General features: G+C 33.3%; 3 protein-coding genes and 1 pseudogene across 4 annotated transcripts; 2 read left to right on the forward strand and 2 right to left on the reverse strand.

The window, feature by feature from the left end:
- Positions 1-1,879: 1,879 nt before the first annotated feature.
- On the reverse strand, positions 1,880-15,122 carry LOC132044438 (uncharacterized). Its single transcript, XM_059434912.1, has 10 exons — positions 14,835-15,122; positions 12,560-12,732; positions 11,069-11,189; positions 10,946-10,998; positions 10,747-10,876; positions 7,697-7,842; positions 5,996-6,181; positions 5,356-5,588; positions 3,354-3,496; positions 1,880-2,305 (listed from the first exon to the last, which is right to left on the reverse strand). Exons 1-10 carry the CDS (start codon positions 14,964-14,966, stop codon positions 2,204-2,206), a joined length of 1,419 nt encoding a protein of 472 aa, XP_059290895.1. The 5' UTR covers positions 14,967-15,122; the 3' UTR covers positions 1,880-2,203.
- Positions 15,123-24,002: 8,880 nt separating this feature from the next.
- On the forward strand, positions 24,003-29,733 carry LOC132044432 (threonine dehydratase 1 biosynthetic, chloroplastic-like; annotated as a pseudogene).
- Positions 29,734-31,927: 2,194 nt separating this feature from the next.
- LOC132044431 (nonsense-mediated mRNA decay protein 2-like) lies at positions 31,928-38,396 on the forward strand. Its single transcript, XM_059434909.1, has 3 exons — positions 31,928-33,058; positions 35,928-36,150; positions 37,621-38,396. Exons 1-3 carry the CDS (start codon positions 32,432-32,434, stop codon positions 38,013-38,015), a joined length of 1,245 nt encoding a protein of 414 aa, XP_059290892.1. The 5' UTR covers positions 31,928-32,431; the 3' UTR covers positions 38,016-38,396.
- A 7,274-nt stretch (positions 38,397-45,670) lies between these two features.
- On the reverse strand, positions 45,671-47,968 carry LOC132044428 (uncharacterized). 2 transcript variants are annotated; one of them, XM_059434905.1, is made up of 4 exons: positions 47,576-47,968; positions 46,697-46,807; positions 46,104-46,193; positions 45,671-46,003 (listed from the first exon to the last, which is right to left on the reverse strand). In XM_059434905.1, exons 1-4 carry the CDS (start codon positions 47,819-47,821, stop codon positions 45,929-45,931), a joined length of 522 nt encoding a protein of 173 aa, XP_059290888.1. In that variant the 5' UTR covers positions 47,822-47,968; the 3' UTR covers positions 45,671-45,928. The 2 variants fall into 2 exon arrangements, with proteins under 2 accessions (XP_059290888.1, XP_059290889.1); XM_059434906.1 differs by having other exon boundaries at positions 46,113-46,193; positions 47,576-47,960.
- Positions 47,969-72,089: the final 24,121 nt, after the last annotated feature.

A 72,089-nucleotide genomic window follows, 5' to 3' on the forward strand; every position in this document is an offset into this window, starting at 1 on the left:
TGGTACCAAAATTGCTTGGCAGTACATCCTGTAAAGGCGCAGGTCATCAGTTCCGGTTTGATTTGGGGTTTTGGTGACGTTGTTGCTCAAGCCGTCTCTCACTACACTGCCAACAAACACCGTCATCATCTTCCCACTGTACGATTTGCTTCTTTTATATATATATATACATATATATTTATATGTGCTTGTTTTCTTGTCAATTAATTGGTTTCTGGATGTTTATGTGTTGAAATCCACTAGGGTTTGTGTTGATTCATTTTTATGATGTGGCAATCTGATGTGGAAATATTTATGACGTGGCAATCCAACGTGGCAATATTTTTTTGCTGTGATGTGGACTTCCATCCATTAAAGGGCAAATATAACAAGTATCCAAACGGAAAGGGCAAATTTGATTCCAAACTTTGACGGAGGGCAAATTTAAACTATAAATCATACTTAGAGGGTAAATTTGACCCTTTGCCCTACTAAAAATCAGTGGTTTTCGTACAATTGTGCCATATATCGAAATTGAAAATTTTCTCTTACATATTTATGTTTAGAGTTTAATTGAATATGTAACTATCAAAAAGCACTATAAACTGGGATTGTTTAACATAAATCACTAGGAATATAACAGTGAATCTTTAATGACTAACTCTGTTATTCCAAAAGCTCAGAATTTGATCCACCAAAATTATGTAAAACACACGCACAAAGAATTAGTTCTTACTCCCACCGTCCATGTTTGACTTGACACATCCTTAAGAAGCAATAAATAAAATAATAGTTTTACTACATCAGCCTAATTATTACAAGTCATCTAATGTTGGGAAGTGAATAGGAACAATTAAATCGTTAATAATAAGGATAAAATAGGTATATTAGTAACTGATCTCTTGGTTTTCCAAATTAGACAAGTAAAAGTGGACATGTAGTTTTAATAGGGTGAAAATGATTTGTACCCCTGAACTTTACCTTAAAAATCACACTCCCCCCTCAACTTTGAACAATAGTCATTCTCCCCCCTTTATGTCAATTGACTTTTTTAAATGTCTATTTTACCCTTATATTATAAACTTTTGTCTATTTGTACTACTTTAAAATCGTGAACTTTGTTTTACATTTTTTATGTAACAGAACTACCTATCGAAATAATATTATTTTGAACAAAAAAAAGAAATGTGAGAAATAGTGATTAAGTATATAAGTTAATGACGTTGTAGAATGAAATAAATGAGCAAAATAGTAAAAATAAGTTTATTAATAGCAAGCACAACAGTAATATCTATTTACACAATTGTAAATATATAAAAAAAAAAAAAAAAAAAAAAGTGAGAAATTTATAAGCTTATTTCAGTGCAAGTAATAGGAAAAAAAATTATAAGAATAGCGATAATTTTATAACAAATTTCAAAAATATTATCTATTTGTATTGTAAATTAATTTTTAATTAAAATTAAGAAAATATTTTATTAATGATAATTAAAACTCGTTTATCTACATAGCCAACAACGAATAAGAGGGTTGTAGAATTTAGTTATAGTTTATGTATGCAGACATTTACATACATACAAGAAATTATAAAATGATTATTCTACGTGTAATGTTGATGATATAAAAGAACTACAGTATAATAAATTGTAAAATTATTTAAACTATAGATAAAATACCTAGCTAAAAATATATTATATAGTATAAATATATAATGTATTACATATATGAAGGATTAATGATGTCAAGGGCATAATAGACATTGCATATAAAAAGGGCCGGGGCGGATGATTATTGTTCAAAGTTGAGGGGGTAGTTTGATTTTTAAGGTAAAGTTGAGGGGTGTAAATGATTTTCACCCAATTTTAATTAAGTAGACAAGTAAAAGTGGACGGAGGGAGTATAAGCTTTTACCAACGAGAACACTGAAGGCATAATACGAAATTATACAGTAAGTGACAAGCTAAAATTACTAGTTATTAAACATGTCCGTAAGATGAAGCAAAAGAAAAAAAAAGACACAGACGAAACAAAATGTGTGCGCATTAGTCTCGTCCTGAACGACTATAAATTCTAGATGCTCACGAAAACCTATGTTGCTCGGTTCTCCTAAAATGCCGCCACAACTATGTCGGATTCTCCAAAATGCACTACTTTTGGAAATTAGACACACGCCCGGCGAAATTTTTAAGAGTTTGAGCAATATAAAAGAATACCTATGGTCAAGCTAAAATTTGAAGAAAATATCCTTGAGTGGGTCCTTAAATATATTCAGCTCATAAGGCTGACTGTAATCCCTCTGAGGCTCACAATAGTTCTTGACCTCCATCTGCAAAATAGAAAATCATCCTCAGCATGTTCATAATAGTTAAAAGAGTCCAAAGAGACTTTAACTATAGTTAAAGCTAAAAAAAGAAGTGACCCTTTTCTCACAGTTTAATTTGTTACTTCAGTATGCCAATTGCTAATCCAAATTCTTAAACTAAAAGAGAGAGAATATTGCCTGCTGACTCATGCAATGACAGATTATTGTAACGAAAATACAGTCGTATCTAGCCTCTAAATCATGGGGGAAACTAGATTTCATGGGGTTATGTTTTGATAGGCCGAGCATTCGACTCAGAAAAGACTGCTTTACGACACTTCGAATTTTTAGCCGCGCACGCCTTCAACAACAACATAGCCCGTGTATTTCCACAGCGGTGGGAATGCGGAGAGAACATTGTTAACGGACCTCGCATGCCCTTGAACATTTTATACTTAAATCTTTTAAGTATTTGATTAGACTTTACATGTATAATGTATTCTCTAACTAAGAACTTGATGAATTTAAAGAGTTATTTTATGGTAAACTATCTTTCAGCTCTCCTCTGCTCCTTAAAACACAGGTCCTATCCACTTCACCATTTGAATTGTTAGAAATAGACTGGTGGTGAAGTTTGCAAGTATCCACTTTTAACAATTTTTTCACATATAAAGACATGAAAATTATGCATACAGGAGAATGTGCATTCATTACATCAGGAAATTTTGACTAGTTAAAGGCATATGATTCAGTTGCATATCCTGGACTTAGATCCTCAACCGATTTATGCAACACATACGAGTCAAGAATTTTTTATACTATCGGTGTAGTTAACTGATTATAACATGTTACTTATTTTTTCGAGGTAAGCGATTCATACTGATCATAGACAATTAACTCTAAAATGACATGATATGGCAAAATTTTACATTGACAGGGTATATAAGTTAAAAACTAATGGTTAACAGCACTGATTCCTCTTCCATTATACCCTATATATATGCTCTTTGTGAGTAACCAGTTCTCAAATATATCCATATATTACTATGAGTAAGCAACAATCAGAACGTACCTTTCGGATCGCTTTTATGGCGGTCAAAAGATTTTCACTCATCACTTCCGTAACCAATGTATCTTTCGCTAAAGCAACTAAAGAGTCAGAAATAGAATCTGGTACACTTCGTAGATTCTCGCCAGAGACATCAGAATCCCCCTCTGTTTCACGAAAACATCATTTGAGTTTCAAATAACAGTTCAGGAATATCTCAACTATGGACATGGAAATTGAGTCATCAACTTCTTTATTGACTCACTTCAAAAAGAGATAAGCATTAGCTAGGAAAAAACACCGAGAAGGCCATGTGCTTTCATACAAAGATTGGAAGCTATAAAAGCAGTAGAAGGAATCGCAGAACACTTAATGAAATCATGAAATCTTTAGAATGAAACACAAATAATAGCTGAATATTCAACAATAATAAGATTAATTGATGATAGTAAAATGAAACATTCAGCAACTTTTTACTGGCAAGACACCTAATATAATCCAATAAGCTAGGCCAAATTCCACCTAAGGTCAAAAACTATGGTCACTTGTCCTACATCAATCTCCTACCAAAAATGAACTTGACTTCAGCTAAACTTTGGATACACTGGTGCATTAGAAAGATGATGCTCTGTCACACTAGCACTGCCATCTTTTTTACGGATACGCAAGAGCGCATACATACATGGAACTTTTTTCAAAATGCAACAACCGTTGCTCCGTCAGAGTTTCATTCTTCTTCAAACTCATCACGGATGAATTAGATATAGTGAACAAACCCTTTGATCTGAATATCTATCTCATGAGGCAACTCATCTAACATATATTCTCAAGGGAAACATGTTGAACTTGTGATGGAGGGAGAACACTAGAAATTTCAGAATGTTTCAGTACCCATATAGTCATAAAAGAGGAAGCTCAATTTTGAATTAAAAATCTAGAAGCATTATTATCACTCAACTAGTACATCCAACAACAGCATGAGGATCATGAGGGTCACCCTCAAACTACTTTCTTGAATACCAATTACTATCCACTGCAACAAGAGTTTGTATAACCCATTCAACACATCGGGATTGTCAATAATGGAACGTCAGATAGGAGGCAAAGCATCAAGAAAGCATGACTAATGTTAAGCTTCCTGCTTTTGTCAACTTCAGCAGTATTGCATATGATTTCCTAAATTTTGTGAGTTAATTATGTTAAAATCTCTTGTGAATTATTTATAAAGCACTTCATTGCTTTAAATGATGGTTTGGAATAACACTACTCTTAATATAGACAAAGCTGCTAATAAAAGTAAGACTGCCAAATTAAGACTCATCTTGATCAAAAGTTATTATCACTATCCTACATTTGACATCCTTGATGAAACACTCCAAATGCCTTAGTTGGCTAACAGAGTCCTTGTCATTAGTTTATTCTGTTTCATTCCCTTTTACCTTTTCTCTGTAGGTAAGTGAATTGCTCCAATACTTTGAAAGTAGTTTAATAGGAAAAAACATGTGCAACAGAAACTTATCAAAGAGAGATAATATCTTGAAACTATAATTAGGTACCATATTGATATGAGGCTTACTTCATATTGTGTCCTATCAAAACAATTTAAAAAAAAAAAAAAAAAAAAAAAAGGTATCATCTTGATTCGCATGGTTTCCGCTCACAATTCTTGTCTGCGGTCATTATAAGAAGATATGTGCAGTACTCATAAAATTAGTGTCCCACATAGACAGCTAAATAATATTCAAAAGATTAGAAATAGAGATAGGGAAACCTAAAATGGAAAATGTGGGAGAACTACATTGAACGTGTAGCACACTTCAAAAATTGTTTGAATTGACATAATGTAATAGACTATGTATCTTAATTTTGGTCATGCTGATTTAACCCTCTTGAGGTGAACCATCACAACAGATATAATAGGTGTACCACTACCAGGCTGAACGATATAGCACAAAGGGAAAAATTAAAAGGCTAATACATAATAGAAGATACAGTAAAGGAAATACTAAATGATTGTCTAACTTACCCACTGGTTCTGGAAGGCTTGAATCTTTTCGCAACCCATCGATCCCAGCCATAATGATTGTAGCAAGACCTATGTATGGGTTTGTACATGCATCAAACGCTTTAATTTCAAAATGGCTTACACGATCATCTGCAATTCCAGGAGGGCTAGCAGTTCTCAATGGTGCCTCTGTATTTTCTTTCCCCCAGCAGACGTATGCTGCATTTCGCGTCTTAGGTACCATATGTTCATAACTGCACGTAATTAATAGTTAGAAAATCATACATATGTTAGAAACTTCTAACAGATTTTCAATTAATCCTCAGGTCAGTTAGAAAGCTTTGAGACAGAATCTGGTGTTTCATTGCTAGAATGACAGTAGAGGTCTGAGGAAAACAAGAGATTTCAAGGTCTACCAAAAAGAAAGGCAACTGATAGGTAGGCCATACTGCATCAAAAATAGGAAATGTGGAAGTGATACTTTCTCTTATTACGGGGTACTGTTCCGCCAAAAGAAACTTATTTACAGTAATAACATAGTGCCAAAAATTGATGATTTTCCTTGACTTTTAGATTTATAAGTTTTGCATTTATTCAGCACTTAATTTTTTAAATTAATGGAAAAGAAGCAGGATAATAAGAATTATAGAAAATCACTAACCTAAGAATATGTGTTAGAGTAAAAGCTAATATGGAAGGAAGATGATTTAACACCCCAGCCATGAATGATTCCCCAATCTTGGACATCCCATATTTTGATTCACCAGATGCCATAAAAACATTTTCTCCATTTCTAGATAAACTGATGTGGACATGTGATCCAGAGCCATCTTCATCTTCTGCAAACCTAGACAAAAAAGGCCAAAATGTCAGTCACTTGCTATAACTTCATGCAGTAAAAATTTTGGGAATGGGGCCTTGACATAAATCTCTAAAAGAAAATACATGAATGCAAGAAGTTAATTCAAAAGTAAGGAAAATTTATCCAGGAGAAGTAAATTCAGCAAGTAATACTGAAAGAAACTTATTTCTTCTCAACTGTTTTGAAAAACAAATAACAGCATGCATTTAACATTATGAACCTTTTCCAAAATAGTAAACTACATAGTATGGCATGTATGTCATCTCGCCTTCTCCAGTGGATAAATATTTCCATCTTTTATTTAGTAATAGAAGGTGGATGCTCCTTTTCCATTTCTCAAAATCAGGGGAGCTAGCCCTTCGGGCATGGGTTCGGCCGAACCCAGTAGCTTTGGTCGAATCATGTATTTGTATTAAATTTTTTGTCAACTATGTATAAATTATTAATTTAGAACCCAGTAACTTTAAAGAATTAGAACTCCGAACCCACAAGCTTCAAATTCTGGCTCCGCCTCAAAATAGATATAGCTTTTCCTAATAACAAGTATCTCTCAATCCGGTCAAAAGGGTTGTGAAGGATAGAAGAATGATGGAGTTGTTCGTAGATTTTATTGGGATCGAGCTACGTGTTTATAGTCATTAAGCAAGAAAACTGCAATAAAAAATTGACCACTCAGCAGCGGATAATTTTTCAACTGCAGAAAACCATGCAAAAATAGAAACTGTTCCCACGGTTGACTACTTCAGTATGAGTTACAAGAGATTATAATAAGGAAAGCAAGTATTTAAAAGCCAACAAGGTGCTGACTTCATCCTCGTCTTTGATTTATCGCGAAGTGAGAATGGGTGTAATCTAAACTTCACTACTTATTTGAAAATCCATTGTTCTTTAGCGATCCCCAAACTATGTTACTCCTAGAACCAGCAAACATCCATCAATTGGATACAGTAAAAGTTTTTCAATTGTGCATCACTCTTAATGAACAATATTGCACTAGCTCACTACACTTGGTCAGTCAATAAAGTAAGGAAGCATCAGTAATCACCCTATCATTTGCACACATGCACGACTCAAAGTAAGAAACGGTGCAAATGTATAAAGTAAGTTAGTAATGCTTCTAAGTAGAAAGTTCATACATAACGTCTCCACCTAATGAATAAAAATTATAGAGCATAACAGGATGTGTTACAGTGATATCACTTTTGAAGAAGAAAAGGCATGATTGGATCAACAATTAAACAAAAGACTTAACTTACACTCTCATAGGTGCAAAGCACTTCTACAATATTAGTGTAATTTAATTGGTTTTATCAGATAGAAATTTTACGATATTTTAAGTGATCAATCAATACTTATTAATGCGAATTAATTACAATTACTTTTTAAGTGATCTGATTGTGTAAAACTCGTTATATTTTTTAAAATTTAATCATCAGTATAGAACTTGCATTTAAAAAGGAAAATGCACCTAAAAGTGCTGTAGGCAAATCTGCTACCTACTTTGGAACAAAAGTTGCCATCAGCCCGTGTTGCCTTGCAACTGATCTGATGACTTCACGAGCATAAATTAAGCTGACAATTGATGTTCCAGCCTCCGTGTATCCCAGGACAACTTCAAACTGACCTCTCCCAGTTTCCGCATGTAGCTGCATATTTGAAGGAGAAAAAAAGGGAAGCAATCTTTACTGGACTGAAAATTTGTGGGTTATTTTCTGTCTTATACTAGGTAAAAGATTCAACCTATGCAGTTTTTCTTTTTTTTTTTTTTTTGGTAAATAACCTATGCAGTTTATACAGTCCAATCTCATTATATTGTTGTATGTGTGGAACTATGTAAAAATTGTGTTACATGAAACATGCTATTCTTTTTCCTTTTATTCCCTTTTATTTGGGTCTAGATGCAGTTGATAATGTTCATGAAGCAATTATCCTCGTAAACCATGAAAACATTCAGAAAATGATTTTTTTGGATATAGCTTCTTCAGCTTTGAATGAAAAGAAAAAAAGAAGAATATCCCAACACTTCACTTTTCTACTTCTTCTATTGGCAAGGTAGTCTGACTAAAAATAATTCTTCAGTATATAGAGAATGAGGGGATGTAAATTTTTGACTTCTGAAAGCTTAACGCAGTTCTTAACTGGTTGAGAAGAAAAATTGTCATCATACCACTAGCAGCCAAGATGATTTAAGCATCAACAAAGCTTTAGAGTCTGCATTAACACTAGTAAATAAACTATTTTTGTGAAATAATATAATCATAAGTGAGTAGCATTTTTGTGCTGAGTGACGGAGGTGGATTACATATGACTGTGATAATTATTTCATATATGAAACAAACTGTTAAATAATTCAATTAGTTGAGGGGAAAAATGAAAAAAGGAAAAATGAAAAAAAATCAGTATTAGTTAATTTTTTTTGGTAATTTTTTTTTTTAATTACCAAGTTAGATTAGTCCTTATTTTTAATAGTGCTTCATCACAAATATCTTGAAAATTAAGAAAAATTTAGTAAAGCCCCCGTACTTACTTCAATTCTTGAGATTAAGCTTATGTTGAGAAAGAATAGTTGTTGGAACACAGCTAAAAGTAGGTTGCGTTGTTGCATGAAACCTCTCTGTCGAGCTCCACTCTTAAATAATTGCTGTATATGTACTCAATGGTAGCCTAGTCTTTGTGATGATGTGTCTTTTAGCTATATTTTTCTTATCGTACCTATAAATCTAACATGAATATCATACTTTGGTACATAGTATCATATGCTCAGGTCTCTTCTTCTATCTTGCTATTTTCTTCTATTCGGACACGTCTTCCTTTTCTTCACCTTACTCAGCCACCTCCTTTCCAATTTTGATTGACAAGTCTTCTCTTTTGGTCTCTCCAAACAATGCTATTTCATTTTGCAACATTAAAGTCTTGTCTCTATATCTTACATTATACTAATTAGTACATGTTATTGAGGAAACTCTTCTTACTAGTGCTCAAGAAATCGGTGTTTATGGCTTACTGACACAAGCTTTGCCCTGCATGCCATCCTTTATCAGAGAAGATGGTACTTGTATGTTATGGCGGAAACTTTTCTTGCTAGTGTTCAACGTCTGCCCTATGTTGGTGCTTCAAGGAATACCTTCTGAACATGTATATTTACATGTTTGGAAGATAGATCAATAAAATTCAAAACAACAATAATAACTGCTACTATGCATCAGTCCCAAACAAGTTGAGGTAAATCAATTACTTCAAAAAAAAAAAAAAAAAAAAAAAGATGGTACTTATATTAAGAAATATGGTGATTATATTCTGCCTTTATTTCATCATCGGATTCAGATTAATTCAGTTGTATTGCTTGGATTCAACCAACCATTTCTTAGCAAATCATTCAAACTATTAGTCACTCCAATCACTCTTTTACTAGAAACTTGGATCAAAATTGAATTCCTCTTTTATGACCTACGAAGCTCGCAGATTCTCCAACTCAAGGTCCATCTTCATGACTTTAAGAAATGTGATCTTTCAATCACTAATTATTTACATCATCTACAGCCTATTGTGAATTCCCTAATCTAAGTTGTAATCACATTTCTGAAACTGATGTTCTTCACATGTTATCTTGGTTCTTCTGTGTTATTGCCTCCATTTTCACTAGAAACCCTCTTCTGTCCTTAATGGAAATACTTCCTCTTCTCTTTTTGCAAGAGTTCTAACTAACTGGTTTCGTTGTCTACTTTACTCGTGAATGTTTCATTTCTAGGTTCAAAAACATTTTTCTCTGGTCTTCAGTCTTCTTCAACTCATTCAAATACCACGGCTCGTAATGTGCTGCTTCTCTATTGATCATCTGGAATGCTACAACAACACAAATTGGCAGGTTATGTCCCTCAACTGATATCCTACCTCAGCATACTTTTTCTCTTGGTACAGTCTTGTTTCTTATGAAATCAAGAAGCAGATAGTTTTCGGCAGATCCAGTTCTATAGTTTTCGGCAGATCCAGTTCTAAAACTATCTCTTTCTATTGCATATACTGCTACTGGAAGGTGGATTCCCTTGTTCACACACCACTTTTATCTATTTCCACTAAGTATTTACTATGGCAATATTAGTATCATTTATCTATCTCATGATCTTGCACAACAAGCTCATACCCAGCATATATATCTTGAAAAAATAACTTCTGGAAGTTTATAAGTTTGAGATGTTCCTACGAGCGACAAACTTTGATATGTTAACAATGATTCTTCTCTCTCAGAGGTTGTTAAAGTTGTATAAAAAGTTCTGTGTTCTTCCATATCAGGCTTTGCCTGGGGCAATTAATATTCTATATGTACTCAGGGACAGCCTAGTAATTTTGTAGGTAGTATTTCAGTATAAATATCTTACCATATATGTAATTCTATCATTAAGAAATATATTGTTACATTAAATAAGTGGTAAAGGATTTTCATGGAGAAAAAGAGAAATGCATACTAAAATCTCCTAGTATCTGCAATACTGCGTGCATAGACGACGTGCTACCAAATTTGCAAGCAAACATTCAAGGAAATGGGAACTTACCTGTTCAACTGTAATATTCATCGTTTGAAGAAAAGTGTCGATATCTTCTAATATAGAGGACGCAGCATCAAATGCTGATGTAGAGCAGTAAGAGGTCTTGTCAATTGGTAACCACTCTTCTTTGCCGTTCCTTTATATTGTATTTATACAAATTTAGTGTAAAACTTTAAAGATGAGAAACTCAACACAAGATGCATACCTTATTACGCTCTTCAAAAGGTAAAATTCAATTTCAAAGCCTACATTCACGACCTGAAACATGTAGATATGCATCAGATCAATAAGACTATTTAACACTTTGCACAAAAGATATTAGACATACCAAGTCGAATTCATCTTTTAAAATTTTAGTGACTCTCCGAAATACTTCTCTTGGACAGTATTCCCATGGTTTGCCAGGTTCAATACACATATCAGCTAAACACATATCCTGTTGTTTTTCCCTGGATCAAAAGATGCACATCAGACATGATTACGAATATTTCTGCCATGAAGACCAAAAAAAAAAAAATCAAACAAAGTTCAGGAGAAATTTGATATCTCAGTTGAACGTTGCCACGCTAAGGTCCATACATTCAGCCAATAGACAATGAAAACAGTTGGACATCAATGTTTGTACAATTTCAGAAAAACCAGCTACAAGATACTTTTGTTTTGGTATCTCTATGTTTACTTCGTGTTTTCAAAATAAATCATGTGATATCATGAAAAATCGCATCAGGTTTTCATACTTTACAACTATAGCTCTTGCAAAATTGAGTTTAGTGGCATCTATAAAACATAAATTGGAAGGAGGGGATACGGTGGAGGCCGCGGAGCAAGTGGTAATGGAACCTTGAGCTAGTGAAACATATCCACTAAAAAGGAAAATTCTTTGAAGTTTCAGAGCTGAAAAAGAAGAGCTCTGCTACTTTGAGGAAATGATTTGTTTTGAAGGTTAATATCCAGATTTCCTCTTAATAAATATTCTTCTTTTTCCCTTTCTTTAGCCGAATAATTTTGGAATACTCTCAATAATATTATCTCCTATTAGTGACCATGCAATTAACCACATACCATGTATCCTCTACCCCATGATTTGGAACAGTACCTATTGAATTCTGCTCTTTAGATCTGGTTACAAGACATTTTCATGTGTTTCTACTAAATGTTTTGCATAAAATAATATGCTTATATGTGTTTGGTTATCTTAAACTTTAAAATTGTATTCCTCAAGAAAAATGTTTTCCATCAAATGGTGAAAGTGACTTCCGTCATTGATGAGTGGAAGCCATTTTCTTTTAGAAATATGCCAACTCTTAATCAATATCACTTCAATCAATACTTAGACATTATTATCAACCTTCAATATCCAAACATACCCAAAATATGATTCTCGTAGCATATTCCTACAACCAGTACAATTGATATATGTCATTTACTTGTATGCTCAGCCAAACATGGAAAATAATCCTAAGAATTACCAAACGCACGAAACTGAAAAAGTTCTGTATTGTTTCTGAGAAGGCAGCACGGGACAAAATCCCCATAGCTTAGCATTCGAAAAAATGAAAGAGGGTATTATCTAATCTTATCATATATGACCTATCAATGAAATCGATAAAGACAACCTACAGAATGCATAACTAGAATAAAACTTAAATTCAGGAGCATAAAGAAAAACAAAGGTAGGGGTAAGGTCTGCGTATACCCCACCCTCCCAGACCCCACTTGTCAGATCACATAGGGTATGTTCTTGTTGTTCTTGAAAGAAAAATAAAATTGAATAAATCAAGTAAGTACTTAATTATAGACAGGAGGTTTCAAGTAGTACCACGGGATTTTGCATCGGGTTGATAAATCCGGAATGATTCTGATCATGCCCGTATAATTGAGAGGAGAACCCTCAGGGGGAGCATTAGATACTGAACTGAGTGCAGCCAGACATGCAGGACTTAAGCCTATACCATGCTTTCTCACAAAGCTGAGGCGTTCATATGGAATAACCTGTAAATGATGCACATGAATTGACCAAATTCACTCCACTTTCAACCAAAATGTGGCTATACCAAGTACCAACCAATGTCCAACATCATATAGAGATAGCAACAATTTTTAAAAGGATTACTTTGTATAGACTTCCATATTTTCATAGCTAATGAGATATCCAAAATAATCAGTAAGGCCTTAAAACAATAGCCAAGAAGGGAAGTCCAATAATGAGAAGTAAACACCAAGCATTGCCATGGATGGACTCCATAATTGCTTTGGACTACATATCCTTTACTAGCAAAGAACAGAAAAATTAACAGAAAGCTTGTTGACATCACAATATATGTTAATTGAGTTGGTAAGAATGTTGTGTAAATATATTTCAATTAAGGAGAATATGTATATATTGATAAGGAAATGGACCTTGGAGCTAAATCTACCCAAAAGCTAGCTCATAATGTGAGGATTGTCCAAGACCATATAGACTAAATAACTCATCACCATGCACGCCTAGGACTGGACACGTAGAGTGTGAACAATTAAAATGGGAACCCAACATCAGATAAATCTTGAATTCTGATGGCCATGGCTCTGATATCATGATAAGAAAATGAACCTTATCCTAACTCCAACTCCGAAAGCTACTAGAGCCCAAGACTATAAATAAGGATACCAAATAACTCATCATCCACCCATGTGGGAACTCAGCATATACTACTAGTTAGTATAATATATGGAGTTTTTTAGGACCAATCAGAAATTTATATGCTTGTGAATTATGAATCTTTTCTATTTAAACTAGAATAGGTTGATGGAATGAGCATTCTCCGAAACTGCATTCCTTTCTTCTTCATCATACTCATTCTTATTCCTCTGTTTTTCCCAAATGGTACTTCTTCCGTCCCAATTTATGTGACCGCTCTTTCCTTTTAAGGCGGGCAGTTCCAAAAAGAACGACACTATTTTATATTTAGTAACAATTTAAGTTTTAACTTCTTATTTTATCCTTAATGAGACGGTTTCTAATCACACAAATATCTATGTCTTATTTTAAACGACAGGTTTCAAAATTCATTCCTTCCGTGCCTAGTCAAACATCATCACATAAATTGGGATGGAGGTAGTATCAAAGATAGGTAGGAAGAATCGATTTTCTAAAAAGAAAAAAATAAATCAAATTATACTCAAGCGCAGGGGCGGAGCTAGGTAGCCTCCAGGGGTTCATCTGAAACCCCTCGACAAAAAATTATACTGTATATACAAGGTTAAAATTATTTTTTATGTGTATACAATAGATGTTGAATCCCTTGACTTCTTCGTGTGTTTACTTTTTCATATATTTAAAACCCCCTATGTCAAATCCTGGCTCGCCACTGCTCAAGCGTCAACAGAAGAATAAAACTAAACTGATTCTCCAATTCATTAGTTTCCAGCAAACTCCGCTGCCAAAGTAGACAAATTACCCAGTAATTTGGCGCATGATGTCATCTCTGACAGTATGTTCTCGCTTGCAATCACTTCAACAAAGTCGAAGGAGTACTCTAATTCACCCTAAATCTGTTTCTATTTTCTTCCCCTCTTCCATCTCAGAAACTATATTTGGAACGTTTGAGCTTCCTATGATTATTGGGATTCCTCAAATGTCAGAGGACTCTGTTATTTCTCTCCTAGTGTGAAAAACTCTCAATTTTGTGTTAGTAAAAAGAGTTAATTTTCAGTTGTTTGAGACTTTTTTGTCACACATGTTAGTGAAATCAAAAGTGTAAGATTTGACTATATCTATTTGTAGACTAAAAAGCAAGTTCATACAATGAATGTCATTCGTGTCAGATACATGATCCACCAACTCGTACGACAACCAAAAAAAAAAAAAAGGCTAAAAGAAACTATCCCAAACATTTTCTCAACTATCTTCTCTAAAATGCGAATTGTATCAACTTGGAAATTATACTTGTGCCTCTTTCTCTAAGCGAGTCGACTATAGGGGCACATATACACTTGAACCGAGCTAGTACTAATACTTTTCGGTTAAATTCGTACTCTGTTTAATATGTGATCAAGAAATTTAATCACTAACATATATATATAAAAGCACAAGTTAATTAATTAAAGCTTACACGACATCTATGAATTCCAGAATTATCAATCCAAAGTATGCGAAGAAACGGAACAGGCTTCAATGGTTCATCGTAGTCGTAGGAATTGGCTTCTTCAGACGACGAATCAACGCTGGACTCTGATCTGTCCATTTTTGTCTTTCCAAGTTTCCAATTTCAGTTTCAGACTTTCAGTTTGTTTAGTTCACTTTTGGAATTTGCATGCATGCACGTGTGTAGATGCATAAATTGATGTACCTAAAAAAAAGATGCATAAATTGATGACTGATTCCTCTCAAAAAAACCCTTTTTTTTTCTCCAACATGTTTTGCGTTGCTTATGAATTTTGTCTTGATGAGCTTCAAAATCGGTACAATAGTAGTACACTTGTTTGTAAATGAGTGACTATGTGAACAAACTTGTGGTTGAGTGATGTCGTGTGAATAGCTCCATTTTGATATGAAGCGTCAATATATCTTATTTTATTTCCTTTTCTTAAGTGAAAATGAGTACTTGGCGGTTTGGTCACTAAAAAATAATAGGTAATGCTCAGGTCAAAAGTTGTAATTCGCGAAGGTTTTAACTTCTGCTATTTGTTGTCATAAATTGCACTTTCAACCTTCGCAAATTATCTGTGTTTTTTTTTTATATATACATACTAATTATACTGAATTAGCTATGATTAAAAAATTGTTACATCAATTAATTATTTATGTTGAAAGAGCAATTTTATCTTTAAATACTCTCTGTGTTCCATTTTACTAGTCCTTGACTTTTCACTTCCCATAAAAAAAAAATTACTAAGGATTTATTTTACTGAATTATTCATATTAATTATGCTTTGAAAATCTAAATATGACTAGTCGTACTTTATGTAGTTACTTAATGATAATGGTAATAATGAAAGAAAATAATAAATATCTCTTGATTTGCTAAAATGAACAAGGAAACATAGATTATGTTTAATACAAGGAACTAGTTAAGGGGTACACATATTTTTATTTCATATTCTAACTCACATAACCTAATACTCCTTCCGTCCCAAAATAAGTGTTGTTTTAGAAAAAAATTTGTCCCCAAATAATTGTCGCTTTAGCAATTCAAGACAATAATTAGTAACTTGTTTCCAATTATACCCTTAATTATAGAACTACTTTTTCTTAATAGTGCTCATTTTTCAAGAAATTAAACATAATAAATAGGGGCAATTTAGTAAATGATATCTTGCATTTATTATTTTTCTTAATGGGCATGAAAAGAGCTAAAAAGATACTTATTTTGTACAGAGGGACTAGGGAGTATAGTATTTCCTCTCTCCCTTTTTCTCGTCAAATATACTAAGAATAATTCATTTTGCTTATCCATTTTTAGTAAATAAAAAATTATTTTATCCAATTTTACCATTTATCCTTAAATAATTATTTTTCAAACTTATTGGAGTATTAATAAGCAAATTTAGACTTCAAAACTCAAAAGCCTAGTTAATAAGGGCAACTAAATAAAATAACCACTTAGCTAATATTTTCCTAAGTGGAGTGTTAAGTAAAAATTGGACAAATAAAAGAAAATGAGGGAGTATTATTCAATATCGCTAATCAAATGTTGCATTAATTACGTGGTAATTATTTTTTCTATATTCCATGTATAGACTTGAAGATTTATTTCTATGGACCCTTTTTAATATTTAAATCACATACAATACAGAGAAATTCATAAGGTATAATTTAGAATCAGAGAATACTAATGGTAAATACTCATATAATACTATTAAATCCAATGCTGACTTCAGAGTTCAGACTAAAGAAACTATTAGGCATAAATGCTACATATCCTGGCATAATAATTTAAAGCTGAAGCTTATTACTTTCTGTTGGAAACAGAAGAAGAAGAAGAAAAAAAAATACGTAAGGGCTGAAGAGAATAATGGCTAGAAAACTGATACTTTCATTCAAAGGTTCAAGCCTAATATATAGGCAAATATGTAACAGAATATACCAAAAAAATAGCACCCATATCACCCATGATATGCATAAAGCAAATAAACTCCTAAAAAAACGAGATAACGCATGACTCCTAAAAGAAACAAAACACGTTACTCCACTTATCCCTAAAAATCATAACAACCTGGACTGATTCAAACAAAAAAAACATAATTAATTCCTAAAGACTAGGTCAACTAGTAGAAGAAAAAACCAGACTAATATTTCAACAGTCCCCCCTTAAACTGATGTTTGCTAACAGTCAGTTTACATCTTTAATTGTGCAGACACCTAGCAGCCTTCTAAGTTTCATGAATGACTCCATCTTTAAGGCCTTGGTGAAAATATCCGCAACCTGATCTTCACTCCTGCAATAGATCAATTCAATTGTTTCATTATTGCTAAGATCTCTTAAGAAATAAAACTTCACATCAATGTGCTTGCTTCTTCCATGTAGCACTGGATTCTTGGATAGTTGGATTCGAATTGTTGTCACAAAAGATCTTGGTAGCTCCTGGTTGCTTGAATTTCAACTCCTCTAGAAGTCTCCTCAACCAAATAGCTTGACAAGCACAAGCAGTCGCAGCAACAAACTCGACTTCCGTACTAGACAACGTGACAATTGGTTGCTTCTTAGCTGACCATGAAATAGCACCAGACCCGAACATAAAAGCGTAACCTGAAGTGATTTTTCTATCATCTTGATCACCAGCATAGTCGCTGTCAATATAACCGAGCAACTTGGACTTTTCATTCTTCTTATAAAATATCCCAAAGTCTCTCGTTCCTTGCAAGTAACGGAGAATTCTCTTCGCTGCCGACAAATGCATTTCTGTGGGATTCTCCATATACCTACTGATTAAACTCATAGAGTACATTATGTCGGGCCTTGTTGCAGTGAGATACATCAAACTGCCCACAATTTGTTTGTAAAGTGTGCTGTCAACCTTCTTCCCAGTAGGATCTTTGTGTAGCTTCAAACCAAGTTCTGTAGGAGTGTTAACAGGATTACAATCCCTCATCTGAAATCTGTCTAGAATTTCTCCTATATATTTCTTCTGAGAAATGAAGATCCCGTCATCAGATTGCACTACTTCTATGCCAAGAAAGTAATGCATTAATCCGAGATCGGACATTTCAAACTCATCCATCATTGACTTCTTGAATTCTTCAATCATCACACCACAATTTCCAGTAAATATAAGATCATCAACATACAAACAAATAATGAGCATTTTTCCTTGATCCCCAATTTTAACAAAAAGTGTATGCTCATAAGGACATTTCGAAAAACCAACTTTTAGAAAATACCCCTCAATGCGACTATACCAAGCTCGGGGAGCCTGTTTTAGTCCATAAAGGGCCTTTTTCAATTTGTAAACCATATGCTCATTTCCAATTTTAACATAATCTGGGGGTTGTTCAACAAATACCTGTTCATCCAAGTACCCATGTAAGAATGCCGACTTGACGTCTAACTGGAAAATAGGCCAAGGTTTCTGAGCCGCCAACGCAATTACCAATCTGATTGTATCATGCCTCGCAACGGGAGAAAATACTTCTGTATAATCGATCCCGTATTCTTGCTTGTACCCCTTAGCTACTAAACGTGCCTTGTACTTGTCAACTTCACCGTTTTCCTTCAACTTCGTTTTGAAGACCCATTTTACTCCAATAGTTTTTTGTCCATTTGGAAGATCAGACAGCTCCCAAGTATCATTTCGTTCAATGGCATTAATTTCATCATCCATTGCTTTTCTCCATTTTTCTTCCTTCACGGCACTCTCAAAAGACGTAGGATCACAATCTGAAAACAAAGCAAAGTGAGTAATTGGATCTTCAATTCCAGTTACCTCATAATCTTCCATCCAAGGTGCCTTCTTCTAATACGCCCAACAGACCGAGTTGTTTCTTCATTTTCTACAGCAACTGTTGCTGAAGTTGCTGAATTTTTCGGTGTGCAAGCTGCTGAAAATTTCTCTGGTTCAACGTCACTATCATAGAGTACTTGGGTAAGCTGCTGCCCATTCCAATCCCAAGTGTTCTCCTCATCAAAAACAACATCCCTACTGATAACAATCTTCCTTGTCAATGGATTGAACAATTTATATGCTTTGAAAAATTCACTTACACCAAGAAAAACACATTTTTCAGCCTTGTCATCAAGTTTCTTCCTCTTCTGATCTGCGACATGAGCATATGCGATGCATCCAAAAATTCTAAAATGATCTACTGTTGGTTTTCTCCCATTCCATGCCTCCTCCGGTGTCATATTTTGAACAGAAAAAGTTGGGCTTCTGTTTAAAATATGAATACTCCAATTTACTGCCTCGGGCCAGAAAGTTTTTGGAACGCTTCCTCTTGCCAACAAACTTCTCACCATGTTGAGGATGGTTCTATTTTTTCTCTCCGATACACCATTCTGTTGTGGTGTATACGCAGCTGTAAGCTCTCTCCGAATGCCATGATCTATACAAAAACCTTCAAATTCTTTCGAACAATATTCGCCACCACGATCTGTTCGGAGAGTCTTGATATTTTTTCCTGCTTCATTTTCCACACGAACTTTGAAGCTTTTAAATGTTGAAAAAACTTCAGATTTCTCTTGCAAAAAATAAACCCAAGTTTTCCTTGAAAAATCGTCGGTAAAAGTGATTAAATATCTTTTACCTCCATTGGATGTTGGGTTTATTGGACCACAAAGATCTGAATGCACAAGCTCCAAAACATCCTTTGCTCTCCATGACTTTCCTTTAGGAAATTGAGAGCGAGGTTGTTTGCTAACAACACATTCTTCACAGATTTTGGAAGGAGCAGTGATTTGAGGAAGCCCTGTGACCATGTTTTTCTAGTGGAGTGTCTTCAATCCTCCAAAACTCAAATGACCATAACGAAAATGCCACAACCATGAGGAATCCTTGACTTCAGCCATCAAACAAGATTGAATATCATCAATCTTTAGCGGAAATAATCTGTTGGAGCTCATTTGAACTACTGCAATAGCTCCTCTCACAGGATCATAAATTTCACACTCACCCTTCTTAATAGTGATGACATAACCCTTCTCTTGCAACTGACCAGCACTAAGTAAGTTGCTTTTCAAGTCGGGAACATACAACACATTAGAGATTGTTTCAACAAAACCATTCTTGGTTTTAATCTTGATATCACCTTTCCCCATCACTTCAATAGTAGAACAATCACCAAATGCCACGTTGGAATGGAAATTTTCATTTAGAGATGAAAAAGAAAATTTACTTCCACACATGTGGTTACTACATCCAGTATCTATATACCAAATATCCGACTCATGTTTTATTCCATCTTGGACAGCCATTAACAAAGTTTCTACTTCCTTATTTTTGACAAAGTTGGCACTTTCTTCCTTTTCTTTATCATTAGGCAGTCTAGTATAACAATCTGATGCATAATGACCAAATCTGTGCCATCTATAGCATTCTACCTTGGATTTGTCATGGTCTCGACCTCTCGCCTTTGCCTTGAAATTGATCGTGTTGGCTTTGAAATTTCGCCGAAATCTCTCGCCTCCACGATCTCCTCTTCCTCTTGCTCGGCCTCTACCTCTACCCCTTCCTCTATGGTTATTGGAATGAGTATTAGTAGAAGCCTTCAATGCTTGCTCCTGTACCGTGGAACTTTTGTTCATCTTCTGTTCATGAACCAGTAAAGAACTTTGCAATTCATCAAGAGATAGTGCATCTATATCTTTTGACTCTTCGATTGAGCAGACCACATAATTATATTTTGGTGTCAGCGAGCGCAAAATCTTCTCCACAATGGCAACATCGTCTATCTTCTCACCGTGGAAACGCATTTTGTTGGTGATTTCCATTGTTCTAGCACAATAATTGGTGACAGATTCTCCTTCCTTCATCTCTAGTGTTTCAAAATCCTTTCTCAAAGCTTGAAGCTGTGCACGCTTCACCCTTGTAGAGCCTTGATACTTCTTCTTCATGGAATCCCAAATATCTTTGGAAGTTTCTTTGCAAAGAATTGTTTCCAAGATGGGACGATCAATTGCCTGAAAGAGATAGTTATTTGCTTTCAGGTCTTTTAGCTTTCTAGCTTCGAGTTCTTCTTTTTGTGAATCTGTCAAAGTTGTGCCATTCTTCATTTTCGCCGAATTCCATTTTCGATGACTCGCCAATACTCTTGGACCGCATGAAATTCTCCATTAACATGCTCCAATGATCATAGTGACCATCAAAGCGTGGAATAGCTGCTTGCACAAAATTATTTTCTGTGGCCATTGGTTAAATGTAAAAGGAGATGAAAGAAATTTTGGCTGCCTCACTTGTTTTCCCTCTCAAGATAACCTAGCTCTGATACCACTGTTGGAAACAGAAGAAGAAGAAGAAGAAAAAAAATACGTAAGGGCTGAAGAGAATAATGGCTAGAAAACTGATACTTTCATTCAAAGGTTCAAGCCTAATATATAGGCAAATATGTAACAGAATATACCAAAAAAATAGCACCCATATCAGTCCATGATATGCATAAAGCAAATAAACTCCTAAAAAACAGATAACGCATGACTCCTAAAAGAAACAAAACACGTTACTCCACTTATCCCTAAAAATCATAACAACCTGGACTGATTCAAACAAAAAAAACATAATTAATTCCTAAAGACTAGGTCAACTAGTAGAAGAAAAAACCAGACTAATATTTCAACACTTTCATACCTAGGCAAGTATCAAAATAATATCCAAAGCAAGTCATGCACGTATAATAATCAAATTGCAAATCAGAGACTTAATAAGATACTACTAGAGATGTTACAAATATAGGGATGTGTACCCGAATGGGAAGAAAACTGACTAATTGTTTAAAGAAGAAGATAATACCTGGTTGAAGCAGATAATCTCAATTGGTTAGAGATTAGTGTCGAATCTATTGATAATGTGTTATAAAAATGCTATAAATATAAACAAAAACTCCAAAACTATTGATACAAGAATTGAGAGAAGTAAAAAACTGTTATTTCTATGTGGTTTCGATTGTGTTTTTTACAAAAGAATAGTAACATATTTCCTCCGTTTCTATTTATGTGATACTTTTCGTTTTTCGAGATTTAAATTATGTGAATTTTGATTGACATTTTAAAATGTATTTTTTTTCCCATATTTATTTTTGAATATCTAAATTTTAATTTTAAAATAGTAATTTGATCTAATCTAACTTAGCTCTAAAGATTAGTCAAATTGAATTGACGTAAATTAGGAAGAATATTCTTAAATTAGGACCATTAATGGAATACCATTTATAGGCTATAACGAACCTCCTTAAATTACAAGAACTAAATAAGTTCATTCATTTACATTTGAATTACTACCAAAGAAGTTACGGATATTTGATCCATATTCAAAGGACTGTTAACAGTTTTATCTTTCTTCTAATACAAGAACTCATATATATTATCACATTCAACTTATTTTCTTACTTCACACACCATCCAAATTATAGCGGGGTCTGGCTGCACAGGCGCAACTTTCAAAATTCTGTTAACGTAGCCGTTACTCCGCCTCCTTCCTCCATTGCAACCCGTGGCCAACTCGATCATATAGATACAAATCATCAATCTACATTTTATATACGGAAAAGGGCCAAATATACCCCTGTACTATTGGAAAAGGGCCAAATATATCTTTCGTTATACTTTAGGTCTAAATATACCCCTGCCGTTATGCTATTGATTCGAATATACCCTTACTCAGTTAAAGTTGTCCAAGGTGGACATCCGATGCTGCGTGGCACTAACATTTGATGAGGTGGACGCCACGCGACATGCCACCTCAACAGCCCTAACCCATTTTACCCCTCCCCTCTATTTGTTTTTCCACCACTAAGATTTCCTTCCCCTCCACCATCATTGCCACCACCATTGCTCCTCTACTTCTCCGTCACAATAGTTGCAGCTCAAAGGTCTAAAAATACAACCAATAAATGGCTCGCACTAAATGGTAACTTCTGATACGTAACTACGTTGCTTACTTCCTGAAGCTGTGAGTTTTCTTTTTCCAACTTTGAGTCATGAGTTGAAGAATTTTGGGAGGGCGTAAAAATTTGGATTTTTGTTTAGGAAATATATCATCGTAATTTTTTTTCTATCACTCTAGATCATATATAACATAGTTGTATATTTAGATTCCCCTATTCTATTCCCTAAGTTAAGTAATTCTCTCGAGCCACCCACCATATACATTTATACATTGCTTTGGGCTAAGCTAAAAAAGACTATTTCAATATTTCAATGATGGCCCTCCATGGATTCACCTATACAAGCCGTGGCTAAAGTTGCAAAAATCAGAGCTTAAATACCACTTGTAAATAATCCAAGGAGCATGACAGGTATAGGAACTACTAAAGGTACTAAAGAAACAAGAACAACAACTACTAATTCATCAGCTAAGATATTCCCCAAAGAGTCCATTAGTTCACGAATCATGACAAAAAATTTATCTATCTAAATAGAAATCAAAATTGAATTATAGGAAAGAAAGAATAAAAACAAAAAAATAAAAAAGGAAGAAAAAAACAAGACATCCCTCCTTGTTGCTTTTGCAATTAGATTCTTTTCTTTCTATTTCGATGTAGGCCCATTTTTCCCCAGGTTTTTCCGGTTTTTCATTTCCTGAAGTAAAAATGGGGTTCTTATTGTCCCCCAAGTTCGCTTTAGTAGTCATTTTTTTTTGTCATGATAATTGATATAGATGCAAAGATGTTAGATGAGTTATTCATTTGAAGTCATCCTGCACCGCGCTTTCTCAAGTTTTTGTCAGGACTGTTTGTTGGTAAGATTCTAGTGACTATAAGTTGGGTGATAAAGAAGCCTAATAATGCTTTCACTGTGATCAAGAGCAAAAGAAGTGTAATTTTTTTGCTAATTCACCTTCTCTTCCAGTTGTGACGGAAAAGCAGAGAAGCAATGTTTAGTGTGGAAGAACAAATAGAGGGGAGGGGTAAAATGGGTTAGGGGTGTTGAGGTGGCATGCCCCGTGGCATCCACCTCATCAAATGCTAGTGCCACGTAGGATTGGATGTACACCTTGGACAACTTTAACTGAGTAAGGGTATATTCGAACCAATAGTATAACGGCAGGGGTATATTTAGACCTAAAGTATAACGAAGGGTATATTTGGCCCTTTTCCAATAGTACAGCGGTATATTTGGCCCTTTTCCGTTTTATATATCTACACACGAAAATGGACGTTCTCCGTTTTAACACCCTAAACTCACGTGATTTTAACCACTTCCGTCCTGAATTTACGGGTACAACGCCCTTTACCGTCGTTCGATCCACCACCACCAACAACAACATATCCAGTATATTTCCACAAGTGGGGTCTCTAAAAACAAAAAGGACGGGGTTAAAACGTGCTACGGTTTCTAAACCAGTGGCGGTTTTAACCATTGCAGAACCGGTGCATATTTCACCTTTAGAGACATCTTTGTCTCTTTCGGATCGTACTGCATTGCCACCACCAGTAGTACATTGGAGTTCGTTACAATGCGAGCCAGGATGTTTGCTACCGAATTTTCCACGTGGTAATACTGGTTATAAGTACCTCAGGGAAATATTGACGTCAAAAGTGTATGAGGTAGCTGATGAGACTCCTTTGCAACGTGCACATAAGGTCTCGGAGAGGTTAGAAGTAAATGTTTGGCTCAAACGAGAAGATCTTCAGCCGGTATGTCACTCAGATTTTATATTTGCAGCATTATAGAATGTTTGTTGAAGTTTTAAATTTTGATGTTAATTTGCAGTTTCTGAACAATTCTCAATACATGAGCTAGTTTTTGGGGTTGAATTGGACCTAAGGTCCATTTTCTTATCATGATATTAGAATTTATATCACTTTCATATTATATTATTCACGCTCCAGATGTACAGTCCTAGTGTGTGGGAATTTTAGAGTCAATCCTCACGGACCTTACTCATGAGCTAATTTTTGGGTTAAGTTAGGCCCCAGGTCCATTTTCTTGTCACTCTTTGCTGTTAATTTGCAGTTTTTGTTCTTTTTCTTTGTGTGGATTTCTTTGGTCTGTCTATGTCCATTAATTGCCGTGCGTGGGCCTATCATCCACTACTGTTGGGCTTGTTACTCTTTCCTTGCTGAAGGTTTATTGAGATTGTGCCCTGGTTGTTGAGGTCGTGTAAATGGAATTAATCTAGCACTGAACCTTGAAAACCACGAGTTTTTTGTTCACAAGATTGTTTTCTTGATCAAATCAATCGGCCTCCAAAAAGAAAGAAAACCCAAAGCTGAATAAGGAAACTCAAGACAAAGCATGTCTTTAGATTTTTCAAGAATGTGCAAAGGAAAGACAACATTTGTATCTTAATGATACTATAAAGTTATTTTGAAAGAGATTTATTGTCAAAAGAAGGGTACTTCTCATAGTTGGTTATTTCACTTATTCTGTTTTCATTTTTCAAATGTCTGAAGTAGCTCTGAGTCTCTTTGTTCTTACTGTATTTCACGGTCTAAGAGTGATCTGTCAGGATTCTTCCTTTCTTTCAAGCAACTGGTGTTGGACAAATTGATTCAAGAGCCAATCTTGAGAAGTTGGTGATTGGTCTGAGGGTTGAAAGTTGGGGAATTAGTCCAGGACTAGGATTGATTTTATTGCGAGCTACCTTTATTGAGCTACAACTAGATGGCTGCAGAGATATGCCAGAAACATTAGAAACTCCAATAAGCTTCTACTTATACCTTTTACCTTTAGGAAACCATGTAGAAACGGTGGAGTTTGGCTTACTCTTGAGCTAAGGCTAGGTGATCAAGTTGTTTACATCTTGGTTATTGAAGTATTATTTTTTGTTACAATAAACATTTTCTTAAGATCTACTATTTTATAATTTTGATAGAATGATTCTAAACTATTCGAGGACCATCTCCTTCCATTATGATTATGCTTCAGAAACTTGACATATAAAGAATCTTAGAAGTCACTTTTGTGATAGGATTGTTTGTAGAACTTTGCTTGTTAGAAAATTCTCTTATGTATTATGTCTCTTTTTTGCTCAAGCCAATTTCCATGGATCTGAGCCAGTCTACCAACACTTGCAGAAAAATGACTTTGCACTTAAGTCTTTTGACATTGGTGTACTCTTGTCACAATTTATGTGGGGCTTTTTTCTATTGGGGTTAGATGAGTTTAATTACTGGGTGAATAAAAAACAAAAAAAACAGACGACGGTTTTATGCTCTCATAAATCTACTTAATTTTGGATTCAGAAAAAGAATTTTATTTGCTATTCATGTTGTGTTTTCATGGATTATCTGCTCTTGGGTTCTATGACACCGTGAGCCTGCCTGGTTTCTATTCAACTCATCTTTAAATTTCTGTTTCCTAGATTAATGGGAGCAAGATCTTAAGTCTGTATACTTTCAGGAGTTATCTAATTCTGTGTCTTTTTCTCTCCCCTGAACTACAAGTCGTTGGGCTTTGATCTACTCTTGTTACAATCTGGGATGATTTGGGGTCAGATGAGATTATTTACTTTGGAAAAGGAAAAAGGAAAACTGACTGTTGCGTCCTTTGATAACTCTGATTGAAGTTGGATTCAGAACATGAATTTATTTGCTATCCGTGTTGATTTTTTCACTGATTATTTGCTCGAGTTTATGATTACGTGAGCTTCCTAGTTTCGTATTCAGTTCATCTTTAAATTTCTGTATCCTCGACCAAGGGGAGTAAGTTATTAACTCTGTGCAGTCTGGATTTATCTAATTTTTGTGTCTTCTTCTGTATTGGAGTAGTCTTGGTAACATTGTTATACACTCATGTTGGCAGGTCTGCTCATTCAAGGTCAGAGGATCTTACAATATGATGCAAAAACTACCTAAGGAGCAGTTAGAAAAGGGGGTTATATGCTCATCAGCTGGAAATCATGCACAAGGTGTTGCATTAGCTGCCAAGAAACTTGGTTGCTATGCTGTGATTGTGATGCCTGTTACTACACCAGAAATTAAAGTTAGGATTGTTGATTAACTCTTTTGGTTTGTACAGCTTCCATTTGAAATCATCCTGTTGTTTTAATTCCAAGATTATCCATTTTTTTAAGTCGTATTCTTTTCCACTGAGCAGTGGAAATCAGTTGACAGATTGGGTGCTACTGTTGTTCGTGTGGGGGACACATATGAAGAAGCTCAAGCATATGCCTTAGCCCAGGGCAAAGCAGAAGGCCCTGCATTCATCCCTCCTTTTGATCACCCAGATATCATAATAGGGCAAGGTACGGTTGGAATGGAGATTAATAGCCAATTCAAAGATAACATACATGCAATATTTGTGCCTATTGGTCGAGAAGGTCTTGTAGCTGGCATTGCCGCCTATATGAAGAAAGTTGCCCCTGATGTAAAGATTATTGGTGTTGAGCCAGTGGATTCAAATTCAATGGCGTTAGCATTACACCATGGGCAAAGAGTAATGCTGGAACAAGTTGGAGGTTTGCAGATGCAGTAGCTATTAAAATGGTTGGTGAAGAAAGTTTCCATCTCTGCAGGGAATTAATAGATGGGGTGGTCCTAGTTAATCGTGATGCTATATCTGCATCGATAAAGATTAGCCAGCACTAATATATCTTCAAATGTGGAATAAAATAAGTACATTTACCCGCTGATTTTTTACCTTTTATACTGTGGAGTCCCAAATTATTACTACTAGTAGGATGCTCTCTCACCTTGAACCCCATGATGTTTGCTAGTTGCTGTGTATTTTGTACCTGATTTACTGAAAACACGAAAACTTTTTTGTGTGCCTCACACAACTGACACTAGTTGTGTGAGGCTTCTTTTTGTGTGGTGGACTCAAATCTTACAGTTTTGGGTCCACTAACTTGTGTGACAAAAGAAGCCTCATGCTAGTATCAGTTGTATGGGGCACAAAATAAAGAATTTCGTCTTTAATATAGTAACATCTTTTATGTTGTAGGTCTATAATCACTGTCAATGAGATAGCTCTTTGTTACGTGAGCCTGAAATCTTTTGCTGTTACAGTTGATTTCTCTATTGAATAGGACATGTTTGAAGAGAAAAGAAGCATACTGGAGCCTGCAGGGGCACTTGCCCTTGCTGGAGCTGAAGCTTACTGCAAGCACTATGGCCTAAAGAATGAAAACATAGTAGCAATAACTAGTGGGGCCAACATGAACTTCGACAGACTTAGATTAGTAACTGAACTCGCGGATGTTGGTAGACAGCGGGAAGCTGTTTCGCTACTTATATGCCCGAAGAGCCAGGCAGCTTCAAGAAGTTCTATGAGATGGTAGGACACTTAAAGCACTTAATATGCAATTTTGCTTACTGGTGCTTTTCGGACTAACAGATTGACCATACTTCTTTTACTACAGGTGGGACAGATGAGTTTTACTGAATTGAAGTACAGATATAATTCTGGGGAAGAAAAAGCTAGAGTACTTTACAGGTATCGTCTACATGATATTTTAAAGAAAATTGTTCTCATGTTGAAATAGATTTTGTTAACTGTCATTTTGTCGTAGATGTTTACAACAGACAGTTTGCCCCAGTTATTTGCCTCTCTGCTATGTCTATTATAACCTAAATAAAACCAGCCTTATATTCATTATTTATGTCCTTTTTTCTTGTGGCAGAGTTGGTGTCCACACTAGATTGGAACTTGAAGAAATGGTGGACAGGATGGAATCATCACAACTGCATACCATTAATTTTACAGATAATGAATTGGTTAAAGATCATCTAAGGCACCTGGTAATGAATTTTACATTAATGTTTCAAATCTCTCTTTATCTTGTGGCTCAAATTCTTAGACCAAGACAGTAAATACTTGTGTTTGTCTCGTGATTAATTATTCTATGATTTGTTTGAAATTTTTGACTACTATTCTAAGATCCTTATTATAGATTATACTAATAAATTATTGATTTTTCTGTCTCTTGAGATTCTAAATTCTTAGAGAGTAAATTTGCAGGGAGAAATGAGTTCTCAAGTTCCTTTCTTAAGAAATGAGATATTGGCTTTCGTTGTTCTACTTGTTTACTGGATGATGTTGTGTTCATTGGGTAGTGATGGCTCGTACTCTTTCTCTCTCCTACGATTTTTTGCAGATGGGCAGCAGATCAAATGTTCACAATGAGCTTCTCTGTCGATTCGCTTTTCCCGAGAGGCCTGGTGCTTTGATGAAGTTTTTAGATGCTTTCAGCCCAATTGGAATATAAATTTGTTACATTACTGTGCACAGGTACCTTTTAGGAATCCCATTCTTCTGCTTCCATTTTAAATTTTTTGGATCAATCATTTGGTCTTTCTGCTATTATTTTTGAGTAATTCTTTTTCTCTTTTTCCCTATCTGCCTGGAAGGGAGAAACTGGTGCAAATGTGTTAGTCGGAATCCAAATTCCACACAGTGAGGTCGATGAGTTCCAGGGACGAGCTGACAGTCTTGGTTATGAATACGTAGTAGAGACTCTCAATGTGGCTGATCAAAGTGTTTGCTCAGGCCTTGAATGAAATTTTGGTCCTTAACAAAGTAACTTTCTCAAAGTTTTGGACTAAAGCAAGATTATGCTTCAGCTTTATTCAAAATAAAAGTAGTCATAGTCGTTATACATAAATATGGAGTTTGATAAGTAGACATATCCATTGACAAGTCACTTGCTTCATGCTTCCCCTGAAAGCTGAACTCTTAGTCACTTGCTGAATTGTGCTTGGACAACAGAAATCTTAGGCTTTGTCCAACAATGTAAAGCTCTTGCTTGTTACTGGTTTTTGCTTTTGGAGGTTTTGGTTTTATGTTCCCCTCTCATGTAATTCTCTGCTTTGATAATAAACAATGTAGGGGTCTATGCCAAACCCACCACCACTGGAGGTGAAAGTTTGGGTGGATGGATTAAATAAAAATTAAGATAAGTAGATATATCAATTGACAAGAAGTCTATGAGTTTGTTAGTGTTGTTTCAAGGTGTGAATGTTTAGATTAAATTGAAAGGTGCATGTTTTTGCTTGATCTACGGCATTTTAATTTTTTAAGTTGACATGTCTTGTTCTGATCCAAGGGTTATCTTCAAAAAATTATCCTTCCAATAAGAATTTGATCTAGTGCTTTAAAAGACATTTTGGGGCGAGGCATAGTAAAAACCTACCTGAACAATCTTGGGGCAAAAGTATCGCAAGGTGTATGCTCCATTATTCTTGATGAAAATATCACGAAGCGTAAGCCCTTTTGTTATCTAAGTTACTCGGACTCTCCTAAAATGTCATCAGGTGCGTGTTGGATCCTTCAAAAGTAGTGTATTTTTAGAGGGTCCGACACGGGTGCGGCAACACTTTCGAAGAGTCCGAGTAACTTAGTTTGTTACTACGTATAGAAAGTTTTCTGTAACCATCACTTTGTTTGAGCAATTGTCGAAGTGGTTGTTGAAGTTAAATTTCCATCTCAATTTTGAAGCTAACATAACTTCATCTAGGCCCACTCACGAGCGGCTTGAGACACTTGTATTGGGACACATAGAGTAATTATTTATCTAGTAGCTAAGGTGATGAAGACCACCCTCCTTGTTTTAAGGGACCTTCATATATAATAGAGGTGTAGCATTTGACATCACCCTAAAGGGCCTAAACCTTGACGTTGTTATGGACATACTTTAGTTAAACGATGACAATTACACTCTTCAAGAATTTCCTTTTCTTCTCTTTCCTCCAAATTTATACACTTTTCCGTAACTAAATCAACGACCGTCAAACATTAGTGTTTCACTTAACAGTTTTAAGTTATATACATTGTTGAGATAAAAAATTATTTATAATAGCTCATTCAAAAGATACTTACAAACAATTTTTTTAAAATGTGAATTTATAATCTACAAATAAGACATATTAAAGGAGACGTAATGATGCCCATGAATCCATGACAAAGGGCATAGCGATGAGGACGGGTCGAAGAAAAAGATTGTCAAACTTTTAGGCTGATAAGCTTTTGAAAAACTGGTGAATGTTACACTTTAGACTAATTCTACATCAGTAAAGAGTTTTACAAAACATAACATAAATTCGCATGATACTCTTACTTCTGAACTCGATGAAGGCGTACCTAAAAGTAAATTCGTGAGGTTTTTTTGGGCAAAAACGACCAATACATATTATAAATTTTAATTGCTATATAGATATGATGACGTTAAAAAATTTTACACCGACAATTTATCAAAAGGTAAAAGTAGCGGTGCTGGTAAGTTACGGTGAAAGGTGTAACTGATCCAAGAAAGTTGAGCACTCTTCGAGTATTCCGTGACTTGCCTGGTTGCCTGCCAACCTACCTTTTGTCTTCGTTTACACAAAAAAAAAACTGTAATAAATTCACTGTAGCTAAAGTCTAAAGATCACTTCCCTCCTACCAATTTATCTTCTTCTGTACGTGTTCTGTATTCATAATGGGGTTTTGATAATTTAAATTTGTGCCGTGTAAAGCCTTCTTAAACGGGTCGCTCCTTAATAGGATTTTTTTCCGCATTCATGATTTGAACTTGAATGGTTTGAAGACCTTATTCATTCTATTATAATCCTTGTTTGCTTCATACCAATTTATTAATTTATGCATTATTTTGTTATTATGCTAGTATATTTAATACTCTCTCAGGATAAAAAAAAGTGTCCACTTAACTTTTTTTTTTTGTCAAAAAAAGTGTTCACTCATTAAATCAAGAAAGGATTAACCTTATTTTTTCAACATTGGCCCTATTAAGGTTATATGATCAAATCTCAATGCCTATTTAATTAGGAGTAGTTTAGTCAAATTAACTATTTTTGTCTAGGAGTTAATATTTTCTTAAGGGGTGTGCAAATAGCTAAGTGGATATTTTTTTTATCAGGAGGGAGTAGTATATTACTCCATCTGGATAAAAAAAAGAGTCCACTTAGCCATTTGCACACCCCTTAAGAAACTACTCACTCCAAGAAAAAAAATATGTAAATTGACTAAACTACCCGTAATTAAATATGCATTGGGATTTGATCACATAACACTTAATAGGGATAAATCTGAAAAAATAAGATTAATTGTTTCATCATTTAATAAGTGGACACTTTTTTTTTTTATCCGGAGAGAGTATAAACTACACGACTACTCAGTACCTACTGTGTTCCCTAAGCAACCCCTTATCCCTGCTCTTCCTAGAAATTCACACACACATATTCTAGAGACAGAGAAAAAGCCAATTTATTTCTGCTACATAAGAGAGTCCTATGCAGCTAGTTATCACAAGTTTGCCTCCTGGTTCTTTCACAAACTATCAGTTGCAGCCATTTCAATTACTGAATTAATGAATTTACCACAAAATTACATTCTGAATTGAGTACTTCTCCTTTCTTGTCTTTTTATTAGGTAAATACTTTTGTTTGTTTATCACCAACATTAATTGCCTCGATCTTGTAAATCCCAGCTGTTTGAATCTCAAAGTCTCCTCTCTCTTTCTATATCTGTCCAACTTTCCCCTTTCAATACTTCTGTTTTTTTCTATGTTTTTATGCTGAATACTCTTCAATTCTCCTTTCTATACTTCAAGAACTCACAACCCATTTTCAAATCTTGAATTTTTAACTCATCATTTGGTTGGAAAAAAAATATATATTGAAGTAATGGCACAGAAGCATTTGCATGAGCTTCTAAAAGAAGATCAAGAACCATTTTACATTACTAATAAACGTTTTCAGCTCAAAAGACTCAATTTTTCTTCACCTAAAACCTCACTAATACAAATCAAGAAAACTCAAAAGCCAATTACTCAAACCTCAACATCTACATTCTGCAAAAATACTTGTTTTTTCTCCTTCAATGACTCACCAGACATAAGAAAATCTCCTTTGAAGAGCCCACAAAATGGGAAAGTTTTTCTTCATGTACCTACAAAAACAGCTACTCTACTTCTTGAAGCAGCAATGAGGATTCAAAAAGTACAACAAACTTCAAAACCAAAACCCCAAGTCAAGAAAGTAAAGTTTGGGGTTTTTGGGTCCATTTTGAAGAAACTCAAGGATCGAAATAGCAATAAAAAAGGTGAAAATAGTGTAAGGATTATTTCAACAAGTGCAGAAATAACAAGAAATGCATATGAAGAGAAGTGCATGGATTTGGAGACTTATAGTAGCAATAATGGTGATTTGGACACGTGTCCATTAAATCCTTTTAGATTTTCTCTTCAAAGGTGCAAGTCAACAGGCGATGTTATGCCGGAATTCACATCTCCGGTTAGTCACAAGAAACAGGTTTGTCTTTTTTTACTTTTTGTGATACTTTTTCCAGTAACTATCCGTGAGTCATTATATTATTACTCGAAATATCATACTGACTTTTTTTTAGACAGTTAATTAAGTTAAAGTAATACTTCACGTTAACAGCCTCACATACTAATACGGAGTACTCCTCGTCTCCTGTGGCGGAGCCAGAATTTTCATTCAGGGAGTTCAAAAATTCTAAAAGGTTAATATACGAAGAAGTCGGGGGTTCAACACCTACTATATATACAAAATAAAATAATTTTAAGTTTAAAAATACACTATAATTTTTCGCCCCCTGAATATAAGCTGGCTCTGCCCTGCTCGTCTCAATTTATGTGAACCTAAAGAGTTGGTTCTTTTACCATGTGAGAACTCGAAATATCATACTGACTTTTTTTCAGACGTTAATTAAGTTAAAGTAATACTCCACGTTAACAGTCTCACATACTAATAGGAATACTCATTCTATCTCAATTTATGTGAACCTAACGAATTGGTTTTTTCATCATGTTTTTCTTACATTATTTTTAAAATTATTTGAATTATAAATGATCATGATGTATGCTACTTTTTATGTAGTTTTTCAACATATTAATTTTAGTTTTATAAATTTGAAAAATCTATGTCAAAATTTACAGTCAAAGTTATAAAGTTTGACCCTTGTACTTCGAAAAGGCGTCCAAACTCCGTCCCAAATTATATGCCAAATTATAGAGGTTGATCTATTTTGGGAGTCAAATCATTCTTTCTCTAATTACGATTTTTTCCAACTCTTTTCATATATTGTGAATTATTAATTATGCAGATTTTTAATACTTTTTATGAAGTTTCGTATGCAAATTTTATTATAAAATATTCGAAGAATCTATCTTTAAAATTGAATAAAAAAAAAAAGATGTTTGATGTTTTAAATAGGTCAAACCTCACATAAATATGGACGGTGTGAGTACTTATAATATAATAATTACTGACATTATCAATTGTATTGAATTAAAACATTAAAAGGTTCTTCTTTGGATAAGTGTACGTCAATGAGTTTATATCACTCGTAAAACAAATAACAAGATAAATATTTATGGTAAGCATCAACTAATTATCTGACGAAATTGGTAATTAATTCCTCATTACAAGAAGAATTATAGGGATTGAGCTCCTCTCCATTTCTCTTCTCTCCATTTTCCCCAAGTTCTTACTTGGATTGGAGACACATGGCATGAGTTAAAACTAAAGGCTAAGATTTAATTAACTAAAGCAAGACCCTAACCATGGTTTAGATAATTAATAATTCAATATATTTACTTCCTTATCAGTTTATAGAACTCCCAAATATTTTCATATATATATATATATATATATATATTTGCTTCAAAAAATTTTGACAATATTCCACAATCATTGCAGCTAAATTATTTATTCTTGTCTGCTTTCTTTTTTCTTTTATCGTTGAAAAAGGGTAGTTTCATGTTAATCAATTCAAAAGAACTTTCTCTTATTCTATAAAAAATTGAAAAAAATCATTATCAATCTCTTATAAATTTGACTTCATATTCGAAAGTATGTTCTTGATTTTTGCTCTAAATATGCTCATTTTGACATCACTCGCAATAAAAAGTCTTAATTAATATATAGGTTGTATATCGATGTTAAAAAATAATAATCAAAAGGTAGCTTTCTGCCACCAAAAGAAATAAGAGATGTTCTCAAAATTGATTAGCTTGAAATATCCAAGTTCAATGATAAAAAAAGAGAGTTGGCGAAAATAAATTGTAAATATAAAACGTTAAACTTTGGAGGGGTTAATTCCTGCGGGATAATTTGTTATTAGCAGAATATTAATTATTGTATCCTTAATTCAATTGGTGGGTTACCAAATATTTTGAGAGAAATATATGGAAATATTTATTACTTTAATTGTGGTTAAGACCCATGGGCTAGTTAATTTAATCTAGACCATTTATTTTAAAATAAAACACATGTCACCTATCCAAGTAAGAATTTGGGGAAAATGGAGAGAAGAGAAATGGAGAGGAGCCAAATCCGAATTATAGTATTATAATTTTGCTTGTCGGTAACACGATCTAGGTGTCCGATTCAGTGGCCGGAATATCAGTAAATGACCAAATTACCCTTTTTAATATAATTAAGTATTGTAAGTAATGTGCTGTTGTTTAATGGGAGAAATGTGTCATTTTACTACTTCCCCGTCCTATGTCAGGTAATATTACTTCTTCTTTTTTTTTTTTGAACATGTATTATTACTTGAGTAGGCAAAAACTTAAGATTTTTCAAAATAAGTTAAATTGCTCTTAAATATATGTCATAATTTTTAAGATAAATTTTAAAGAAAATGTATTCAAGTTAAACTGAGATAGAGGAATAACAAATTAGTCTTTGTTTTGGTAAGCGTACTTCAGATCACGCCTCAATCTTTTTCTAATAGGCCTTGACTTGAAAATAGTACTTACCAGGAAAAGGACAAACAAAAATTTCATTTTAAATTTTGGACTCAGAAAGAGACAACAATTTCATTAAATTCTGGTCGTATGCTTGTTCACGAATTGTAACTTGCCTGGAATAAAAGTCAGTCGTCAACTTCATATTGTACTGCATGGCCTAACAAGTTGTGTTTAAAAAAAAAAAAAAAAAACAATTAAATAATAAAATTAGTAACCTGGAAAATAAAGCAAGCTCACAACAATAAGTTAAATAATATGTACGTCCAACCGTATTAAAAAGAATTATATCATTGTTTATTAGTAACTACTACTATGTCTCAGTTCAACACTAGTTTGTTTAACTATTAACTATACTACTAATAGTTTTTCACTAAATTGGAAGTTTTGACTTTTGTGTTTAGGGCAAAGAAAACGATGAAACAATAAGTATTGATCAGCTAGTAGAAGAAGCAGATGAGAAAGAGCAATGCAGTCCAGTTTCTGTGTTGGATCCTCCATTTGAGGAGGATGATGATGGACACGAAGGCGGGGACGAGGACGAGGATTGTGACCTCGAAGGCGGGGACGAGGACGAGGACGAGGGCGAGGATTGTGACCTTGAATGCAGTTATGCACTTGTACAAAGTACGTAAATAGTATAATCAATTAATTTCTTGATTTTCATTTTAATAAAATTGTGCTATATATCTTTGATTTTAATTGGATAGTACTTTAGTACGTAATAGTAATTTGAGATAATGGTCAAAACCACACCCGAATTATCATTTATTTTTTTTTTGCAATTTTTCAAAATTGCAATTTTGCAAAGGGATAGGCCAATTATCATTATTTATTTTTTTTGCAATTTGAGATAATGGTCAAAACCACACCCGAATCCATCACAATCCCTTTTTCTACTTGAACTATCACCATTTATGTATTAAAACACACCTAGTTGAGAGATTGTGATGGATCAAAAGGGAACAGATGATAATTGGCCTAGGTGTGTTTTAATACAAAGATGGTGATACATAGTTCAGGTAGGAAAAACCTGATAGTTGGGGTGTGAAATTCGCGAAAAAGTGATTATTTGTGTTTTGACCCTTAATTATAGTACTATTTTTTATCGGTTGTGAAGTCTTTTTCAGTAGTTGTGGAAACGCTGGTTTATTCATGGCATTCATGTTTGGTTGGTATAGTTATAATCTGAGGTCATTTATGATCAATTTGATTATGCTGATATTCATATGTGAATTATTTATTGTGTGGGATCCTTGATGGAAGGATCAATCTAGCTCAGAGGGTTGAACGCGTGCGTCTTGTACTTGTAATGCATGAATATGACATTAATATATTGCCTTAGTTGTATGCTTAAAACTATTTCAGTACATCATTTCTGTTACTATGACCTCATTTTGTCCTTGCACAAATGCATACTCTGATATGCTCACTACTTCATTGCATGACGCACATTCAGGATTTTTTTTTAATATATTTTTTTTTTACTTTACTGATACACAATTAAATTAACACCTGAAAATGAGAAAAAATCTTGCACTTTAAAAAGGTTTTCTTGTTTAATTAGGGATCTGCCCTTTAATTTTTTTTTTTTTATTCAGTATGCGTGATCCGAAATCTAATTTCATGATAAAGAGACAGAAGGGTGACTGATTATAGAGAAATCACTAAGCAGTTAAGTTGTTAGGAATCGTTTGGTTTAGAAAGTAAAGTTATCCATAAATTAACAATGTAGATATTGTGATGTAGAAATTAATATTTCAGGGATTAAAATGTGTTTTTTTGACTTCAGAAAAAAATTGTTTAATACATGAAGGTTACTAGTTTGGTCATTTTAATTGTTTTATTATTACTTCCTATATTTTTATTCCACCTTCCATCCCACATAAATAATAAGTAGTACATAAATTCTTTCCTAACTTATGCATGTATTATTTATGAGAGCAACAAAAACAACAACCAAAACAACGTAATGTATTCTATAATGCTGGATTTTATACAATCTTCAAAAGAAAACTTGAATCTCTTGATAAAAGTTTTGAGATTGCTGAAGATGTTTTGAAACTTATTATGATATTTGTGTTGCACTTGTAACAGGAGCACAGCAGCAGCTTTTGTGTAAGCTTCGTAGATTCGAGAAACTGGCAGAGTTAGATCCCATTGAACTCGAGAAACTATTGCTCGACGAAGAGGACAATGATGCTCCAGCAGATGAAGAGGAATATCAAGTTTCCAACATGATTTCCGAGGAGAAGTCTGAAGTTAAAAACTTGAACTATGGAGAAGCAGTCTTTGGAAAAGAAGTCAAGAGATTTGATTCATCGCAAGAATCAAGATCAAATACCCTCGATATGATGGTAAAATCGGATTTGCAAAGTGAGTTTGATGAATGGAATAACTTTCAGGAGCAAAGAGAAGAAACTGCGATAGAATTTGCTTTTTCTATATTTGGGTTGTTAGTTGAGGAATTTGGAGAGGAGCTAATTCATTAGCTCACTGCTAGAATGACACGAATTTCTGACGGATGTTGCATAGGAAATTTAGGATAGGAAGTCGAAAAACATTAGCAACTAGTATAATTCCAATAAATCCGTTGGTAATTTTTGCAGTGTTAGACCACTTAATTAGCGATAAATGTGAAATATTTAAAAAGGAATATATCTTTTGTATTGAGCTCACCAGGTGAGTTAGTCCTTAACCCCCTCCTTGCTATCCCCCGATATAATAAAAAATAATGCTCCTCCCAAAAATAGGCTCTGCTAGCTTTATAAATTTCCACATGAAGATTGCTAGCTGCATTTCTATTTGGTGCCATTTGTGAAATTAGTTACCTGGTACTTCTTGTTGTTCGGAGATGGCAGTTATGTCTTGCGGAATTAGTTGAGATGCGCGCAAGCTTGACCCGGGCACCAGGCTGTAAAAAAAACAAGAAAGCTTTTCGGTGTAGAAAGAACCAATTCTTTGATATGATTTTAAGCAAAGAATATTATTTCTCAGTGTCTAAAGTAAAAGATGTACTAAAAATAGGCTCGCCTTTCACTTTATTTGAGTGAAAACGCTACAACGGGGAGCATTTTTTTATCCACCTTTTGTTCTCTTCTGTTCTTCCTTTTTTACAATGCTTTCCAGCTGCCAGCAAACTAACGTAAAAATTACTCCAGGTAGCAATTTAGGGCGGTTAATTGGAATATAATCAGTATTGTAAAGTAGTTAAAAATATGCATAACTTAAAGGTGATACAATTGTTGAAAAATAATCACATGCATGTACTCCATAAAAGATGGACAAAAAGTCTCAATTAATGTCACAATAGAGTTATGAAGCGAATGAAAAAGATGGAAAACAATTCAACAATGATGATGTGGGGACTCACCTACAACAAAACATTCTAAAGATGAATAATGGGGATTAATTAAGATTATCACTCCCACTTCATCATCGTGACTAATCGTTGTCTTCATGTAACTAAGAATGTCGCCCAACACAAGAAAAAAACAAAAATGTTGGAAGCTGATTAGATGTATCAACAAACTATTTTACGGATGGTACTGCTACAACAATAACATATCCAGTATAACCCCATCACCTTCGTGGTGCTGAACCAGAGTAGGTGACGCAGCACCTTATCCTTATCTTTTCGACTGGTAGGAGAGGTTGTTTCCGATAGACTTCTACGTAAAGAAGAGATTAAAAAGATCAAGAATAATAAACAATAAATAGCAGCAAGATAAGAGATGAGAATGCTAATATTTACGGATAGTAATAAGTTAATAATAATACTCTCTTCCTTTCAAATTATGTGATATGATCTAACTTGACACGATATCAAACTTTTAAAAAAAAAAGTTTTCAAGCTTAAAGTCTTAAATATGCCATTAAGTTGTCTAACTATAAGACTTTTTAAATTTATAGTCATAAATATATTATACATTTGTGCAGCTATAAAAATTATATCATTCTTTATACCGTCATATAAATTAAATGAAGTTGAAATAATATAGATTTGGGTTCCGCTGAAGAACAAAGATGAAGTCCATTTACATTGCTAATAATTAAGTATGAATAATATAGTGGGATAATGAAGATGGTGGGGCTTTTAATTAGCAATGCGTATAATTGTTTAATCGAAGCAGCCAAAAAGACTAGAGAATAAAGTGAATGGAGAGCTTATTATATCAATGATGATATTTGTCCATTCAAGTACAATTTAATTAACAACAAACTCACAGACACAAAAGTTGAAAAGAGAGTGGAATCCATCAGTTGTTGCCCCCATTGGTAAAGTTCGTTTGTGAAGAACTAGATTCCCATTCCTCCTTTGATCCTTAAAGCATCAGTATATTGTATATCAACTAATGATGTTTAGAGAAGCAACTATCTGTCTGTCCTTTTTTTTTTTTTTTTTCAGAGAGGGAGGAGGGGGTGGGGGGTGGAGGACCTTGCCATGAATAATGAGTTGGATTGAGTCAAATAATTGTTCAAATTTAGAGAAATATTTATGTGAGTTTTTCGAAATACACAATTCTTCTAGTTTAGAGAATTTTCTCAATCTGCCTTGGTCGACTAGTCGAGCACGAGCAACTAATTTTTCTTGTCAGAAAAAGCAAGCACTTTGTACTAGTACACCCTTATGCAAGAGAGTATCCAATGCTAGTCAACGTCTTTGTATGCCCCCATAATAAAAAAAGAGGAATAGACAAAAGGATTCTGTGTAAGAATATTAACATAATAAAACCAATATTATCACTAAAAAAAAAATAGATTAGTAATGATAATTGTGTATCTGTTTGAATCATACTATAGATTGACAAAAGATTAATTCTTCCTCTCTATTATTATTCTTTCATAATATGATGGAGTCAAATAGGATAGCTACCGCACACATATGAAATAATCCCGACACTTTATTTATATAGGGTTAGATAGAGAACGTAAATGCAATTAATGGAACCCTCATTAGTCCTCGATCTCATTACACGATGCATCGGGTTGAGTCTACATTCACCATCAAGCTAAATACACCAAGCACATAAAGTGAACGATCCAATAAGCAATTATGTATCATATATCTAATTGAGTTCGCATTTATAGACTATACTCAAACCCAGAACGTTTAAAATATAAATAATTATTTTTAATAATGTAAACCAATTTTCTTACCTTATTGTACTTTCGTTTAACTCGTAAAAGACTAAACGAAGAGGAATCTATATTCTCATTGCTCAAATCTATCACTTTTCTTCCATGATTAGTATAAGAAAAGTGACCAGAAGATTTGATATGTTTAATATTGGATGCTCTAGACATTTGTCTTCCAACGGAAAAAGAGAGAAAGATAGCAGCATGCACTCCACAACATAAACGTCCATAACGGATAGACTAATAAGTAATCACTACATTTTGCTTATTCAAGCCACCCAAAAAAAAGAGAAATTGTCGTGTCCTGGTTGGTGAAAGGTTGATTCCTTTATAACAAGTGCTTAAATACAATTACACACCACAATATATGTCATAAATTCTAGACTCACAAATAAGCATTTTCTTCTAACCAGGCATTACTAGAATGATGAACATTATGTGTATGTCAAACTGGGCTGTGCCTCTATTATAGCTAGGGCTGTACAATGAAAACCGACAAACCGCACCAAATCGACAAACCGAATCAAACCGGAAAAAAAAACCCGAGTAGTGGTTTGTTTGGTTTGGTTTGGTGTTGGATAAAAAAAACCCGATCATAATAGGTTTGGTTTGGTTTTAACTAAAAAAAGTCAAACCGAGACCAAACCGATCCGATTATATATATACAGTTTAGAAATATTTTTATACATAGATAATTTATAAATACATGTATAACTTTATCACTTTTAAGCATTGATTAGTCAGCTTCGTTCGTGATGCAATCCGTTTAAGAATTGGTGCCACATCCGATTGTATAATTAATTCTTTTTTGGCAATTAAAAGAGACTTTTTCATTACAAATAGCTACGTTGTCCAATGTCAAAACACTAATATAGAGTAATGACCTAGCAGTTGATCAAAACTAGCCTTTATCACATCAAAACAACTCAAACAATAAACAAAACTGGTAGACTAAGGGTAGAAAATCAACTCATCCAATTTTTTTGTGAGTGTTGTCCGCTGGGAACCTCTAACAAACACCTCTTGTATAATCCTCCATGTAAGTATTTGTGGTGTATAATTAATTCTTAATGCTAAGTTTGAGTTATAATCTTTTTGTTCATTTAGCGATAGGCTTTTTAAGTAAATGTTTAAAAGCTAACTAAAACTCATTTTACGGAACAATATTGAAGTTGTTTGTTACTATATTCTGTTTGATTGTTATAGTTATACATCACATGCATGTTCTATACTTATTTGATCCAATTGTTATGAATTTTTTATTTAATGAGTCAATGAATTCACCACACATTTTTCATTTTACATAATTAGAAATAGAAGGGTAAGATGCTTATTTTTGATCAAGCAAATGCTATTATAAGATGCTTCGTATTGAACCAAAAAAAAAAAATCCGAAAAAACCCGACTAACCCGAAAAATCTGAGAAAAACCGAGAGTGAAAAACCCGACTTTTGTTGGTTTGGTTTGGTTTATCGATTTAAAAACCCGATACAATTGGTTTGGTTTGGTATTTGAAAAATCCGAACCAACCCGGTCCATGTACACCCCTAATTATAGCTGTCGATTTCAAAAGGGAAAAGGCCCAAATACAAGCTAGCTAAATCAGTAGAATTTGCACCAGGTAGCTAATTTTATGTGTTTTGGTTAAGTAACAGAACTTCAGTTGTATTTAATTTTTAAATTATTTAGCTTTCAGCCAGTGTTGACAAACTTTAAAAAAAAAGGCTGAAGTTGGGGATTGCCAAGCCCTAACTTCAGACTTAAAATCTGAAGTTCGAACTGTACAAGCAATGTGCCAACTTCAGACATTTGAATCTGAAGTTAGTCTTGACAGTCCCCAACATCACACCCATAGATCTGAATTTGAAACTTCAGGACGTGATTGTCAACTTTAGTTTCATACCGAATTTGACTCTAAAGCAACTAAATATTAAATATTTTATACTTTTTTCCTATAGCTTAAATAGCGGTCTTCCAAACGGCTATCTATGCACTTAATTACATTCATTTGACTTCCATGGATTAATCCAATAGAAACTGATATGGTCTTTTTTTCTTTTCTTTTTTTATTTTTTCCGCAGATTATCCTTCATTTGGGGTGGTCTTTAATTTTTGCCGTTCAAATTGGTGGTCTTTAAGTTTTGCCCTTCGCGTAACACCCCGAGATTGTGATTTCGAACCTCAGCTCAGAAAAAAAAAAATCGCAAGGCAGAATTAAACTCTGCCTGTGGCCATGCAAATTCTGCCTGAAGGACAAATTTAAAGACCACCATTTTGAGGGATCAAAATTAAATACCACCCCAAGCAAAGGACAATCGTGCAAATTGCCCATATGGATTGGCACCAAGTCCCTAACATAAACTAGCCCATAAGCATGACAAATTCCACTTTGTTGCTGATGGGCTTTAGAAGGTTCTGAAGAGTTGGTTTCCAACATAAAGCCCGGTCCACATATGTATATCAAATATCTTGCGATTTTGGGAATAACCAAGAAAGTGTTTGTGGTACACCATGATTTTTCGTAGTTATTCACAAATCACAAGATATTAACTCCCATCTAATTATGGCCAGATTTCACTGCTAGAAATACGATGCACACAAATAATTAGCAAGCTGATGATTACTGATGCAGGCCTTGGCTTTTTGACTGCTGATGCAGGCCTTGGCTTTTACTACCTAATCATAGTTTATTGCTAAGATTAAATTATTTGTTTTACTTTTACTGTAATTAACGGATATGTCCCGGTCATCTGTCAATGACTAGAGAATAAGGTATTGCCATTGTCATATCCTCATTCACTTGTCAGCACTTTGTTGCTTAGTGGGGAAATTCTAATTATTATTTGGTCCCGTGCACCTCTCCCTAACGTGCTATAGTGGTTAAAACAGTTGGCATGTCAATTTGCTCGAATAACATTCTTTTTTTCTTTTGGATCCTTCTTCCCCAAGTCCACAAGTTTAAGGAGTAATATTACAACCACAATTGATTTACTGAAAGTGGACGTAACTTTTGTTTAACAATAAATTTGTTTTAACCCCTGTATAGACCCGTTGAATTTTGATTTTTTCAGTATATAGTGTTGGCCAAGTTTAATTAGGCACGACGAACTGAGCAAATGTAAGCCAATTTTGAGAGTTTATGACTAATAAATAAGAAATGAACGCCCCTAAAATCCTGCGAGTTGTCAACTAAGGCACCAGTATGAAATTTATTTTGCATCGGTTTCTTGGTAAGCAGTTAGCTCTTGTATAGCCTATAGTAGTAGGCTTTTTGTTATACTTCTTAGCTTTATGTACAACAGAAGCTTTCTTGTTACTCCATTCTGTACTAGGGAACCTTCCTGAGTAACTCTTAGACTGAGTTTAATGACTTTTATTATTTTCGAGATACTCAGAAGCAAAGTCTATTTGATAGCTCACTTCCCTGCTCAGTAGATTTGGTAAAATTGAAGTACTTTATCTGGAAGCAGCAGGGAAAAATATTATAGATTTGAACTAAATGCCCACCCCATATTAGCTAATAAAAATAGAGATGGCAACGAGACGAGACGGATGAAAGGCAAGGCAGGATACTCATAAACAGGGGGTGCATGCAGGAGAGTACTAAGCCAGCTAGGACGAGGAGGGCTAAAACTTTTGGTGGAAATATCTTTTAGGGAAGAGAAAACATGAAAGAGAATTACAAGGTGGAGAATCGAACTGGCATAAGGTGAAAATTCTAAGTAGTCAACCAATTGGACTACTAGAAATCCTCTAACAAGATTCTTCTGCCCAACCCTTTATCTTCTTTTTTGTCCTTTCCAAAAAACAAAAAGAACAAGAAGCAACGTACACATAGCAAGGAAGTTGAAAAAAAGAACAAGAAGCAACGTACACATACTACTAAGGAAGTGGATCTCATTCAATATTACCGTTGGGAGTTGGATTACAAAACAAACAATTGGAACATGGTGTTTGATTGGCACACTTGCATGACAAGCCCTGCCATTCTCGCTCAGAGTCTAGAAATTTCCAAGCAATGTACCGTTTCCTTTCCAGGGCCAATGGATGTTAATAAATGCAAAAGCTACAGTCTACTGCACCATAAATGAACCCACATTTCTTTTCTATTTTTCTTTTTTAAAACCAAATTTTCCCATAATTTTAATACCACTTCTTTGACCATGATTAGGCCACTCTCTTGAGTGCCTTTCCAGCACTATCTTCTAACATGTACACTTTCAAGTTAGTAGCTAAAGTAAAAGGTCTATTTTCATATTAATGTTAAAGAGCCAGCCAGCCCAAGATTTTAGTATATTTGTTGATCAAAGAGCTAGAAATCTAACTTTAAGCAAAGATAGTTTAAGTCTGACTTTGTTAATGGAATTCTGAGGACTAGCTTAGCAAAGACATCAACTTATAGATGAGAGCGTACCCACAAAAAGTTGCTTTACTTTCAGCTACATGAAAGTCATTGCGCCATAGCGCATCCATTTCCTTGCTCGTTAGGATTGTTTTCAAAAAGAAGAGGTGACGCTTGAAGAAGCAAAGCAAGCCTAAAGTAGCCCAGGTGCACCCAAATTAGCAGGAAATGAAACCAGAAATGGGTGTGCCGCTGCCCATATTCTTCTCTTTAAGAATCAATCAACCAAAAAAGCAATCAACAAATTAAGTTAAGGTCGCATCAAATCAATCAACCAAAAAAGCAAGCGACAGACCAAGTTAAGGGCACATCGATGATGATGTAGCCGTAGTAAACCTCTTTTAGAAATTAGTTAAGATCAATCCATGACTCATGGAACCATTTATTCGCACGCCATAGCTTCGTGCTGTTTGATTGATTTTGTGGACATGGTCTATAGAGGAGCAATATATAATCAACTAGTTGACTTTGCCTTTAGTTGACAATTACAAGGCCAAGAAGGAATCAGCTAACTAACTTGAAAGAGATGTTCAAACCAACCCTATATATCTATGCAAATTGGTTCGACCTACAAAGTCATCAACCACACAGCAAAAGATTGAGATGTGAAGACAAAGGTAAAAGAATCCACATTCTGAGACTTTTTAGTTACAAACCTGTATTAGAGGGTCTTTCCCTTAGACAACACCTAAGATTAGACACTGATCATCCCTCAAAAGCTAAAATGATCAGACAACAAAGCAGAAAAAGAAAAGGAAAAAAAGGAAATACAACCAAACACCACACACATATATAAGTAGAAAAATGAACTTTCTTAAATACATCACACAAGCCTAATTAGTCAGGGAGCATTTTACTGGTTATTCAGCGTATTGTTTCAATGCTCTTGCTCAGCTCCTCCAACTTCTTCAACCGCATTTTCTCGCTTTCGCCCACCAGCTGCACGTACAAATGAACATACAAAAATGTTTGGGAATATACAGATCAAAAGATAACAGAAAGGTTCCAAAAACAAACTGCTTGTAATATATAGACTTACGAGACTTACCTCCATCAATCTTGATATTAGCTGTACTTTTTCCTTGTGTTTTTCATTGAAGGCCTCAAGAGCTTCTTTGTACTCTCTTTCCTGCATTCACAGATCAAGATCCAGATCCATAACATTTCATTAATGAACTCCGCGGATCCATTAACACTCCAACCATATTTCTGGGATCAACTAAACTCTGAGGATGTATTACGAATACACAATTTCACAAACTAACGAAACAACCTCCCACTCCCTCCCAAAAGAAGAAAAAAACAAATAAACAACAAATGAAAAGGGACCAAAGACTATCCATGGAAGTGAAAGTTTGTGAACAGGAATTCAAGAAGATACAACAACAACGACACAAAAACAACATACCCAGTGTAATCCCGCAAGTAGGGTCTGGGGAAGGTGTTGTGTACGTAGCCTTACCCCTACATTGTGAAGGTAGAGAGGCTATCTCCGATAGACCCTCGGCTCAAGTAAAGCATATCAAAATCGAGTATGGAAAGGAAATACAGTAGCGCACCCATGCTAAAAATAAAGGAGAAGAGAACAGCGGCGACAACAAATTCAAAACAATAGTGGCAAATATATTTCACCTTCTTCTGGCAGGTCTGTCCAAGGGGTTTTAACTCTTTGTTAACAGCATCAATCCTCTTCCGAACTGATTGAACATCTTTCTTCATTGGATCAGCTAATGCTTCTAGTTCCTGATAATTAAGTTGAAGTTAATAAGGTATATATGGTTGGTGGAAACTCAGAAAAATCTAGATTTTAACCTTCCTAAACACTTCAATTTCCATAATTCAGTCATATTTTAGTATTTACACCACTATAAAGTAGCAAAAACATGATAATCTTCCTTAACAAATTAATTTGTGTGTTATCAGTGTTAATTTCAATCACAATATCAATTAACAAGCATAAACCCCTCCTTCAAAATGGCCCATTTCGTAGATCAGAATTCGTTTACTACTCGAAAACAAAAAAATAAATAAAGATCATTCCAACCACCCCCCCCCCCAAAAAACCCCCCCAACCCCTCCAGTTTCTCCCAAAAAAACCATTTTTATAGTTTAAAAAAAAATTAAAAAAAATAAAGCAAAACCCAAGATGTTGTGTAATCCTTGTATGGCATAATCATATCAATTTTTCAATTAACAGGCTTTTCATTACCTTAATCAATAGTTCAAAACCCTAACTTCACAATAACAAAAAAATCAAAACCCAAAACTACGTTCAAAATTTAGCAGTAGATATACACTCAAACTATTCTATAGTCAAGACCTAAATTCCAAAGCCTGGATCTACAAGCACAAATCAAAACAAAAACCAACACATTTGTTCATTTTTTACCTAGAAAATTCAACTTTTAAATTAAATTCCACCACTCCGTTAAACCCATAATAATTTAACATTAATGTTGTTATACTACTAAAATACTCCAAACACACAAAAAAAAAAATGAAGATATATACCTCACGAATAATAGCTAAACGTCGGGTTTCTTCTTCGACCCGACCCAATTGAGCTTGAACTCTTTCTCTAACTTCCATTTTCCTTTTCTCAATTTCTTCTTCTTTAGCTTTGAATGTTGAAAGTGCTGACCTGGACATCTCTTCATCTTCTTTACTTAATGTTCCATTAAAACTCATTGACTCAGTAATTTGTCCAGATTGCATCAGTGCTTGTAGCTGTTCACTTCCTTGCTTTTGATTTGGCATTTTCTTTGATCCTTTCTTCTTCTTCTTCAATTCTTTGCTTTATCTTTTGCTTTTTTATTTTTTGCCTTTGGTTATGATGGAAAAATGGGAATGGACCCTTTTTTGTGGTTATTGGTTGTGGTTATTAGTATGAAACAAAGGGGCAGGCCTGCCTTATTGTAAAAAGTTATCAACAGCGCAGCTAAACTTTTTTCTTTTAGTCTTTTATGATGAGAAAATGGCAAAAATGGTCCTTTATGTTTGAGGATTGGTTCAAAATAATCCCTTAAGTATGTGCTTAACAGTTTTTTGGTCCTTTTGAGTTTGTCAAAAAGTTAATACTTTTAGTCTCCTTAATGTATTTACCTAACACTGTCTGTTAGATTTGACGGAAATACTAAAAAAAGAATTAACTATAGACATCAAAGATAGTCTCATCAAATCCTAAAATATGCAACATAAGAAAGTACACTAGAAAGGAGTATAAAAATAGCAGAAATGCAGCTCAAAATGTTGTACCTGACCACTAGAAATAAATTAAGAATATCAAAAATTAAAACAATTGTATATATAAATATGAGTTTCCAGTGATTACCCATTTTTTTATAGTTTCCGTCAAATGTAATAGACAGAATTTGGTAATATATTTGACATAGACTAAAAGTATCAATTTTTGACAAATTTAAAGGACCAAACCTATTAAGTGCAAAATTAAGGGACTATTTTAAACGTATCCTCAAACATAACGGACTATTTTTATCATTTTCTCCTTTTATGACCCACAAAAGAGGTAAAGAGGAAATTCTTGTAAATATGTGGTCTGGGTGGTACTGGAAAAGACAAACAGTGAAATGACCCAACCACTACCACTAGTAAAAATAAAATGGATTTTGATGCTGTCTGGTGTCTACTCAATTTCAAAGCTTGTCTTCACTCTCCACTGGGAAGTCATAAAAACAAAATTTTATGCTTACTATTTTTTTCCACCCGATGTTCGATAATTGTATCGCATCGATTAATTTGAATAAGATCATTAAAAAGAAAGTGTTCTTTATTAGAATTTTTTCTTATTATTTAAATTCAAAATCTCGAATAAAATATGAAGGGATCTTATTCTTACCATCAATTAGATAATTATTTTCTTTCTTTTTTTTGATTAATTTATTTGAATATTTTTTAAATCACTTTTAATTATAGAATTGTTATTAACTTTATGTAGTTTGTAATTATGTGAAGATAATCAATGTCATACAAGACAAAGATTTTCTCATTTCAGTTGCACTTACTCTTTATGTGTGTCCTGTATTTAAATAATTTCTAAAGTCCTAACTCTGCTATTTTTTCCTATACCAATGTAAATACAAGCTCTCATGGTTTCGTGTACCAACATCTTAAAAGAAAGAATCTAAAACGGTATGGAACCATGTACATTATCATTACTCTCTAATCATATGGTTCTATTTTTGTACTTCGTTAAATGTAAGGTTCTATATGTGTTTGAAACTTTATTTACCAAACATTATTATTCATGTTTTTAAGGTATTTCAAAACCAAAATGCCCCTATATTATATTGTCCATGCTCCAGTTAACGAGATATGGGCGTGCAGGGGAGTGTTAAGGACCCACATCAGATATGAGATGGATAATTGGTCTCCTTATATAGCATGAACAATCATCGCATACAGCCCATTTTGGAGTTGAGTTAGGTGCGCATCCATTTCTTTACTGATAATCTATAATAATTTAGAGCCTTATACTATTTTCTTTTTATTTACTAGTAATTCATAACAGAGGGAGTTCCCTTTTTTTCCCTTCCCCTTTTAGCTATTGTACCTGTGATTGTTCAACTAACTATTCTTTTGCTTTGCACTTGGTAACATGTATTTAACAAACAAATACTTACATTTTACTTGTGACTCGAATATAACAATAAATTAAAGTGCCTTTCCGTATAGAATGCATTTCTTTTGCTTAAATGTAACTTTTCATAGAGATCACATGGAAGAACAAATAATTGGTCCAGTGTGCAGAAAACTCTTTCTGTAATTCTCTTTGAGTTGTTACTACAATGCCTCTCTAACTAACTTTACGCTCTGCCACAAATGTTATGCTGACAATAGCCCTTATTACGTTATAAGTAACTTAATTTACCAAAACACAACTTTAATTTGTTCTGATTACTATTAATATTTTTGTTTTACATGTATAATTTGAGTCAAAATAGTTTGTATTTTCTTAAGTGGATGTTCAATTGATTGGTTCAGCCAATAGTAGATGGGGATGTGCATGTAGATACCCGTGTAGCTCCTCATTGCCTCAACCTTTCGTGTATGCTCCTTAATATTCACTACCGTAACAACTATCCAAATCATTTGCTATGGTTTTCTTCTCATCGAGGAACTCTTGCAGAAGGACTTGAATCGTCTCACTAGTACCTCCTATTTTCCTCTCTCTCTTTTCTCTCATCTCCCAGGTCTGAATCAAATTTGCTTCATTTTGCTCAGTTGGCCTTAGAAAGGTATACTCGAGTGGTTTATATAGGTCGTGATATTTGTGGTAGTAGGGGTGGAACTCCAAATGCTATTGACCAAGGTTGTACTGTCCTCACCTTTGACTTTATACTAAAAACGTCAATCATGAAGAGACATCGCGATTATCTTTTTTTATGATACCGGTCTTAGATGATTTTCACTAAGGGGGGTTCAAAATTTGAAGAAGTAACACACACGACGAAGTCAAGAGATTCAACATCTACTATATATAAGTAAAAAATAATTTTAACCTTATATATATAATGTAAATTTCCATCAAAGGGGTTCGGAAGAATCCCCTTGCTTCCACTTGGCTCTCCCCTGCTATAAATTGTCAGAGCTTCTTTTTTTTTCGTTGGGATTTTAAACTTTATTGTCTTAATTAGCTCTCTTTCAACAAACAAAATAGGTTATTATATTGTTAAAAATTGGTATGAAGTGGGCAAAAAGGGGGCCTGACTCACATTCACCCTGTCATACACACTAAATTATTAGAATATATAAAAGGAAAAACCTTAAGGAAGAAGCAGTCTCTAAAGGAAAAAAGGCATGAAAATGGGCAGGCCAGCAGAAATGTTAGCTCACTCTTTTTGACAGATATGTCCAACTTTCCAATTTGGATTGGTAAAGAGGAATCTCACTTATCTTATAATTATTTAACTTTATTCTTCTATATGTTACCACTTTTTTCCTTTTTCACTTTCCTTGAAATATATAAATATTTTACAATTTATTTTAATAGGGATAATTGGTTGGAATGATTTGGTCAAGCATGTACCAAGATAGTATTAGATTATATAATGACAAAGTTTAATTATGGGCCTTAATCTTTCTACTTGCAGTGGAGACCATTTTCTTCATATCCTTCCAACATTCTAATGATATAAAAGTTCATCTGTTGATCGATGGCTGAGATTGAATTATCGTGATGATATAGCCCTAGGAAAAGTTCGAAACTGAAATGATGAAACAAATTAAATTTGTAACAAGAATGAGTGGCAAAATCTAAATGGAAAATTATTGCATAAGAAACTAGTTATGCACTTCCAGTTAAACTTTCCAGCAGGCCAAGTCAGATCAACATAACACATAAAAACTGATCAGTTGCACAAAATGACAAATGTAGTTTTTGTTCATTTAGATTTTTGCCACCCATCTCTTATATGGGGCCATCTTGGTGGGTGATCAAATGCACCTAAATGTAATGATTTCGCATGCTAATCAATTGATTACTCGTGCAAAATTATGTGATTAATATGGCATTAGCCATTAAAGATGTGAACTTCTCACCTAAATAGGAAGTCCTTGGATATTGTAAGCCTTTTTGTTTATGAAAAATTACGTAATTATTGGGAACTTTGGATTATTAATCAGTAGGGAGTTGAATCACTGGGGAAATTGGGAGAACAATTTTTTGAAAGTTCCTAAACGTGAAAGCTAAGGATGGAATCATGGAATTAATCGGGTAAACGGGAATACATAAAGTAATAAAGAGCATAAAAACTCCCAAGTAGGGAATGAGAAAAATTGGAAGTCCAAAAATAGGGAATGAGCTATGTTAATAGTTAGTACTGATACTTTTAGTGATTTCAATTCAAATATTTTTAATCTGCATTTAAGAAATTTTAATTTTTTGGTTTCATTTAGTTATTTGGCCTTTCAAGTTGTTATCTTTCGCATCATGAAAAGACCTAAGTTGAAGTTGAAAATAGCTCTAGCATGCTATATATAACAGTCCAGTTACTTGTGATATTAGCTTTTGGTCTTAAGTCCAATTATTTGGCCTTTTAAGTTGTTATCTGTCGCATCACTAGTTTAATGTTTACTTTGATTTGAATTGCAAAAATGTGATTTCATTTGATGATATAGCAGTAGCAGGTTATAATTCGTGTTTTGATTTGAAATGTTTTGGAAAAACTCATGTTGAAAAAATAGTTTCTAGAAAGTACTATTTAATTGTTTGGATTGCGATTGTGAGAAAATTTGAGAAAAAAATTGTGATGGATAATAGGATGATGTATTTACGGTTTTGGAGAATACTTATAGTTTGGTTGTCACTAAACAAACTCGTTTTTTAAAGACAAAATGAGGTTCATGATGAACTTATCATCAATACCTAATGTTTGCTAAAAACTTATAGATAATTAAAAAATTATCGCTTTCCAATCAAAGTCTTCCTCTCTTTTTAATTGGTGAGTTCGATATTTTGTTTTTAGTGACTTTTGACATATACTATGTGCACTATGCAATCAAGGTACCTTCATAAACACGGTACTTATGGAAATATTTTAGTGTTTTCTAATTAACTGTCAATTTTTCGATCAATTTTATTTAAAAAATAATAATAGCGCGGTGAGGTGTCAAAATTTTAAATTCTATAAGGTTTCTGACTCATATACTTTTACAAGAAGTTATAATATTCTTAGCTCAGCAGAAAGCAACTCTGAAAATAATGTGTAATTGATTTGACAAGTGGAATTAAATACTTCATTTTTCCGTTTAATAAAAGATTCTATTGTTGTCATTTGCTGTTGGATAATCCGACAATTTTGATACTTTGTGTTTACCTACTTCTGTACAAATGATTTCTCGTACAAAAATAGACTCTTTTTTTTTCTTTTTTCTAATTAGTACGTGTTAACAAAAATACAGATACCAACAAATGGGAGAGCTTCACTAGTAGTTGTTAATTAGCCAAGTGTTAAGTGAAATCCACTAAGCTATCTGATAAAATAAATTTAGTTCAAACCTAATTACCAATCATTCATCAAACGCAAGAGTCAACTAAAAATATAATCATTTGAAATATTAATTATACTTATCATTTATCAAGTTAGTTTACATAGCCCATCAAATGAACATCAGTATTACTTTATTTTCAGATTTTGTTGTTCTGATATGCATGGCACTAGTATTTCTTTGTACTGTTGAAAAGAAATATCCTTTATTATTTGAGCATAAAACTGGGTTTATTTAACTGTTTATTCTTTGAAATGAAAAATGAAATAGAGCATAAAATAATATTTTTCCTTTACTATGTACCTCTTTTATTTAAGAACTCATAAAATTGTTGGTGACTCATCAGTCAATTTACTACTATAAGAAATTAATTGAATTGGCATCATCCGTGGGAGTTGAGCTGCTTTTTCATTTTTTTGCGCGGACGTCCTTCTTTTGGGGGTGATCTTTAATTTCTATCCCGCAAATTGATGGTCTTTAATTTTTTGTCTTTCGCTTAAAAAGCTGACCGAAAATATACTAAGGTGACCGAAAATATACTAAGGTTTTGAATTCGAATTTCCGTTCAGTAAAAAAAAAAAAATCGTAAGGCAAAGCTTTTGCAAAAAATTTGTCGTCTCCGGCAGACTTTCAGTTACGCCTTAAGGCAAAGTCTGCCGTCTCCGGCATAGGTTTTATGTAACTTCGCCCGAATAGGCATAGGTTCACCTTGTGAAATTATTATTATTTTCGATTCTGTTGGTTTCGAACCTAAAACTTTGGGTATTTTCAGCCACTTTTTTTAAATGAAAAAATAAAAATTAAAGGAAATCGTGCAAATTGCCCCTGCTTTTTTGCCATGATTTAAGCTAAAGATCTAATTTGGTCAACCAACTGGATGTTGACCCTCCAAGACGCAATTGGATTTTCCAGAATTTACATACATTTCTTCTTTACCATTACCAAAGCTACTTTGGTCTTACATTATCCACTATTCAAATATTTGATCAAGATTTTAACCATCCATTTGAATACTGGGATAATTACATTTTTGGACTCAGCAAATTGTATAGGTTTTGTATATTAAGTATAAATATATATATTGTACGCGCAATATATATATATATATATATATATATATATATATATATATATATATATATATATATATATATATATAATCGTGTATAAGTTTTGTATATTTTAGCTAGCACCCTTAATTAATTGGGTAACTTACATAAGCCACTACCTTTTAAGAGCTTTTAATAAAGCGTAGCTACATTTTATGTATTTACATTTCGTAGCTAGTTTAGGGCAATTCGGTTTATTTGAGTGTATTTAAATATCTTTGTTCGGTTGTATCCAACCTTATTTGATGTCGCGTGTATTTGGATGTATTTGAATACATGCAACCTTAATTTCTTTGAATAGATGTGTATTCAAAATGATTGTATTCTAATTTATTTAAATACACGAAGGAGCTGTGCATTCCAGTGTATTTATATATTGATGTATCCTTTTATTTTGGCTATATTTGAATGTATTAGAGCTCTGATCAGCAATGTCGCCACCGGACATCACAAAAGTTGGATGTATTCGACTGTATTTTAATGTAGTTAAGCTGTCACCGGCTAGTATTTCAGTGCTATAGAGTGTATTCGGGTGTATCAAACAATGACGGGTAAATTTGTATACAAACAAGAAAAATTCATATATAAAATTTTGAATACACTGTATTTACTTGAAATTTTTTTATACGAAACATATGTAAATAGATCATTGAACAACACTTACATTCAAATACATCTAATTTGCCCAAAAATACAATTAGCCAAATACATTAAATTTATATTTACACTTAAAAAAAATGACGAATACACTCAGATCTAAGATACAAGAAGGAGAACAAGCCATGAAATACACTTAAATATACTCAGATCTAAGATACAAAAAGGAGAATGATGAACAGGTGTATTTGCTCAATTTGAGATTGTCTTCACTCATCAAAAATGAATCCAAGCCTCAGATCCAATCCCTCAAAGATTTGCTCGCCGGTGGAAGAATTTCCGCCGGTGACTCGACTGTGGCGGTGGCGGATCTCATCCCCGCCGCTTTACGGTTCTCGTCTTCGGGATCTAGTTCTTCTTCGTCTTCTTCATGTACTGTTTCTTCTTCTACGATATCGTTTTCGTGTTCTTCTTGTTCAACATCAGGTACTTGTTCAGTGTCTTGTGGTTCTTCAACTTATTGTTGTGTGGATTCGGAAGCTCTGATTTTTCTTAGCCATGGTGAATATTGAGATAGCGAGAGTGGAAATTAGGGTTTTCTGATTTGGGGGCTAGGGTTTTGGTGGAGAGAGAGGATGATAAAGAGGAGTATGGGGCTGAAGAGAGGGAAAGGAGAGAGAGAGGTGAGGGAGAAGTTTAATATAGTGGAATAACTCTATGTATTTGGTATAGCTACGATATGTAAATTAGAAAATCACTGTAACTATGAAATATAAATAAATTAAATAGTAGTTATTATCACTACCTTTTAGAGATAGCTATGGCAAGTAAATTTTCCTAATTAATTTCGGCTGACGGGCCAAATGAAAAAATCCCTTGAATGTACTATACATCAAAGGCACGTGTTATGTACCGTATAGAAACAAAGACGAATTTAAAACTTACAAAATTCTTTATCAATCGAATCAATATACAAATTACTAAGTTTCTAATCAAATATTTATAGTAAACTTATCAATATACTAGAAGGTGTATGCCCGCGCTGCGCACGGGCCCAATACTTTGAATTATAGTGTATCTATGTGTATGTAATTGTGTTTGGATAGTAATTATATATATATATATACAAAACACGATTAATATAACATTTTTGTTTGTGCTCCGTATCTAAAACTTTATTATATTAGTGTTTGCTGTCAATACAAAGTCGGCAAAAACTTATTAATACTTTTTAAAAGAGAAGACTTGTTTAAAAGGAAACTATTTTCTCCTCTTTGAGATAAAACAATAGCAATATTTAATCATCAATTGATACTTTAAATTTTAATTTGATCAGTTTAAAGGTGTAAAATACTTATTATTTTTTATCAAATTTTGATTTGGATAATTCTAATTCAAATTATTAAATTAATTTTACATGTTTAAAATGAAATAAAGTAGAAATTTGATTTTCTATTTAACCGAAGAAATATTATTTTTTAATTTTTGGTAAATATTCTCGGTTTAGCTCATTTTACTTGTCATGTTGTCTTTTGCATGGTTTTTTAAGGAAACGTCAATTAAAATTAAAATTTGACTAATTTACCTTATTCATTATTTGATCTTCATTTGATATTATTTTTTCTTTTACGACATTAATCTCTTTTCACATTTATTAGAGTAAGAATAAAAATGAAAAAGTAATTAAATTCTATCTTATTTTAAAATATAACTATTTTAAGTGTATTTATTTTAGTAAACGTAACAAATAAATGACATGACGGAATAGCAAATACAACAGTTTAATATCTAGATTAGATCTCGGGCTAATATAAAAAAAGAAAGAAAATTGTATGGTTTGGCTATTTAACGTTTTGAAGAAAAACAATAATATGGGGTCCATGTTTTTTGCTGTACAATAATTTTATTTGCTCCCACTACGCATGTGGCAATGAATCCATCATTATTGACTTAATGGGATACTTTAGAAATTATACGAATATTGTTTGATTTTTTAATATGGGGTACACTTTTTTTTTTTTGACATTATTAGTTTGCATTGTTTTTATGCATATATATATTAATATAACATTGTAGTTTGTGTTCCGTATCCAAAACTTTATTATATTAGTGCTTGCTACGAATATAAAGTCTGCAAAAAATTATTAATACTTTTTAAAAGAGAAGACTTGTTTAAAAGGAAAATATTTTTCTCTCTTTGAGATAAAATAATAGCAATATTTAAGCATCAGTTGATACTTTCAATTTTAATTCGATTAATTTAAAGGTGTAAAATACTTATTATTTTTTATCAAATTTTGATTTGGATAATTCTAATTCAAACTGTTAAATTAATTTTACATGTTTAAAACGAAACAAAGTAGAAATTTGATAAACACGATTAATATAACATTGTAGTTTGTGTTCCGTATCCAAAACTTTATTATATTAGTGTTTACTACGAATACAAAGTCTGCAAAAATTTATTAATACTTTTTAAAAGAGAAGACTTGTTTAAAAGGAAACTATTTTCCTCACTTTAAGATAAAACAATAGTAATATTTAAGCATCAGTTGATACTTTCAATTTTAACTCAATTAATTTAAAGGTGTAAATACTGATTATTTTTTATCAAATTTTGATTTGGATAATTCTAATTCAAATTGTTAAATTAATTTTACATGTTTAAAACGAAACAAAGTAGAAATTTGATTTTCTATTTAAATGAAGAACTACTATTTTTTAATTTTTGGTAAATATTCTCGGTTTAGCTCATTTTACTTGTCATGTTGTCTTTTGTATGGTTTTTTAAGGAAACGTCAATTAGAATTATAATTTGACTAATTTACCTTATTCATTATTTGATCTCCATTTGATATTATTTTTTCTTTTACGACATTAATTTCTTTTCACATTTATTAGAGTAAGAATAAAAATGAAAAAGTAATTAAATTCTATTTTATTTTAAAATACAAATATTTTAAAAGCAATAATATGAGGTCCATGTTTTTTGCTGTACAATAATTTCATTTGCTCTCATTAATGGGTTGATATGCATGTGGCAATGAATCCATCATTATTGACTTAATGAGATATTTTGGAAATTACATGAATATTGTTTGATTTTTTAATATGGGGTGCACTTTTTTTTTTTTTTACATTATTTATTTTTTTAATATGGGATCCACTTTTTTTTTTTTTTTTTGATATTGCTTTATTTTGTTAATATGAGTGGAGATGATGGGTTCCTTTTTTTTTTTAATTGCTTGGTGTTTAATATGAGGCCCACCCTTCTTTTTTTTTTTTTTTTTTTTTTTAAACGGACGACGATCCAGTTTTAGTAATGTATAGAAACTCACGTTTCTATATAGTAGTAATATTAGGCAAATTATTGTATTCCCGTGAACCTACGAATTATCCTCGATTCGCCATTGTACCGTGCATAGTTTATGCATTGCGCAAGATAGACTCGAACAAAAAGAGGCTCTAAGACAGCCCCTGATGGATTATTTTGGAGTCCACGACTACTGCCAGGAACTAAACAAAATTCAATTCATGGATTTATCGATGGGCTCATTAGACGGCCACACTATAGCCCATGATTGGAAAATCACAAGAAAGAAAGAAAAAAAAAAAAAAAAAAAAACATGATGAGATTTTTACACTATCAATCCGTTTGACAAAATCACAATAAAAATAAAAATAAAATTCAACTTGTAGCCAGTAAGAATGCATAATCAATATAATTACTGGGCATACTAATTATACATTCATTATTTACTTGTTATTATACACGGAGTATACACAACTATAAATGGCTAAAAATGTTGGCTTCATACATTGACAACCCCTTAAACTTGTCAGCAAATTTTATTTAGACACTCAAACTATGGCTTGTTCCAATTGACCACCCAAAGAACATGATATCATATTAGGCACTTCCGATTAAAATTTTGGAAATTCTTTTGCCTATGTTCTCAAGTGCCATTATGTAGATAAGTTAACAACTTAAAATATGTCATCTTCTTTAATTATACGCATTGGTCTCAATAAGTCGTAAAACTGCAGACATTTCTAATTGAGGCTAATGTGTATAATTAAAGGGGATGACATATTTTATGTGGTCAACTTAACTACCTAAGATATGCTTGAAAACATGCGCAATTTTTTTTCCAAAATCTGAATTGAACGTATCTAATAGGAACACTTTATCATGCATTCGGGTGCTTAATTGAAAAAAGAAAAAATTACTTGCCATAGCTACCTCTAGGAGGTATTTATTGATAATAACTAGAATTTAATTTATTTAAATTCGTAGCTATTGTGATTTTCTAATTTACATATCGTTGCTATACATATACATAGAGTTTTTCCACTGTATCAAGCTTCTCCCTCACCTCTCTCTAGAGTTCTTCCACTGTATCAAGTTTCTCCCTCACCTCTCTCTCTCTCTCTCTCTCTCTCTCTCTCTCTCTCTCTCTCTCGTCATCCCTATACTCCTCTTTATTATCCTCTCTCTCCACCAAAACCATAGCCCCGAAATCAAAAAATCCTAATTTCCAGTCTCTATCTTCTGTCTACCTCATTATTCACCATGGTTAAGAATCGAAAAACCAAAGCTTCTGAATCCACAAAACAACAAGTTGAAGAACCACAAGGCATTAAATAAGAACCTGATGTTGAACAAGAAGAATATGAAAACGATGTCGTAGAAGAAGAAATAGTACATAAAGAAGACGAAGAAGAACCAGATCTCGAAAATGAGAACCGTAAAGCGGAGGCGATGATATCCGCCGCCGCCACCGTCGAGGTACCGGCGAAAATTCTTCCACCGGTGAGCCAGTCTCTGAGAGATTGGATCTGAGGCTTGTATTCGTTTTTGAGAAGGGGAGACAATCTCAAATTAAGAAAATACACATGCTCGTCATTCTCCTTCTTACATCTCAGATCTGAGTATATTTAAGTGTATTCCATGGCTTTTTCTCCTTCTTGTATCTCAAATCTGAGTATATTTAAGCGTATTCGTCATTTTTTAGTGTCAATATAAGTTTAATGTATTTAGCTGATTGTATTTTTGGGCAAACTGTATGTATTTGACTGTATGTGTTGTTTGAATGATCTATATACATATGTTTGTATACAATTTTTTCGAGTAAATACAGTGAATCTGAAATTTTGTATATGAATTTTTCTTGTTTGTATACAAATTTACCCATCATTGTTTGATACACTCGAATACACACTATAGCAGTGAAATACAAGCTAGCGACAGCTCAAACACATTAAAATACAGTCTAAAACATTCAACCTTTGCGACGTCCTGCGGCGACCTTGCTGATCGGAGCTCGAATACATTCAAATATAAAAGGATCTATTAATATATAAATACATTGGAATACACAGCTCCTTCGTGTATTTAAATAAACTAGAATACAATCATTTTGAATACACATGTATTCAAAATAATTAAGGTTGCATTTATTCAAATACATGCGACAGGTTGGATACAACTGAATAGCAAATTACCCTAAACTAGCTGCGAAATGTAAATACATAAAATGTAGCTACGGATTGTTAAAAGCTCTTAAAAGAAAGTGATTTATGTAAGTTTCCCTTGAAACAAATCGTTGTTCGAGAGTTTATATAAACTAGATGATGAAAGCCCGTGCTAGCACGGGTCCAACAGAAAAAATAGTACCAGACTTTTTTTTTTAGTTTGTCTAAAAAAGAATGATATATTTTTATGTTTAGAAATCATTTAACTTGAAGTTTCCCCTTTTACCTTTAATGAGATGATTTAAATCCACACAAATATCTATGACTTGTTTTAGACCACAAGTTTCAAAGATCTTTCATTTCTTTTTTAAACTTCATGCCTAGTCAAACTATGTCACATAAATTAGGACAGAGAGAGTACCTTTTAGTAATATAATTATGGATTTTTTATTATAGAAAGTATTATAATTCAATTAATTAAAAATATCAATAAATTATTTTACTTAGTCCGCTTCTCCCATTTATGACTTTCCTGGTTTGGTTCTTCAATTGAAAGATTTGAAATACACCTTATCCTACCAAGTTTCATGCCATCATCTCTTTCTACTCAACAACACTGAAAAGAGCTTTCATGTGTTAGTATCTATTGTAGTCTTAAATTTTTAAGTATAGACCAACTTCATCATTTTAAGAAAATATGTGTATACATTTCTTGACCGTTTATATTTTGTCTTCTTGATGTTATTCCTCATTATTTGTATGAGACGTATGTGTCTAAAATTAGTGCATTTTTATCCTTACCCAAAGGTATAAGTTTTAAATCTTTTGGTTTTATGACTTCTTTAGCAGTTTTCGCATTCAATTTAAATCGTTATTTCTTTTTTCCTAAATTTCTCTTCTTTAAATTTTCTTTAAGCGTACCTTTACCATTTTCTGAACTTATTATTATTATTTAAATTTCGTTACGCAAATAAAGCAGAGATGATTAAACTAAATATTAACATGACATGCTTCATACTATATTACATTCATTTGTGGAACAAAGTTACGGGAGTAGTCTGTAGGAAAGGCAAAATAGAGATATAGTTTGTGGAACAAAGTTACATAGGTAGCTTGCTAGAAAGACACAAGTAGAAAGATTATAGTTTCTCCAACATCCGCATGAGATTGGCAGTTGAACATAAGTATGCTCTTGCAAGATGAAACTCTTTCATGACCTGGGAAGAAATTGAAGGAATAAACTGACACAATCTAGTAGATAGCAAAGTAATACTGTAAAACATAAAGAAAGTTTAATGACTCTTACTTTGCTTACTGGCACAAAGAATAGAACAAATGTTGATACAGAAGAAAATTAAAATCAGCTAAGAACTTGGGAGAAATATTGGGATTTTAGCTTAATTCTTTTGAATTGTAAAACTTAGCAATGTGAGTAAAGTTTACCTAAAGTAGAGTAGACCATTTCAATCCAACAATTTTGCTCTTCACATACACCACCAAACATTATAAATGGACAGTAACAAAATAAAGTAAAGTACCATAATAATTATTTAACAAAGTTAACTTCTCACTTATTTAACAGAGTGTCTTTATGTGTTTCGCCTATAGCTCCAGTGCCACAAATAATTACTTAACATGTAAACTTTTCCCTTTAGAGTTACACATATATGATCACATAGCCTTATCAGAAAAGAAGAAAACATATATTCATTTTAAGCTATTTTAGTCTTCTTGTGAGAGGTAGCATATTTTTGTTATTAGACTGGGAGCATATAGAGGTTCGAAAAATGATGAATAGTCTTATCTTATCGCTTAGTACATAGATAGCAATCCGATGACTTTGTTTCCAAATATTTTCGCCCCAATATTTTCTTTTCAAGTATCTTTGTGCCGACATGAATCATCGAATTTATATACCATACCAACTTAGAAAATACTAATAATTTTAAATGGAGATTGTAAATGTTATTAATGTTACTTTGTTTAGTACAGGTGGCCTCCCTTTTTTGTACATCAAAGGGTCAGTTGGGTTGCATAACTGATACATATTTGCACACGTAAAATTGGGAAGTATGCATGTTTTTGTCATAACTGGATAGGAAGGATATCAAACTTGATTATGTGAATTCATAGCTCTTCAAGATTTGACTCATAAGACGGGGGTATAATGAACCCAATTTGAGTAGTGTATAAATGGTGTTTGAAACCCAATCAAGACATGAGAAGAGTCCTTGAGCAAAGGAAAGTCGAAAGCTACCCTACGGAGCGTGTTTTCAAGTGAGTTTGCACCATGTCTCAATTAAAATGAGTATACGGAAAAATTTGTAAGGAATTTGGGAAAATTTCCTTCTTGAAAGTTGTAGATCTTTGTACCTTTCCAACGGTATATTATGGAGGTCAAACAGACATTTGTAAAAAAAGTTATGCCCGTTTTACTAAAACAGTATTCTGCCGATTTACGGTGGAATATACGGGCCGTGAAAATTATATGGGCCATATATTTAGACCGTAAAATTGGTCCAGAAAGCCCAAATTACTGTAATTGATTTACGGTAGGATATACGGACCGTAAAAATTTTATGGGCCGTAAAATAGGGCGTAAAATGGGTCCGACAACAATTTTAAAACTTCATTTTAAGACTTTTTCACTTCATTCTTCACACCCCCAAGCCCTAGAACGACCTTCTATTCTCTCCTATCATCAAGAACATCAAGGTAGGCCATTCTAATCATTCCAAGTCAATTCTAATATATATCCTTGTAATCTAAATAAGAAATCATCATTCCTAACCTAGGGTTTTCAAGAAAACCCATCTCTAAGGGTTCAAGATTCAAGATTTTGGAAATCTTCTTCAAAGTTAAAGTCTTTAATTCAAGTTTGGAGCATTACCAGGTATGTAGAGTTACTATCTACGTGTGGGAACATCATTGTTCTTCCCCACGCCTCATAATCCATAGATTATGATTCTTTACGAAAACTAGGGTTTCTATACCATGCTCATGATAACCCTAGGTCCATGTCCATGATTATATTATGTATGAATTGTTATAATTCCATCATTGAGTTCTTAATATTTCTTTATGATTATTAAGAATCTATCGAATTCTATGAAAAACCCATATATCTCATTCCATGGGTTCATGCATGCTAGTTTAAGATATATTATGCTATTTTCAAGAAAATACTATGTTTTACGAGTTCATGCAAGCAAGTTATAATTCATGATATCCATGTACAAGCAAGTTATGATTTATGAAACTATAGGCAGCAAGTGCCACTTATTTTTACATGTTCATGTTTTTGGGAGTTGCTTTAATTACCGAGAAGGCTTCAAACAGCATGAAACTACGTAGCCACCGTAGGATGAGGATCGCTCCACCTATGCTTAGGAAGATCTCTCATAATGACTGGATCCTTTCACAATATTATTAAATCTCATGTCCCTGGCAAGGTATGAGTGTTCCCACGGGCAGACGCAAGTACCATACCATGTTGTCGCTATATTTCCGCTCTCTCCCTACTCACGATACTTTACACACGTTATATATGTATATGTACTCATGTTCATGATCATGTTTCAACTCGGTCTACGTTATGTTATTTCCATGTCCCATGTTATTTCATTCGGTTGCTTTACATACCAAGTACATTCAATGTCGCGTCCCTTTATGCTCCGGGGCTGCATTTCACGATGCAGGTACGGATTTACAGGACGTCACATCTGCTCAGTAGGATTTGCATGTACCAACTTATTGGTGAGCCCCATCTCATTCGGGGTTTAGGCATTGTCTTTCTTTATTTAGTTTTGTATCTAAAGGTATGCTGGGGGCCTTGTCCCAGCGAGTATGTTATGTGTTTCAGACTCATGTTAGAGGTTTCATAGACAAGACAAGTGTCATGCTAGACTTCAGAGTTGGTTAGCCGGTTTGCTCATTTATGATATTGTCCGCATTTATGACTTAACCAAGTACTTGTGTTTAATATTATGACTTATTATGTTTTACAAAAGCTCATCATGCACTTCACTTTATAATTCCGCTCATGTATGCCTCATGATGATTCAGCAAGCCATGTGGTTCGCTCGGTCATATGCAGTCAGGCACCGAGTGTCGTGTTTCGCCCAGGCCATGGTTCGGGTCGTGACAAAGACGCTTCTTGTCAAGCTTTTTGTCTTTTGTGCATGTCTTAGCCCTCAGATTCAGAATTTGTGTGTCCACCTACATGAATTATCAAACATCAATTATTACCAAGAGATCAATATGCCGCGCTGAGCACGGGCCTATGCCAGACTATGTTGTTAGTGTCATTTGCACAATTTCAAGATTACCAAAAAGTTCAACGAAAATAATTTCATACTTGTTCAATTGTCTAGTAGGATTACTAAAAAAAGAAAATAATCCTATCTTTTAAACTATTAGGGAATTTGTCTATTACAAATTAAAACTTTATCCTAAAAAAATATTTGGATCCTATCATTGTAAAAATATTGAAGCGCACTACTAATCATTTCAATTTTTCATATTACTATTATGGGCCTAATTCATTATATTTTTCACAAATTGTTGAAAGAAAAAATTCCATCTTTCAAAATAAATATGTTTAGGTATTAGGTTTGTAGGATATTTTGTTTTTAATGAAACATTTATTATGTCATATAAAAGTAATTGATTCCTCATTTGCTCTATAAGTTGATCAAATTGACCTTAAAATAAAATTTGATAAGCAAATATTTGAAATTGGTGAATTAGTGAGGTGATTCTTGTCAGCTCTTTCTTATTCTTATTTAACATGATTGAGATGTTGGATAGGGTGTAATACAATTTTCTTCATTATAGCTCACTATTGAATTTAGTTTTAAAAAAGAGAATTTGTCTATTACAATTAAAAACTAAAAAAATGGAAGAAATTGCACGAATTGTCCTTCAAATGGGCTGGTATTTAATTTTTGCCTTTAGCAATTAATTTTAGGAATAATTTCAATAATATACAATCCAAAGATAAAATATTACATCCACGTAGTTATATTTTTAATTTACATCTGTATAGCCAACTTTTTTTACAATAGTGTTTATACACACGATATACAACATTATACACTTACTGTAAATAACGTGTCGATCTTATATAAAAGTGTATAATAATGTATAAAAGGGTCATTTTGGGTAATATTAAAAATATGATTCATTTCGGGTAAATATTTTTTCCAAATTGACATAGGATGTTATTTTTCCTAAATTTTATGCCCAGTTGCCATAAGTTTTTAGTAGCGCGGAGTATAACTTGTGAGATATTATGATGCAGAAATATAAATTTATACCCCTCATTTTTTTTAGGGACAAAAACTAAAATGCAACACAAAATAAGGGCATAAGTGACACTGAGCCTAAAAAATGTGAGCGATTTTTAGAGAGAGAAAGTTTTGTTAGGACCCACAGCACACATGTGGATCCCCACCTTAATTTTTTTTTATTTTTATGGGAGGTTGACGACGATCCTACTCTCAAAATTAATAGCCTAAAAAATGTGAGGGATTTTTAGAGAGAGAAATTTTTGGTAGGACCCACAGCACACATGTGGATCCCCACATTAATTTTTATTTTTATTTTTATGGGAGGTTGACGACGATCCTACTCTCAAAACTGATGCTTCTAAAATAGTTAAAAATTCATTAGTGTTGTAAATATTAGTAATGGATATCCATTTAATATACTTGAAAACTTTGAATGCTTGGTCACCAAGGAAACTTGGCAATCAAGAATACATGGCCTCCAAGCTATTATCATGTTTTTGGCCACCATTTTCCTCCTATAAATAGGAGGTCCATTTGATGAATTGATGGAGAGCAATAAAATCTCTCTCTCTCTCTCTCCCAACTTCTTTGGCTATATCTCTTGTGTCGTGTACTTTTAATATTATTTCGTAACACGTTATCAGCACGAGACTCTGCCATCTTGGACAAAGATTTTGAAAAGATTAAAGCAATTTCCAGGTAAGTATCATGCTTTTATTCTGAGGGTTGTTGATAAAGTAGTACGAGATCAAAATTTCTTTTCTCTGTTCTTGTTAATGCTAAGGTAGAAGCCATATTGCTTCACCATGATATATATACTATGCACTACACGACATAAAATATAGAATATCAGTTGTGTTTAGTTATGTATAATATAAATAGCACATGTATGTTTACTCACTGTCCATGATAACCGTCTATGTGGCTGTGGTTATCCATATATGGAATTTGTTGCTGGAATTTTCATGTCTATTTCCTAATTTATTGGAAATTAATTTTATGGTTCTTTAGTCCTTCGTTTCTTTTTGGGTTGAAATTAGAAGTGACCATCTTTCAATAGTTTCGTTATAATGAAATTTATTTAGCCTATAAACATCAGAATTGGTAATATTTTCACATGCTTATTGTGTTTACGATTGAAGATGTGTTAGAGAAAAAAAATTCTCTACATTATATGTATGCCTCGATATGCTTCTGAAGTAGCAATATCTTAAAAGAAATTCTAAGCCTATCACAATTTGATATGCTTAAGGCACCGCACATTTAGATGATTGTGTTCCATTTTCAAGAATGAGAACTTTTGATATAAGCTATAAATATAGATCCATTCTTTGAAGTGAATGTGATAATATGTAGTAAAGCTTATAAATATAAACGTGCATTTGATTGTGAAAATATCATGATTCATCTCGTAAGAGGTAGAATAATTGAGAAGAAATATTCTGAATACTATATGTTTTACTCCTGAAGTACTAAACTCATAAATTTGCTCCTCGAGTAGCAAACTTTGAAATCTACTCCCGAAGTAGTAGAACTTTGAGCTCTACTCACTAAATAGTAAGACTCTGAATTCTACTAGAAGTAGTAAGACTATGAATTTTACTCCTGAAGTAGTAAGGCTTTGAATTCTACTCCTGAAGTAGTACAACTCTGAAATCTACTCCCAAAGTAGTAGAATTCTGAAATTTTACTCCTGACGTAGTAAAACTTTGAAATTTACTCCTGAAGCAGTAAGACGTTGAAATTTACTCCCGAAGTAGTAAACCTTTAAACTTTACTCTCGAAGTTGTAAAACTTGAAACTTTACTCTTGAAGTAGTAAAACTCTGAAACATTACTCCCGAAGCAGAAAGAATTACTAAAATATCTGAGAAATATTCTGAAGCAATGTCTTCTTGTGTTTGAGAAAAATAACGAGCTATTTATGAACGTCGTATTTCAAGCATATTTAAATAATCAAGTTTCGTTCCCCGAAGTGAATGAACAAATACCACAACCTATCTCCTGGAGGGATAAAATACAAGGAATGTACATGTTATTTTTTGTGGTATGAAATTCAGACATTGCTACACGTACCTATCGTACGTCGAAACATATTAAAGTATCATTCTAAGGCAAAAGGAAGCAGAATAGAATGTTTCTACTATAACCACATTGATACATTATGGTTAGTTGTTATTGATTTTCTTGAAGGAAATAGCAATTAATGTATCTCTTTATGAAGGATGTGATTATTATGTGGTTGACGCTTAGATACAAAATATTCAGTTAATGATGAATCTCCTTGAAGGAGATGTTTGAAATATTAAATTATAGAATTCAATGTTTATTTCGTGACACCAGTAGTGTCGAAATTTGCTTTCATGGTACCAGAAGTATTTAAGAAATATTTGGTAATAGAAATTAATGATCAAAGGCTCCAGAAGAGCTAATTATTTATTTACAAGTATCATGACACTAGCAGTGTCCAAATAATATCTTATTATGATAGATAAATTGAAGTCTGTTGAAGCTGTTATATATGATAATACCATTCATCGTAGATAGTAATTGGTACGATCGGAACACTGTAGTAAACCTGAAGTTTACTAACAATAAAAATGGTTATCATATTGAGACTACAAATGATCGGAATATTAAATATTTTCAAGTTACTACGGGTAAGAAATACACATGTGAAATGTTACCCGAGCATGATGAGATCACATACCACGATAAACCAGAAGTTTATTGATGTACAATTTCATGCAATAGTAAACCAGAAGTTTATTAAAATAAATAGCACTCGTCATGGTAAACTTGAAGTTTACGGGTACAAATAATTTTATCAGTTGACAAGACCATTTTGATCGTCCTGATTTAAATCTGATGTGCTAATTGAGTATTAAAACATATTGAAGAACTAGAAGATTCTTCAAGAATTTGTTTGTGTTGCTTGTTCTCATGATAAGTTGATTACATCAGCTAATGTTGGGACTGAATTCCCGAAATTCTGGAAAATATAAAAGGTGGATGTGGGCCCCTTCACCTCCAATGTGATGTCTTAAATAGATGCATCATGGTCACATGTATGTTTATTGTCAACCGACAGTTTGACATTTACGAAGTTGCTTGCTCAAAATAATTGAGTTGGAAGCACAATTTTCAGAATATGTAATCAAGACAATCATGCATCTTGATAATGTTGGTTTATATCTAAGCTGGTTTGACATTAGATGCCTCCATAATATAGCCAAACCATCGCTTATGAGAACAGAGCTTCAGATGTTGGTCTGAGATATGATATATTGCATACAACAGCACTTGTATGTTTCAGATTAATAAATTTTGATAAATTCTCCCCTCATGTTTGGTTCAGGATCTGGAACTAGATATTTCCATCTTATAGCGTTTGATGTACGGTATATGATTAATGGATATACCATGATGTACACAGATGGATTTTCCCAAAGAAAATGGGGACATATGTCACCAAAATAAGGGGGAGAGAATAAGCTACGAAATATATTGTGAATTATCATCGGTATGATCCTCGGATAATTCAAGTCAAATGTTAAGCATTTCTCGACCCAACTATTTCATATTTCATCGCAAAATGCTCTTAATGTCCCCGAAGGACGAGTCTACAGCATGCAGGAGCATGGTAAACCAATCGGTTTCAAATATAATAATCCTTGAAAAAGGGAGGAGCAAATGATCATAATAAGGAGGCAATGTGCTCTTGAAGAGCTACAACATAACACTTCATAAACCTTATGAGAGGTACAGGTACCTGAAAATAATGAAGTGATGAGATCTCGTAAGTTATGTCGAATTGCGGCGATACGAGATGATGTCTCATTGACGATATCTTTGATACGGTATGGCGCGCAATATTGTATAAGATTGTGAGGATATGAGTTCTACGTCTCTTAAAGCATGCTGACGTAGAAATAATTACCAAGTGATATGATGCATCTTGATAAGTGATTGGACCTGTAGTCCAGACATTAGAAGATGTCACAACTTATAATAATGGAAGTTGTCACGGCCTATATGGATTACTTGACAAAATTTATACGAAAATTTCCGAAGGATCCAAAATGCTTGAAGCATATACAAATTCTTGAGAAACTGGTTTATAATCCTTAAATGGATTAAATGAATCAAGGTTGATGTACTAAAATCGCCTTAATGTATATTTATTGACTAATGGTACAAATATACTATGTTTACCCTTGTCTCTTTATGATAGTAAAAATCTTTCATATGAATATTGTTGGAGCTCTTGAAAAGTTTACAAAAGCAGTACATTATCTGCTAAAAGAATTTGAAATAAGAAAATTGAATTGGTCCTGAAGTACCATATCTTTATGCAATTGATGCACTTATATATCCTGCTATAACTATGAACATGATATAGTTTACTCCTATATGGAGATATTGAAATAAGATCAATTGCATACAGCTAATGAAAGTATGGCATGGATATGTTTATCCTAACAAATATTGTCAAGTGTTTTGGATATATAGGGCATTTATCTGATTGACATAAGAGTTCGATCTAAATATGTTATCTCTTTCCATGAAGGATTACTGTCAAACCATGTTATTATACATGACAGTCAAACCGTAGAATGATAACATCAGATAGATTATGAAGAAAGTCAAGAATATACTTGACGTGATTTTAACAATATTATATGATGATGATGCAATTCTATCTAAGGAATAAAGATGCAGATTATCAGCCAAGTCGTTTGACAGATCTGATCATAACACTCTACCAACCTCAACATATGATAAGTTGGTATATAAGATCGGAGTACACCATCTTCAAGAATTATGTGATGCTTTAATCAGGGGGAGTAAATACGCGCTGTACTCTTTTTCCCTTAATCAAGGTTTTGTTCCATTTGGGTTTTCCTGGTAAGGTTTTTAATGAGGAAGCTCTCCAAGCGTATTACTAGATATGTGTCCTCTTTTTCCTTCATTAAGACTTTTTCCCACAGGGTTTTTCCTAATAAGGTTTTAACGAGGCACATCATCTATTAATATTTAATGGAGATCCAAGGGGGAGTGTTGTAAATATTAGTAATGGATATCCATTTAATATACTTGAAAATCATGAATGCTTGGTCACCAAGGAAACTTGGCAATCAAGAATACATGGCTCCCAAGCTATTATCATGTTTTTGGCCACCATTTTCCTCCTATAAATAGGAGGTCCATTTGATGAATTGTTGGTGAGCAATAAAATCTCTCTCTCTCTCTCTCTCTCTCCCAACTTCTTTGGCTATATCTCTTGTGTCGCGTACTTTTAATATTATTTCATAACAATTAGCAAGTTTAATGAATTGTCAATGTATTAAGCAAAAAATGTTGAAATTTTTACGTGTTATAGCTACTTCTAATACATAATAAGTGGTAATAACTACCTTTTATTTTAATTACTAATAATAACTAAATACTTTTCTAATTTAACTATTATAACTACACAGTAACTTTCAATTACCATTTCACAAATACACCTAAAAATTAGCACCCCTAATCCCATATCCCCTTTTAATGGTAACAATATTAATCACTTAATATACATTACCATTCTCTCTCCCTTTTCATAAATTCTTACCTTTTTAAAAAGGAAAGAATCTGTGAATGCCCAGTGAAATAGTCGTCTTCTTTCTCTCTTCCCCCTTCTGCAAAAATTTCACTTCCATTCTCACCAATCAACAAGTTTTTTAGGGTTTTGAGAAAGTTTTTTAGGGTTTTGAGAAGACGAAAAATATATGTATTTGTGTATGTTCTATGACATAACTACCAATTGTTGTGGTTGGTGGTGTATTTTTGTAAGTTTTTCCTATATATTTGTGTATTTTGTTCAAATTAATTCCATTAGTTCATCTAGTTTCAAATGCACGGGTGACGCAAATACATGATAAGTTTTCTATATATTTATGTATTTTTTTCAAATTAATCCCATCAAATACATGGGTGCTGCAAATTGTTACTCACACAAATACATGAGATTTAATATAAAATACATGGGGTTTGATTGGAAACTTCAAATACATTAGTTATGCTATCAAATACATGGGTAAATAAAAAACGAAATCAATATTGAAAACTTCAAATACATATATACTATATTAAAAACATGAATTCTCTAACTTAAAAGTTAAATTACGAATGCACCCTTTTAAATAACCTAAATACCCTACTTATTAAAAAAAATAACTAACCTTACAAAAAGCCCCCAAAACCAACTAATAACCTTACAAAAAGCCCCCAAAACCAACGTTCATTAGTTGAATATTAAAAGTCACAACCATTCCTTTTAAGGAGTGAGTGTATATGTACCTACGTGTATGTAGGTTTCTTCTTCGTCTTTTTAAAAAAAAAAAAAAATCATGTGTTTACATTCGAAAAATATATCAGGCTGACAAGTATAAAAACGGTGCTTTCGAAAAGTAAGTATTCCCTTTCCTTGGAAGTTTCAGATGTAACAATGGAATTGCATTTTTTTTTTCCTATTGTGCTTGATTGATGTATAATTTTCGAAAATATA

This window comes from Lycium ferocissimum, unplaced genomic scaffold (assembly GCF_029784015.1).
Source record: "Lycium ferocissimum isolate CSIRO_LF1 unplaced genomic scaffold, AGI_CSIRO_Lferr_CH_V1 ctg45, whole genome shotgun sequence".
Taxonomy (NCBI): Eukaryota; Viridiplantae; Streptophyta; class Magnoliopsida; order Solanales; family Solanaceae; genus Lycium; species Lycium ferocissimum.

Excerpts from the sequence above, each read along its gene's own strand:
- LOC132044438 (XM_059434912.1), bottom strand. The coding sequence starts at position 14,966 with ATGGACAGATCAGAGTCCAGCGTTGATTCGTCGTCTGAAGAAGCCAAT. Across the intron at positions 10,999-11,068 it reads TAAAAGATGAATTCGACTTG|GTCGTGAATGTAGGCTTTGA; the intron begins GTATGTCTAATA and ends TACATGTTTCAG. Across the intron at positions 5,589-5,995 it reads ACTCTAACACATATTCTTAG|TTATGAACATATGGTACCTA; the intron begins GTTAGTGATTTT and ends AATTACGTGCAG.
- LOC132044431 (XM_059434909.1), top strand. The coding sequence starts at position 32,432 with ATGGCACAGAAGCATTTGCATGAGCTTCTAAAAGAAGATCAAGAACCA. Across the intron at positions 33,059-35,927 it reads CGGTTAGTCACAAGAAACAG|GGCAAAGAAAACGATGAAAC; the intron begins GTTTGTCTTTTT and ends TTTTGTGTTTAG. Across the intron at positions 36,151-37,620 it reads CAGTTATGCACTTGTACAAA|GAGCACAGCAGCAGCTTTTG; the intron begins GTACGTAAATAG and ends CACTTGTAACAG.
- LOC132044428 (XM_059434905.1), bottom strand. The coding sequence starts at position 47,821 with ATGCCAAATCAAAAGCAAGGAAGTGAACAGCTACAAGCACTGATGCAA. Across the intron at positions 46,808-47,575 it reads GTTTAGCTATTATTCGTGAG|GAACTAGAAGCATTAGCTGA; the intron begins GTATATATCTTC and ends CTTAATTATCAG. Across the intron at positions 46,004-46,103 it reads GATTGATGGAGGTAAGTCTC|CTGGTGGGCGAAAGCGAGAA; the intron begins GTAAGTCTATAT and ends TTGTACGTGCAG.